This window comes from Oreochromis niloticus, linkage group LG4, assembly GCF_001858045.2.
Source record: "Oreochromis niloticus isolate F11D_XX linkage group LG4, O_niloticus_UMD_NMBU, whole genome shotgun sequence".
NCBI lineage: Eukaryota > Metazoa > Chordata > Actinopteri > Cichliformes > Cichlidae > Oreochromis > Oreochromis niloticus.
In genome coordinates this window covers 7,297,731-7,362,096 of record NC_031969.2, presented here as the reverse complement: position 1 = coordinate 7,362,096, position 64,366 = coordinate 7,297,731, and the positions used below count along the sequence as shown (strand labels likewise).

The following is a 64,366-nucleotide window of genomic DNA, read 5'->3' as shown; positions in this document are numbered from 1 at the left end:
CCTATTACACTAGACCAGGGGTGTCAAACTCAAATACACAGTGGGCCAAAATTCAAAACTGGAACAAAGTCGCGGGCTAACGTTAATATTTATTGAAAAAAAAAATCTTCCTCCAGATATAAGAATGAATCTTTTCTTATGGACTCAAACAAGTTTTGCTGAAAAATTGAATATGGAACAAGCAAAGCTTAATACTAAACAATACATATATTAGCTGTATAATACCAGTAGGCCAGCTCTAATAGTAATTTGGTATGGCCTCGCGGGCCAAATGCAATAAGGCTGCGGGCCAAATTTGGCCCGCGGGCCAGAGTTTGACACCTATGCATTAGACTGTCAATAATTGTGATTAACACATGTTTTGGAGAAATCCCCAAACAAACAATGAAAGAAAATAATAAGACTGTTAAAGACAGCAAGCTGTGAGTGTACCGGACAGTGCTTGAGCAAAATTCTCCCTCACGTTCATGTTGTTCACAATAAATCAATTAATAAAGAGGAACGTGTAAAACTGTGATAACCACACAGAATAATTTCCAGCTGTTTTTGGACTCAGTCAGATTCGTTTATTGCTCGCAGTCCTCAAAGTCTGGTTGACTTTAATATTTTCTAGGAGTGTATGTCATCAGGTTTGTTCTACACACTGTCAAACAAAGCTAGAATCTGGCATAGCATTAGGCTGATTTTTAATTAATTAAAAACTATATATGAAGTGAAAAAACAATAAATGTGGTTTCCTTCTTTATAAAACATTTGTTATATTTTCATGGATTATTCTGACCAATCGAAACATTCCGTTTCACGCATTTTAACCAATACATTTTAAATCATCTTCTGCTGAGCAACCTCTGAACCATGAGGAACTTTCCTTAACTTTACACTGCGGTGGATTTTGTATGTTTTAACACAGGCGTGATGTTTTACTTTACATGCATCCTGTTGTTCATGGGAACAACGTCAGTGAGAATAAAAACGGGAAAAGAAAAATTGTAGCTCTCTTCACGACAACACAGACACAGGTCGGTTCTTTGAAACGGGCGTTTATTACTTGAGCTTTCTCTCCTCAGCTTCACCATCACCAGTACGCCGATACGCCATTACGCCTTTACGCCGTGAGAACTGGTCACGAGTAAACAGTACAAACCAATTAGCAACTTTACAGTACACATATTAAGTCCAAACACAAATGAAAACATTTCTCAAATGACAAATACCTCGTTGGCTGCTTGTCCTGAAAAGAGGTCCTTAAGTCTTTGTGTTACCTTTTCTTTTAGTAAACCTTTTAGCTTAAAATCGCTTCATGAGAGACATCTGCTCCCTCGCAGTCCATGAAAGGTCTCGTGTACTCTCGTTAAGGGGTATTCTCACGAGACACTAGCTTTTACACTTTACACATGTATGTCACACAGTGGAAAATTGTGTTTTTATATTTTGTTTTGAATCAGACTGTGTATTGCTACATAGTGATTTTATTTGCATGTTTTATTGTTATAGTGCTATTGCATGATTGTTTATTGATGTTCTTATTGCATGATTTTATTCCATATTTATACTGTGTTTTGTGTTGTTGTACAGTATTCTTTTTTTTTTATTCCACTGTGGATTGGACAGATAATTGCGTGCACCTGTGAGGTGGGGGCGTGCCCCCCGAGGTGACCTATTGGCCGCCAAACGGACTTAAGGGAGATGGTGAGCGCAAAGACGAGAGAGACACATGAACAGCGAGGAACAGGAAACCGAACGTGGGGTGCAGACGAGCACATGTATAGAAGGACCGGCCTGCCTGTGCGGTGTCACGAGACTTCCGGCGATCGGCCAGCATAACCCGGCGATCCAGTTCCGACAGACAGAATAGTAACAGCGGGAGGCGATGTGTGAAATTCACAGAAGGCAGAGGGGACGCCTCTGCCTGTATCAGGGCCGGGCTATGAGGGAAGCCGTGTGTGGACGCGGAGAGCGGCTGGACTGCACGGCCATGCGCGGCCAGGTGGGGATGGGAGCCTCCTCCCTGGCCTTCTGCTGGCGAGATTTCCCCATCCCGGAAGAGGGGCCCCCTTCTGTCTCTTTCAGCTAAGGAACATTTGCCCGAGTGTGTGTGGTTGGACACTGGGAATAGAGGACTCTGGGGGGGGGACGTTTTATCCTATAAAAAGGACATCCATTTAGCTTTTTTTTTTAATTGTATTTTAATCTCTGCCGGCAGGACTTTTAGCGGGTTGTGAACATTTATTTTTTATTGTATAGTGGGGATTTTAACTCCTACTTGTGATTCTGGCTGTTCTTCTTCTAAAAAAATAAATGGTGTGTTTAAAGCCGGCCCAGTGTCCGTACTCCGAGCGCTGATTCACTCTCTCCCCTTATGCTTGTATGTATATAGACGTGGTGGCGAAGATTTAGGTCACCAGTTTAGCGGCTACATATTTTTGGCGTTTGTCGACAGGATACAAGTTTGGGAGCAGTGTTCAGTGCCTGGGCTACAGATATAGATGATGGAATGCAAAACCAAGTGTTTAAATCAGCTACCCTCGCTGAGGGTTGTAAGGAAGGGGTGTGCAGAAAAGACTTTTTATTGCCACGTGAGGATTCATGAGTAGTGTTCAACCACAGGGATATCAGGAGTTGAGCTTCAAGAGTTGCTGGCTGTGGGATCATGGGTTGCTGCTATGCAGTAGTGCTTAGGAGAAGCACGAAGACCAGGCTATGCCTGGAAGGATCCCAGCAGTGCCCAGCTGAGAGGAACCAATGGTCTGGTAATCCCATACATTAGCTATGCTATGTGGTCACGAAATTGAAGAAAAGCAGGTTACCTGGATGTGGCAATTGGACTGTATAACTCACCTATGCTGCAACTTTTCTAGGATGCATTCAAAGGAACTCCTCGGTAGCAGATTATTGCTGATGTTTTGTGTGTTACGTGTGCAGAAGGGACTACCAGAGACACAGTAGCCCGCTAGGTTAAATGTTGTCCAGCCACCCTCCTGGACAGAACACCTGAATGTTGTGACAGGGACTGTCACAGGTAAAATATGGGGGGATGTCACACAGTGGAAAATTGTGTTTTTATATTTTGTTTTGAATCAGACTGTGTATTGCTACATAGTGATTTTATTTGCATGTTTTATTGTTATAGTGCTATTGCATGATTGTTTATTGATGTTCTTATTGCATGATTTTATTCCATATTTATACTGTGTTTTGTGTTGTTGTACAGTATTCTTTTTTTTTTATTCCACTGTGGATTGGACAGATAATTGCGTGCACCTGTGAGGTGGGGGCGTGCCCCCCGAGGTGACCTATTGGCCGCCAAACGGACTTAAGGGAGATGGTGAGCGCAAAGACGAGAGAGACACATGAACAGCGAGGAACAGGAAACCGAACGTGGGGTGCAGACGAGCACATGTATAGAAGGACCGGCCTGCCTGTGCGGTGTCACGAGACTTCCGGCGATCGGCCAGCATAACCCGGCGATCCAGTTCCGACAGACAGAATAGTAACAGCGGGAGGCGATGTGTGAAATTCACAGAAGGCAGAGGGGACGCCTCTGCCTGTATCAGGGCCGGGCTATGAGGGAAGCCGTGTGTGGACGCGGAGAGCGGCTGGACTGCACGGCCATGCGCGGCCAGGTGGGGATGGGAGCCTCCTCCCTGGCCTTCTGCTGGCGAGATTTCCCATCCCGGAAGAGGGGCCCCTTCTGTCTCTTTCAGCTAAGGAACATTTGCCCGAGTGTGTGTGGTTGGACACTGGGAATAGAGGACTCTGGGGGGGGGACGTTTTATCCTATAAAAAGGACATCCATTTAGCTTTTTTTTTTAATTGTATTTTAATCTCTGCCGGCAGGACTTTTAGCGGGTTGTGAACATTTATTTTTTTATTGTATAGTGGGGATTTTAACTCCTACTTGTGATTCTGGCTGTTCTTCTTCTAAAAAAATAAATGGTGTGTTTAAAGCCGGCCCAGTGTCCGTACTCCGAGCGCTGATTCACTCTCTCCCCTTATGCTTGTATGTATATAGACGTGGTGGCGAAGATTTAGGTCACCAGTTTAGCGGCTACATGTACATTTCAAATAAAGACATTTTAACACAAACTATATATATATATATTCATGAAACTATGTAACTTATTATAAATCAGTCATCTACATCATGAAATCTACACAGAACATTTTAACAGCATTTACACTCCCACCAAAATCACTCATTGACTTAAAAGGAGAGATTTTCCTCAATGAAAATTATAAGGAAGTGATGTGTGAGTGTACATTTAAGTGTAGGTCATTTAGCTTTACGTGTGTTTTAGGTGGCCTCAAGTAATGTAACTACTTTGTGAACAGGCCTCTCAAGGTAAACTGATTTAGTGATTGGTTTTCCCTTATCAAAGGTAGTGTCACTGAGCAGAAGCTTTAGCTTTCGCACCTTGCCATCTGTGCTGGGCAGGGCTTCCACAACCCTTGCAAGCTTCCACCGGTTTCTTGGTGCACTGTCATCCTTTAATATTACAATGTCATCTGCTTGCAAGTTTCGTGACGTCTTCTGCCATTTCTGTCGTTGTTGGAGGTTTAGCAGGTATTCTCGTTTCCATCGTTGCCAAAATTCATTGGCCAAAAACTGCACTCTTCTCCACCTTTTGTGCAGATAGAGGTCTTCTTTGCAGAACTGTCCAGGAGGTGGCAGAATTACAGATGATTTCATGGTTAGAATGTGGTTAGGAGTGAGGGGTTCAGGACCAGTAGGATCGTGAAGATGCTCGACACTTAGTGGCCTGCTGTTGATTATGGCCATTGTTTCATACAGAAACGTTCTTAGAGTTGTGGTGTCAAGTCTGCTAGCAGACTTGTCAAGCATAGTTATCAGGATGCTTCGGATTGTTCGAATCTGGCGCTCCCAAACTCCTCCCATATGACTAGCTGACGGGACATTCAGCACAAATTCACAACCAAGCGCCCTTGTACGGTCTTGATCCATTCCTTCAAGCAACTCAGAAAGCTCCTTTCTAGCACCAACAAAGTTTGTCCCTCTATCACATCTTAGCTGGCGCACGGGTCCTCGAATAGCTATGAATGATCGAAGTGCATTTATGAATGCGTCTGTTGTCAAATCGTCAAGGGTTTCTATGTGAACTGCTCTAGAACATAGGCAGGTGAATAACAATCCGTATCGTTTCAACTCTCTCCTTCCTTCCTTCACAATAAAGGGGCCAAAACAATCAAGCCCACAATAAGTAAAGGGGGGAGATGTCTCAATTCTCTCTTCTGGTAGATTTGCCATTTGTTGAACCTCAGTTGTTCTTCTGTATCGTCTACATTTTACACACTTGTAAATGTGTGAGGAGACCACACTTCCACATCCTAGGACCCATATTCCGTTTGCGCGCAACTCATTCATGGTCATGCCCCTTCCTTGATGGTGTATGCGCTCATGATGATGTTTGACCAGCAGAGCTGACGCGTGAGATTTTTTTGGAAGTATCGCAGGATGCTTTACATCATGGTGTAAGGCTGACTGAGACAGCCATCCTCCCACCCTGAGAACATTGGTTTCGTCCAGGAAAGCATTCAGCTGGCGTAGCCTGTTGTGCCTGCTCAAAGTGTGTTCCTTCTTGCCTCTTATTTTCTTTATGTCTTCAGCAAACGCGTCTTCTTGTACGAGTTTGATGATGAAGATCTCTGCTTCTCTTCGTTCTTCAAGATTAGTCGACTCATTAGTTCTCGACTGAAATCCCTTAAACTCTCTGACAAATCTCTTGAGCCTGGCAATTGCTCTCACCACTCTGGACCAGTCAGAAAATTTAGTTAAACGGTTTACCATTGGATTCTGTTCTCTTGCTTTAACTGCATGAACATGTACTCTCCGAAGTTCAGGATCAGTAGCCTCAACTTCTCCCACCATTCCCACTTCATGTGGGAGATTTTGCTGCCAAAGGAAGTTGGGTCCTTTCAGCCAGTTAGATTCTTTAATTTGAACTGCAGTCAATCCTCTTGAGGCTCCATCAGCTGGGTTGTCTTCAGAGTTGACATATCGCCATTGTTCAGGTTTTGTGCTAGATCTTATTCGCTGGATGCGGTTGGCCACGAATGTTTGGAACCTTTTAGCATCATTGTTCACATAGCCAAGGACCACCTTCGAGTCAGTCCAGTAATACTCTTGCACATTTTCAATCTCCAGCTCGCCTCTGATGATATCACCAATGCGGACCGAGGTCACAGCTGATGATAACTCAAGCCTTGGGATGGTTGTTAGTTTGGTAGGGGCTACTCTTGCTTTCCCCAAGACAAGTGAACAACTTATTTGTCCTGTTTCACTCACCGCTCTAAGGTATGAGCATGCACCATACCCTTTGAAGCTTGCATCAGAAAAGTTGTGAAGCTCATATAGTGAGACTTCACCAAAGTTTGATGGAAGGTAGCTTCTTGGAATCCTTAGAGCTGCCAAATGAGGCAGATCTTTGAGCCATGACTCCCATTGTGGCTGGATGTGCTCGGGGAGAGGTTCGTCCCAGCTTACCTTGTCTCTACACAGCGTTTGAAGAATCTGTTTGCCGACAAGTAGGAATGGAGCCACGAAACCTAGTGGATCATAGACTGAGGCAACAGTTGAGAGAACCCCTCTCCTTGTCAGTGGGTTTTCTTTTACCACCACCCTGAACTGAAATTCATCCGCCTCAACACACCACTGAACTCCAAGTGCTCGCTCGATATGAAGTTCTCCTAGAGCCATGTTTAGATCTTTGGTCTGAGCACATTCTTGTGGTGGAATTGTTGCAATCACACCCTCATCGTTGGATACAAACTTATGTAGCCGTAGATTTCCTGTTTTGCACAGAGCTCTTGATTCCTTTACCAGGCGTATGGCTTCAGCAGTCGACCTTACACTTGTCAGGCCATCATCCACATAGAAGCTTCTTTGGATGAACTTGATGGCTTCTTTGCTGAACTTGCCTTGGCCTTGTGAAGCTAGGTATTTCAGTCCAAAGTTGGAGCAACCGGGGGATGAAGCTGCCCCAAAGAGGTGTACCTTCATCCTGTACACCGAGGGTTCAGAATCCAAATCACCTCCATCCCACCAGAGGAACCTGAGATAATCTTGATGTTCCTTTACAACGTGGAACTGGTGAAACATTTTTTCGATGTCACACATTATGGCTATCGGACCCTTTCTAAATCGACACAACACACCAACTAACGTGTTAGTCAGGTCTGGACCTGTCAAGAGATGGTCATTTAGAGAGGTTTCTTGGTAGCGTGCCGAACAATCGAAAACCACACGGATCTTCCCGGCTTGTGGGGATGGTAGACACCGTGGTGTGGTATGTACCATGCTGGCTGGTTGTCTAATTCAGACTGTGGCACCTTCTCAGCATCTCTTCTACTTATGATTTCATTCATGAAGTTGACATAGTCCATGTAATATTGTTCATTTCTCCTCAGTCGACGCTCTAATGAGCTGAGCCTGTGAACTGCACACTGTTTATTGTCTGGAAGATTAGGTTTGTCTGTCTTGAAAGGAAGCGGAAGTTCATAGTGGCCATCTTCCTTCTGTCTTATTCCAGCTTTCACTTTAGACAGAAAGAGGAGGTCCTCCTGAGAAACTGGATTATCATCTGCTGAGTGATCTGTGAAATCTGATTCAAGAGATAAATCAAATAAATAAAAATAATAACGCAGGTAAAACAGAAATATTTCCTGGATAATCGCTTCTTCAGTTGTGAGGTGCTCAATACTTATTTTAACCGCTTCATATATTAAAGTTTTTATTTGAACAAAGCGCCATATCTTGGTGACATTCTGCAATTGAGTCAAAGAGGAGAGCTTAGTGGAAAATAGATGTTTCTTTGAAACTGTCTTTGGATGCATTACTTTGAGAAATCATCAAAAGACTGTTTTGTTTCATTTAACATTCAAATCAAAGTTTAAACTGTTAAATTAATCTAATGACCCAAGTCTGTAAGATAGTGTTATGCGCCTACTGCAGCAGCTGGTGTGCAGATGATCTGAAGAAAATAAGGTCATTAAATAGAATTTTTTTTTAAAAAAATGTTTCATGCAGTTTTTAATTATTTGTATGTCATTTTATTTTAAACAATTAGTGTTCCATGATGTTGGCTTCACATTTTTCATTCATTATACTTTCATGATCAGTTTGATGTTAATTTTGTCTTTGAACAGTGAGATTTATTCATCACACACACGGTTTCACACAGAAGGAAAATCTAGTCATGTGTAAAAGCCACACTGATCGAACTTTTACTGTGTATTCTTATTTTATCATGGTCCACTTATGTAACAGAACCTAAACTGTGACTACTAAATTACCAAGACCTCGTGGATTTTTTTCACTGAATTAAAGCTGCTCAGTATGCACTTCACCTATCAGAGGTGTTAAGTGGTTCCACAAGTAACTTTAACCTGGAAGTGTATTAAGTGTTACTCAGGAAGTAAGAAAAAACACCCAATGTGTATGCATTGACCCCACAGTACTCGACAAATCCTTAGAAGGCTGTCACACGTAACATTTAAAGCTACAACTCTGATTATATATATACGTGTGTGTGTTTGTGTGTGTGTATTTCTTAAGTCACCAGTTCATCATTTCTGCAAAGAGACATTGCTGCTCAGTTTTTCCAGATGTTTTTTCAGATTTTTAGATTTTTGCTGCTTTAAGAGCCACAAAGAAACTATCATTTTAATCTTTTTTTTTCCCCCACTTTTATTGGACAGGAGGCCGACATTTCCTTAGCAGATGTCTTAGAACGAAGCCATAACATCAAAGGACGGAAGAAAGTGCAAAAATTTCATTTTGGTGAGAACTGTTCCTCTAAAATCTGATTCTGGTGCTGGTATAATCAAATTAATTAGAATAGAATAGAATTCAACTTTATTGTCATTGCACATGCACAGGTACAGGGCAACGAAATGCAGTTTGCATCCATCCAGAAGTGCTTTAGCCGTGATATAGATATATTACAATATATATTAGTAATAATATAGATATGTACAGAAATGGGTCTATTATGGTATGTTATAATGTACACGGTATGAAGTATGTTATGAATATTCTATAACTATAAGTATGTACAGGCTGTAGTGAGTACAAGCTATGTACAGGCTATGAACAGGATATAAATATGAAATAAAAACTATACAGAAATATGAGATATACAGTTATACAGAAATGTGAACTATGCAAGTTATGAACAGTTGTAGGATTAAAAATTATCGTATGTACAGAATGATTATTTACACAGAACTATACAGTAGTGCAGTTAGGATAAGTGAGATATGTGGATAATTTCTACAGAGGCTATATAAAGTGCTAGTGGTTGTGAGTGGTGGTTCAGTCCATGTTATTATTGTGTGTTTGAGGGTACGGTTGTCCATTGTGTGTGTGGGTGTAGGTGGTTGTGGGTGTGTGTATGTTCAGTCCATGAGTTTAACATGGGTCAGATGTCAGGAGGCAGAGTTCAGGAGTCTGACAGCTGTGGGGAAGAAGCTGTTCCGGTACCTGGTGGTCTTAGTCCGGAGGCTCCTGTAGCGCCTCCCAGAGGGCAGGAGGGTGAAGAGTCCATGTGATGGGTGACTGGGGTCTTTGATGATTTTCCCAGCCCTTTTCAGACACCGCTTCCTGTAGATGTCCTTTATGACAGGAAGTGGTGCTCCGGCGATGCGCTGGGCAGTTTTCACGACCCTCTGCAACGCCTTCCGGTCCGAGGCAGAGCAGTTCCCGTACCAGACTGTTATACAGTTGGTCAGGATGCTCTCGATGGTGCAGCGATAGAAGTTCACCAGGATGTCTGAGGACAGGTGGTTCTTCCTCAGAGTCCTCAAGAAGAAGAGGCGCTGGTGAGCCTTCTTGACCAGCTTGGAGCAGTTGGTCATCCAGATGAGATCCTCGGAGATGTGGACACCCAGGAACTTGAAGCTGCTCACACTCTCCACAGCCGTCCCCTTAATGTGGATGGGTGGATGTGGGTCAGCATTCTTCCTGTAGTCCACGATGAGCTCCTTAGTCTTCTCGGTGTAATTGTATCTTCTAGAAAACATGCAGGACTTGTGATCATTAAAATACTAAAAACATCATAAAATTTAGATTTTGTAGTAACAAAAACATTTAATAAAGACACCCGCTTAGCAGTTCCACTTGCACTTCAGCTACAATCAACTGATTTCAGGTCATGTACCAGAGGAGGAAAATAGTAGCACAGTATACAGCCTGGATATGGAAATTATTTTTTATTTGCATAAACGGACAAGAGAGAGTAATAAAGTGGAAAACTGCTGTAGTTATTTATTTGTTAAAAAATGTTTGGAATCATGTATGATTTTCGTTCCACTTCTCACGTGTACACCACTTTGTATTGGTCTTTCACCTGGAATTCCAATAAAATTGATTCATGTTTGTGGCTGTAATGTGACAAAATGTGGAAAAGTTCAAGGGGCCGAATACTTTTGCAAGCCACTGTATATGTTTGGTGGAGATAAATAGGCAGGGTCTGTCAAGGTCTACAAAGACCAGCATCCTATTATCATTAACAAATCCTTTCACAGAAAAAAATATTACATTGAATCAGCATTGAACCTACTTGGTTCTTACAACATCCATTCATGACTAATGATGGATGGATATGTGAACTCTTTAAAGAGCAGGATGAATGAAATCAGAAAGGCTAGACTTTGAAACAATGAGAAAATGTGTTTAAAAATATGGCACCAAAGCTCATATTGGTGTCGGTACCTCTTCAAATTATAAGTAGCTATATTAGCTTTGGCTTAAATAACATACTTTCCTGTTTTTGTGATGCCTCAAAATTGAAACCTGACAAATTAAAACCCTGAATCGTCATCACTAGTGTGAACTAAAGGGTGTCATCTTTTTATTTTCAATCCATTAACTACCAAATTTTGTAGACTGAGCAAGAAAGGAAGTAAACTCTTCATGGTGACCCCAGAAATTTTCTTGTATGACTTTTTTTAGCATACAGCTGACACTGCTGGACCTCTTACAGTGCAGTATAAGAGTCCCACCACCAGGAGGCACTACAGGCTTTCAAACCAACTGTTTCTGTTTCCAAAGCAGCGCCAAACATCACCACCGATCATCGTATTTTCTATATAACTTAGCCTATGGATGTATGTTTGTGTTAATACATAACTTAAAGCCACCGCTGTGAAGGCATCACATTACAGGGGTTGAAAAAAAACCTTTGCACTGCCTATAGAAGTACTACTTTTTAAAAAAAAACTATTTTGCAGTCCTCTGTTTTAGAAGTGTTGGTCTTTATCTGCTAGAATAAAGATTCGGGTAAACACTTGTGATTGTGTGTTTTTAATCAAATATGTTTTATTATTGATATTGAAATAGGTGTTAATCAGGTTGGTACAGTTCTTGCTGTTGGGTTATTTCTTAGTTACACTGTAGCAATGTGACAATAATTAAAAGCTACAGTTTAGCTGTGGTGTGTCAAACTTTTACATTGCAGGCTGAACACAGTCAGTATAAAGGTGTTACATATTTAACTGTTTTTTCACAGGACAAAGAAAAAGCTGTTGTGACAAAGAAAGACATCTGTCAGCACAGCTCTTTAGGCTTATAAATTGTAAGAAATAAACATGTAAAATTACAGAAAAAGTTCTGGTAGCTCAGACTGTCCAGTTTTTTCTTTGTTTGTTTGTTGTTTTTTAAACTCTATAAAAACAAACAAAACATCCCAAAACAAAACAGAAATTTCGATAGTAGGAAGCGAGAAACAGAAACTGTTTATTTATAATTGTTTATTTCTTAATTACTTTGTTTAGTATGAATGGCCATAAGTGAGGATTTTACAAGTAGAAAAAGCTTAAAACTGTAAAAATACAGTGAAAAGTTGAACATTTGTCCGTTTTTACAGTGAGCAGCAGATCAAACAAATTAAGAATTATAAATGGCTTCAAGTCAGGCCTGTGACACTCATTATTTGGATAAAAACACAAGAGAGAGTAGTAAAGTGGAAAACTGCTGCTTCCTTTCTCCCTCTTCATGCTTCTGAAGTAGAATCACTGTGGCGATCACTTTAAAGTGTCTTTGTGCTGGGGTTCACCTTTGCTTTGTGTTCATACATAAATGCTAAGATAAACATCATACGTGTGACCTCATTAGGATAGTGATATTATTGTGTGGGACTGTAGCCTAGAGGTTTATATTGTTAAATGGTAATTTTGAGACAATAGGTTGGGAAGTAACAAAGTACAAATATTTTGTTACTGTACTCAAGAAGAATTTTCAGGTATCTGTACTTTACTTCCTACTTTTTAAGTAAATATTTCCAATGTTTACTTTTGAGATTCTAAAAACAATCTAACTACTTTAGGTTCAATGGCAACATTTATATTGCTTATACTAGTGGATTAAAGTGGGCTGGAGTGAATGCAGGTGTCGGTAAGTTGTTGTCGCGCGACTTCTATCTAGCCCTACAGAAGATGAGCGAGCATGAAGGGATTCATTTCAAATGCAACATTTCTATCAGCTCAACAACAGACATCAGTTACATTATTCATATGTTGCATGGGAATACTCTGCAGCTTAGTGCAGGATAAACAGGTTAGGTTGTTGTACTGTGATGGATTTACAGGAAAGCACAGTTTTGACTGGTGCACAGTGGCTGTGACGCTCATGGTCAGTGTTACGTTACATCAAGTTTAGTAGTGGTGATTTTGCCATTAATCTGATGTTGCTTAAACTCATTCATTGAATTCAACTTATTAAGATCAAAGAGTTGTGCTGACAGATTTATTTCATTAGCAACCACAGCATTTCTTTATCATGTAGAGAAAACTGTTGAATTTGCACTTCTTTTTCCAATATTGAGATAGCTCACAAATGAAATGTGCAGTTATGTATGTATGTATGTGGGCCAGGATGTGAAAATCAGTTTGACATCTCCGACTTAAACAGTATACTGTTGGGATGGAAATCATGAAACGTGTGTGTGCATCTTGTTGGATTCAGTTGTGTAAATCCACAGAGAGCAGTAAACCTCAGGTCAACAATAGCAGCAGATCAGCTGCCGGTCGCAGCAGATGGCCCCGCCCCTCCCTGAGCCTGGTCCTGCCGGAGGTTTCTTCCTGTTAAAAGGGAGTTTTTCCTTCCCACTGTCGCCAAAGTGCTTGCTCAAAGGGGGTCATATGATTGTTGGGTTTTATTGTGCGATCTACTGTACAATATAAAGCGCCTTGAGGCGACTTCTGTTGTGATTTGGCGCTATATAAATAAAATTGAATTGAATTGAATTGAATCAGCTGATCACAGCATGTATACAGGATTCAGTTCAAGGAGACAGATTATTGTAAGTAGCTCCTTAACTACTTAGTATTGACATTTGTTTCTCTGTTTCTCTAAATTACATTAGAAACACATTAAAGCCTCACAGTCAGTGTGACAGGAAACAGGAAACAGAGGCACCCAGTTTTAGAAACTCGTGTAACGTCTGCAATATTTCCTCATATGGAGTTTGAGTGTGGACACAATTCTTTTATACTATAAAGCAATAAAGTCATCATTGTTTAAAAGTGTTGTGCCTCCATGTGAGAGTGTAGGATCTCAGTACGCTAATATTTCTACATATGAATGAGTTATTCATATATGCACGTTACTGACATGCAGCAGTGATAAATTAACACGCTGAGAGTAAAAGACAGAAGTGGAGCAGAAGTGCTCAGTGCATGATGGGAAGTTCAGCAGCAGCTGTGGCCTATAACAGCATAACTAAAGGATGGGTCGGGGTCAGCTGATCCAGCTGTAGCTATAAGATTGATCAAAAAGCAAGGTTATGAATTTAATGTTTAAAAGAAGAGAGCATGTCTAGTTACACAGGAGAGGGACAGGAAAGCTGAAGGCTCAGCCTCCCATTAGACTTTTAGAAGCTCAAAGAATCACCGGAGTGAACAACTTTCTCTGCTGCCACACAGCTCATAACTTTTATTCACTCCCTGTCCTGATACTTCTATATCATCTACTATAAACAATAACTATTATTGCAATCTAGACTACAGCTCAAAAGTTTGTAGAGAATTAGAAACGTCTAATTTTCTGACAACAGTGAATTTTCTTTTTATGTTTTACAAATTAAGTATAAAGAAATATCAAAGATTAATGGTAACATTTATGACAAATCACAAATGGGATTTAGTGGAATATCTACATAGGCGTACTGTTATGAAAACAACAGAATGATCATGAGACACTGTGGTAAAGTTTCACAGGTTTATTTGCAGATAGTTATGAATACAGGATAAACACTGTGGGCTCCAGGAGACGGGCAGAGGTACTGCAGGCTGTCTGAAGGCACACTCAGACACTGTCACAGAAGATTGCAGGGATCCGAAAAAGCTGAAAGGTCTGCACAGAAACAGAGAGTGAGCAAAGACAAGAACTGATGGAAAATGTTACATGACTGTGGCCTGATACATTACCTTGGTGATGCAATGATGTGGTTGTTGAGAAGCCAGCATGAAGACCTCATGAGGAGCAGGGGAGCAATCAGCTGATTGTTGACAAGTGACTGAACGACAGGAAGGAGGAGGGGCATCCCCTGAAACAGACGAGCACACGGACAACAGAACGGGCATACACCGACAGAGGAGAGAGAGAGAAAAGCAGGCCAAGGAAAGAGGGCTCAGGGACCATGACATCTACAGAGGACCATTTTCAGCAATAATACCTGTTGTGTTTCAGTGGCACATTTTGTTACCAGATGTCAGTTTATTCTGTTAAATCCCAGCGTTTCAGTCAAGACAACTTTTTCCAAAAACATCAGCACAAACCAGCATCATTATGCAGATTAACAACAGTAAATTTGTGCGGTTTGTGATGGATCATCCCAGTTTTGCTTTATAATCGCATTAAATCAAATTTGCACCTGGTTTATATCCATGTGATCTGTCCATACAGGAGTGATTGATAGTAAAAATGGGCCCATGTATAACTGTGTAGACATTTCCTAACACATCATGACTGATTTACCATAAATGATTCATTAAAAACACATCTGTGAAAACATTACTGATAAACTTCATGTAATATTACTGTTGGAACTTAGACAGTTTAGGCCAACATTTTGCTGTGATCTTTAATTTGAGTTTCTAGTTATAATCTTCATTATTTTATGTTATAATGTAATATGCTGTGCTCCATAAGTTAATCCTGTTAATTTAGTCTTTTGTGTTGTTGTAAAGTGTTGATAGATGTCATAAAGGGGGTGTGTATTTTGCCTGCAGTTGGGGGGGGGAGACAGGTTAGGCAAGTAAGCTGGACATGAAGCAACAGTTTTCTGACCGTTGCCGTTTAATGTTGTTTTCGTTGTAACTTAAAGGGAATGTAAACGGAGCTCCCACCAGAGGCATTTGTTTTGTACTTTTCGGTTTGTATGGAGAATAAATGTTTTGCCCTTTTTACCTTCGCCTCGTTTTTTGCTACTGAAAGGCATACAAGCAATTCAACAAAAGCACGAGTCAGAAACTTTACGTCCTGCACAAGCGGCAAAAAGAGTCCAAAGGTTGCCGCTACATTAGTCAGAAAACTGCTCCGATAGTGAGAGGATTACGCAGTTAATCGGCCCGCGGCGCGGCAAGGGAAAAACAGGAAAAAGTGCATTACCAAGGAGGACATTAAAGAGGATGCTGCTTCAGTCTTCCCGTGTTTCCCGGATCCTTTCGGCAGTAAGAAAACCCCGCATCTGAAAAGTAAGATGCTGTGCCTGCTTTAAGGTTTGTGAAAATTCCTGTAAGGTTAAGAGGTACATGGCTTGTGTAAAGTATTAATTGCATTGAAAGGTTTGTGGCAGCTCAATTAATATGGAGCAGCCGGAAAAGAGAGTTTCAAAGCCAACCTTTCAAGCACAAGAGGAAAAGCTTCAGCAGCTTAAAGTGACAAGGAAAACCAAGTTGGGTTATCTTACTAGAAAGATTAAAGAGATTGAGGAGCTTATGGAAGATGATGGCAATTTTGAGGAAGTGTCTGTTAAATTAGCCACTGACTTCTCAAAAATGTATATCAAGTTTTGTGAAAACAATGATGCAGTTAAAAATCACTTGACTGAGTCAGAACTTCTTCATGATCAGACACAGTGGTATGAACCAAAGGCTAGCTATTTGAGAAGTTTTGTGGAGAAAGTCGAGAGATGGTTGAAAGGAGTGGAAATGCAAGTAGATGAGGCAAGAATAACCGATGCCGAAGTGGAGCCTGCAGACAGTACTTCAGCGATATCATCCAGACACAGTAAGGCACATCGAAGCAGCCGAACCTCTTCTGCTGTGTCTTCGACCACATATTCGGCCAAGCTAAAGATTGAGGCAGAAAGGGCTGCTCTGGTAGCGTGTGCGGAAGCCTTAAAGCAAAAGATGGAGATTGACAGACAAGAAGCTGTTCTTAAGGCAAAAAGGGAGGAATGGGAGTTGCAAACAGCTATTGCTGCAGCTAGCGCAAAGCTTGAGGTGCTGACTGTGAAGGAGCCAGCCCATAACACTTCTGCTGACTTGGTCAACAAAATGGCTGCCTGCCAAAGCGCTCCGGGCCAAAATATTGGGGCCAGTTTTGGTTTCGTTCAGCCAGAACATGGAGATGTTTGTCGAAAATGTGAGTCAGAAGTAATGCAGGGCTCAGAAAGGAATAGCAGGCTTCCTCATCCATTGAGTAAGAAGGATAATAGCCAGTCTATTACTAGTCAAAGCAGGATGGCTGATGTTAAAGACTTGTTGAATGTCATGAAACGACAAAACAAGATTACAGAGCTCCTAGTAAAGCAACAGAAGGCATCCGCTCTCCCTCCTTTGGATGTTCCAGTATTTAGTGGGGATCCACTGGATTTAGGGTTTTTTATGAAAGCATTCGAGCATGGGATTGAGGAAAGGACAGACAGCAATAGAGATAGGTTGCGCTTCCTAGAGCAGTTCACCCAAGGGAGACCCAAGGTTCATGGTCGTAGCTGTTCGCACATGCATCCTGACAGAGGCTATGTTGAAGCCAAGAGGCTTCTGCGCAAGCATTTTGGGGATGAATATACTATTGCCTCAGCCTACATTGAAAGAACTCTAAAATGGCCTGTAATCAAGCCAGAGGATGGTGATGCACTGACGGAGTTTGCTATGTCCCTCACTAGTTGCTGTAACACAGTAGACAGCATGGAGTACATTGAGGAGATGGATAGCCCCACTAATATGAGAACAGTAATCTCCATGCTTCCTTTTAAATTAAGGGAAAGGTGGAGGGGTTTCGCCTGTGACATTCAAGAACGCACAGCAATGAGAGCTAGATTCGCTGATCTGGTCAGTTTTGTAGAGAAGCAGGCAAAGATCGCTTCTCACCCATTGTTTGGTAACATTCAGGACGCCACTTTGTCAAGGGACAAGGGCAAACCAAAGGTATGCAAAGAGAATGCTTTGAAATTCAAGGAGAGGGAAAGCATCTTTGCTACTAATACGGCACCTGTTTCAAACAGTGCGGAGCAGGCAAAGAGAGAGAGGGAAAGTGCTGGCTCTACAGGTGGAAGACAGTGTCTTTTCTGTCACAAGGGAGGGCATAACCTCAATACCTGCAGACTCCTCAAGCAAAAGCCCCACAGAGAAAAGCTTGATTTCCTCAAATCAAAGAGTTTGTGTTTTGGTTGCCTGTCACAGGGGCATTTAAGCAAGGGCTGCCAGCAAAGACACACGTGTGAGACTTGTTCTCAGAAACATCGCACCATTCTGCCTAAAGAGCAGTACTCTTCTCCTGATAGTGACGGTAAAAGTATCAGGGAACCAGCAGCAAGTTTTTCTCCAGCAGCAGGCAGTGAAACATGCGGTTGTACCAGGGCTGGCGAAGCAGTCTGTGCACTTTCATTGTGCCTGTGAAGGGCAGATGTTCAAGGAGCAACACAACAGTTGAATCATACGCGTTCGTAGACCCAGGAAGCACTGGAACCTTTTGTACAGATGAGCTGATGAGGGATTTACACGTCACAGGAAAAAGGTCCAACATTCTGCTCCGCACCATGGGAAAAGAAGCGACAATTAGTACTCATGTTGTTACGGGTCTCGAGGTCAGTGGTTTGGATGAGGACAACTTTTTGAAAATTCCCCAGGTTTTCACACAGGCAGAGATTCCAGTAACAAAGGAGAACATTCCACAACAGAGCGATGTGGACAGATGGCCTTATCTGAAGGAGGTTCAGCTCAAGCAGATTGATGGAAAAATTGATATGTTAATAGGGACGAATGTACCAAAGGTGCTTGAGCCCTGGAAGGTTATCAACAGTGAGGGCAACGGGCCCATATGCTGTAAAAACTGCACTAGGCTGGACAATTAATGGACCTCTGCTAAGAGAAGAGGGTATTGCTCAAGGAGCTGTTGAGTGGCCACCGGTGATGGTGAACAGGATATCGGTGACAAAGCTAGAGGAGCTCTCGCAGCAGCAAATGAAGTATGACTTCCCTGAGCATGAGTTATCTGAGAAAATGGAAATGTCAGCCAGAGACAGACAATTTATGGAGTCTGTGTTGCTGTCAGTGAAGCAGGTTCACGGTCACTACACCATTGGCCTTCCTTTAAAGAACAAGGAGGCTGCATTTCCAAACAACCGTGTTGTGGCGGTACAAAGAGCAGAAGGGCTGAAACGGAGGCTGTTAAGAGACAGTGAGTTTCATCAAGAGTAAACAAGGTTCATGACAGAGACACTGGAAAGGGGCTATGCCGAAGAAGTTCCCGTGGCAGAAACTTGTAAGAGTGGTAACAGAATATGGTATCTCCCACATCATGGGGTCTACCACCCAACCAAGCACAAGTTGAGAGTGGTATTTGACTGTGCGGCCACGTATCAAGGCATGTCCCTGAACTCACAGCTGTTGCAGGGGCCAGACTTAACCAATTCCCTCATAGGTGTTTTGATGAGGTTCAGACAGGAGCCAGTTGCCTTCACGTCTGACACTGAAGGCATGTTTCATCAAGTCAGGGTTCCCGCTGAAGATGTTGATCTGTTGAGATTCTTGTGGTGGCCACAGGGAGATCTTGGTAAAGGCCTCAAGGAATACAGAATGGTAGTTCACTTGTTCGGTGCAACTTCTTCACCAAGCTGTGCATGCTACGTGCTGCAAAGGTGTGCTGAGGACAATCAGGCGAGGTTCAACCGTATTGCAACGAACACTGTTCTAAGGAACTTTTATGTGGACGATTGCCTGAAATCTGTTGGCACTGAAGAGCAGGCAATCTCACTGATTTGGGACCTCAGGGCTTTGTGCGTTGCAGGAGGTTTCAAGCTCACTAAGTGGATTTCCAACAGCAGAGTGGTGCTTGCACCTATACCTGAGGATGACAGGGCCAAAGAAGTCAAGGAGCTCGACTTTGAAAAGGACTGCCTCCCTATTGAAAGAGCTTTAGGGGTTCAGTGGTGCGTGGAGTCTGACACGCTGAAATTCAGAGTTCTGGTTGAGAGCAAACCACTCACAAGGAGAGGACTGCTTTTGATGGTAAGCACTATATATGACCCACTTGGGATTTTATCCCCTCTGATCTTGCCAGTGAAGCACATCCTGCAAGAGCTAAGCACGACTCGAGCTTACTGCTGCAGTGGTGGCAGCAAAGATGGACAGGATGGTAAGAGCCAAACTGGAGTTGGAGCTGGAGGAGTCTGTCTTTTGGACGGACAGAACGTCGGTGATTAAGTACCTCAAGAATGAAACGGCGAGGATTCGTACGTTTGTTGCCAATCAAGTTGCTGCCACTAAGGATAGATCAGCTGTCTCTCAGTGGAGATATGTGAACACCTTGGCCGATCCTGCAGACTTTGCTTCCAGAGGGCTCAGTGTTAGTGCCTTTCTCAAGGCAAAGACATGGATCACGGGTCCAGATTGCATCACGAAACCAGAAATGGAGTGGCCAGAAATGCCAGACAGTGTATGCCAACCAATCTGTAATGACCCAGAAGTCAAAGAAGCATCAGTATATGCTCTTATGGTTGAAGAAGGTGCAGACGCCGCCTCTCAGCTCATTCATCATTACTCAAGCTGGCATCAGGTTAAAAGAGCCATTGCATGGGTCCTGAGATTAAAAGGTGTGCTAAAGCTTCTCACTCAAAAGAGGAAGGATTTAAAAGCGAATCTCTATGATGGAAGGTTGGATGTAGGAAGTAAAGGCTGGAGCAGGAGAAGCAAATGACACACTTCAAAGCTAACCTTCCCATCTTGCCACTTTCTGTGAGTGACATGGCTGAGGCGGAAGTAGAGATCGTGCGCTTCAGTCAAGGGCAGCGGTTTGGCGAAGAGATTGCCAAGCTGCAACAAGGAAAGACAGTGTCAAAGGATAGCCCTCTTTGTCAGTTGTCGCCAGTTGTACAAGATGGCATTCTGAGAGTGGGTGGCAGATTGAGCAGATCAAGCATGCAAGAGGAGATAAAACACCCTGCAATCTTGGCTAAGGATCAGCATATAGCCACTCTCATTCTCAGATCTACACACGAGGATCTTGGACATTGTGGCAGGAATCATGTCCTATCAAATGTACGGCAGAAGTACTGGATACTAAGATCCCATGCTGTTGTCCGGAAGATTTTGTCCCAGTGCGTTGCCTGCAGACGGCATCATGGGAAAGCGGCAAGTCAGATCATGGCAGATCTTTCTACTGAAAGGCTCGCGCCCGATGAGCCACTGTTCACGAGTGTCGGTGTGGACTATTTTGGTCCCTTCGAAGTCAAAAGGGGTAGGTCCATGATCAAAAGGTATGGCGTACTTTTTACCTGCTTGACAGTGAGGGCTGTGCATATTGAGCTGGCAAATTCGTTGGACACGGACTCTTGTATTCATGCATTGCGGAGGTTCATTGCTAGGAGGGGACAGGTTCAGTTGATGCGTTCTGACAATGGAACAAACTTTGTAAGTGCAGAGAGGGAGCTGCGGGAAGCAGTGCGTGCTTTGGATAATGCAAAGATTCAAGAAGCCTTGTTAGTTAAAGGCATCACATGGATATTCAACCCCCCAGCTGCCTCGCATTTTGGAGGAGTTTGGGAACGGCAGATATGGTCAATACGCAAAGTGCTCAGCTCTGTTGTGGCGCAGCAGATCCTTGATGAGGAGGGTCTGCACACACTGCTGTTGCGATTATCAATAACCGCCCTATCTCAAGAGTCTCTACCGATCCGAATGACCTGGAGGCCTTGACGCCAAACCATTTGCTTTTGATGAAAGCCAAAACTCCGCTACCTCCCGGAGTATTCAGCAGGAGTGACATGTACTCGAGGCGTAGATGGCGTCAAGTCCAGTACTTGGCAGATTTGTTTTGGAGACGGTGGATTAAGGAGTATCTGCCGGACTTGCAAAAGAGACAAAAGTGGGCCCTGCCACAAAGGAATATCAGTCAAAGTGATATTGTCCTCATCGTGGATGATTCCGCTCCAAGAAATTCATGGGGTAATGGGTCGAGTGATTCAGACATTTGAGGATGCCAAAGGTCGGGTTCGTCAGGCCAAGGTGAAAACCAGCAAAAACATTCTCCTACGACCTGTGATGAAGTTTTGTGTGCTGCTAGAGTGTGATATGTAGCGCCCCTTCTACATATCGCTCAAGAGACAGCGGTAAAGGCTGGTCTCCTACGGTGAGTCATGTGCTTGAACCTCTGACTCCATTCCCTAATCTCCCCAACACACACACATACACGCATCCACGAAGATATGTTCCAGCTTAAGAAGAGTTCCTGCTGTAACAAGGCAGAGTGAAGTTTCTGTTGGAATAAGGACATTAATGTGCCATATGGGCAGTTCAAGTACTTTGTATATTTGTCTGTTTGTTATCTGGAAGTTTGATTTGTTGTTCTGAACAATATATATATGTGTATAAGAATAATTGTTTTGTGGCTCACAAGAACAATTAGGTGCCAGGATGTTGGAGCTTAGACAGGACGTGGAGCAACAGTTTTCTGACCGTCGCCGTTTAATGTTGTTTTCGTTGTAACATAAAGGGAATGTAAACAGAGCTCCCACCAGAGGCATTTGTTTTGTACTTTTCGGTTTATATGGAGAATAAATGTTTTGCCCTTTTTTACCTTCGCCTTGTTTTTTGCTACTGAAAGGCATACAAGCAATTCAACAAAAGCACGAGTCAGAAACTTTACGTCCTGCACAAGCGGCAAAAAGAGTCCAAAGGTTGCCGCTACAATTACGTTAAAGTAAATGTAAATTCATAACTGAAACAAGAATATTTCAATCTGACCACAAACTTTTGAGCAGTATTGTGTATTGTGTACATGTGTCTGTATCTGATCAGGATGTTTTTAGTTGTGTCTATCATCAAAAACTGAGATTGAAGTGTTTTAACTCTGATGGCAAAATCTGCCTAACAAGTCCACTTTATTGCATGCTCATTTTCTCCTATTAGTGGCTCATAGGTGTCTAACTTTATGCCTGCTTCCTAATCTGTCACGCTCATCAGTGGCTCATGGTTGCTTAAGGCCTATGTCTGTACTTGACCACAGAGGCAGAGCATCATTCAATCCTGCCAGCTGCCTATCTAGGGAGCATTTCAAGGATGACACACTCCACTTTCTCTGCAGCAAGACAGCTCATAATGTTTTAACAGTGTCTCCCTGTCCTCATACTTCTATATCATCTTCTATAATAGATAACTATACACTATCATTGCAATCTACACTACAGCTCAAAAGTTTGAAGTCAATTAGAAACATCTTTTTTTTCTAAAAAAATACTAAAACTCTTTTTCATATTTTGTAAATTAGTCAGAAATATAAAGAAATTTCAATGTTTAAAACTCACATTGATCCCAAATTATGATTGATGTTTGATAAAATATCTACAGGTGTACAGATGCCGATTTACAGCCATTATAGCTACTGTGTACATTATATTACCTCCCCTCAGTTTGTCCTGTTAAATCTCAACTTATTAGTGACCAAACCTTTTTCCAAAGACATCAGCACAAACCAACATCATTTTGTCGTCTAATACAAAATTAAATTTGCCATTTTATTTTTTAAACATCCCACTTTTTTTCTTTCTAATTTCATTAACATACATTTGCACATTTGTATAACAACAGCTGGACCTCCAGATCTATTAAGCTTTCAGTTTTTTCTTAGTGTCACACATGAAATAGTTTCCATCTCTTTCAATAAGAAAGCCAAATCTTTAACCAGATCTTTGTTTCTTTCAATCATTCCCATATTTATCACCTCCTGTAATATAATTATATTTAACCAGGGCTTAGCTATTTTGATCTGCAGTGACCTCGGGACTGTGGATACCTATTTTCTATTTTTACCGGTGCAGAGCCTTTTCTACAAAATTAAAAGTAAACTGCATTTTTTAAAAGTACCATTAGCATTAATGGAGACAAGTAACTGAAGATTGAACACAGTGATCAGTAGAGAAGAAAGAAAATAACCCATTTCAGCATTTTCAGTTCAGATCAAAATTATTGTCGTGATTAAGGAAACAGTAAATTTTGCCACATTATTGTCTTGATCCTCCAATTTTCTTTTTCCAATGTGATTAAACCAAATTCAACTTTTAAAAAATACATTAACTAAAAACAGATACACACCCAGACGTTCAAACTTCTGGGGTGTTTTTTATTATCAGTTTAACCCATGGATTAATTTTCATTTCTTACAGTAAGAATCCTCCAACAACCTTTTGAAAGAAACATGTTTTTTTCTTTCCTCAATTTTGAGACCAACTGAACCCCCAAACCTGAAGCTCCAGACCCCAAACTAACCAAATTTAATGTTTCCTTCATCAGCACAGTAATTTTAGCTCTTGGTGTGTGATGTCTACTCACAGTTTTAGTGCTTGCTTCTTCGACTTGATCCACGATTAGCTCCACACCATCTCTCTGCTGTTTTCTCTCTCCTCATGCTTCTCCTTCCTGCGTCCTGTCCTCAGATATAATCCAACCAGCTGCCTCCTTGTTTCCAGCTTGACTTGTTTAGCAAAATTTCCAGTTAAGTTAAGAGAAATCCAGAAAAGTTTTCCTGCTTCAAAAGCTCTTCCAGCTGCCTGTCTTGTTGTCCTCCTGTTCTTTTGCATTTTATTTGTATTTTTTGACTTCATGTTGCCATGACAACATAACAGAGAGCATTATGGTAGATTAAATCAGGGGGTTCTGTCCTGCAGAAATGTTGCTGATGTCGTGGGGAGCAGAGGTTTAAGTTTTGTTAATGAGGTTTATCTTTAAACAGACACTCACTGATCCTGCAAGAGCAGGAATTAAACTACAAACCCTCATAGTCCCCATCAGTATTGTTCATTATGCTCTGCAGCAATGGTCACAATGGCTGGTTTAAGTAGTTTAAGCACGTTTTTATGACATTTTTATGAACAGCTGTCTGCACTGACGTTTACTGGGTACTTGAACATGTCATGTTGACGTCCTCGAGTACACAAACACAAAAACCTGTTTTATTCTGAATAAATGTGTGAGATGGCCCTCAGGCCTCTGTGTCCACATCCAGGTTTGGTGGCTACTTGGATTAGGGGAGTTTTATTTAGAGTAATGTTGAGGCTGTATTTGGCCTCTCTCAGTCTTTCAGGTCATTCGGGCTTATTTGAATGTTGTTTGCTTTACACAGCACAGCAACACACACTACACATTACCACTGAACTGACAACATATTTGACTTTTGTTGAGCTTTTGTTGTTGTTTTACTTTTGTTTTTATAAATTTGCTTTTTATGCAGTTGATGTGTGGTGTCCATCATTTTGGCTGATCAAAAATCTTCATAGTGTCACTATAGGCCAAGGTAATGCCATCCAATGTAAGTATCTGGTTAGATGCCGGGTTTTTAAGAATTTTAGGGTTAGTTTTGTCTGAATTCGAAGCAGAAAATTTGAGGTCATCCAGGCCTTTATGTCTATAAGACATGTCCTATTTGTGTCACCTGACTTCATAGATAACCATAACTGGGTATCAGCTGCATTGCATTGGAAATGCATCCTGTGTGTTCTAATAATACTTCCTAAGGGGAGTAAGATTATGTAAAAAGGTCCCAGCAGATATGCAGCTGGGTTGAAATGAGAGGCTGCAAATCTTTAGTTATATCAGGCAGCTAGATTAAAAATCCTCCAGGAAATCTGAACAGAACCTTTAAAATCCAAATCCAACTTAACTGAAGAGTAAAAGAGTGGACAAGCTCAAAATGTAATAGCCCTCAACTTCTGTCCCTTCCAGGACTCTCACTGAGTGACTACAATAGTTAACATAGCCTGTGAGCAAGCACTTGGCAACAGTGAGAAGGAAAAACTCCCTTTTAACAGGAAACAGCTTTGGCAGCGAGAGAAGGAGAGAGCATACTTTCATTCTTGTAAAAAGATTATGCCATCTCAAGAGCAACAGAAGCAGGAATCGTCAGAGGCACGAAGCACCGGACCTTCCCTGCTAAGTGCTCTGAGCAAAACTCTCCTTCTCTCCCCTTACTACGAGTTTCTGCTGTTGACCCACTAGATGGCAGGCTTTTGCCGTGAGCAGGCCAGGAAAAAACATATTTGTTGACACATCTATTCAGTTACTTACAGCAAGAATGACTATGACCTGTCCTGTAACAAACCTCAGAATTAATCCGAGGGACAGAATACTCAGTTACGTTGCAATAGGTTTAGGCAGCTGGGGTATTCTCATGATGCACTCAGTGTTTCTTCTTCCAGTCAGCTTTTTCAATCACGACGTGTTTATACATCTCTCTATATGTAATTATTAGTTATGTATAATCTCTGGCTTTCTTCCACAGCGTGTCGTGTCCCGATTTCCTCCCGTCACCTCCAACCAGTCGTGGCAAATGGCCGCTTCTCCATGAGCCTGGTTCTGCTGGAGGTTTCTTCCTGTTAAACGGGGTTTTTTCCTTCCTGATATTGCCAAAGCGCTTGCTCTTAGGGGTCATACGATTGTGGGTGTTCTCTGTTTTCTCTGTATTTTTGTAGGGTCTTTACCTTACAATATAAAGTGCCTTGAGGCAACAGATGTGACTGTTGAGACATTTTGGTCAGAAATGTAATCATGGATACTTTCCAAACATGGATATACTTCAATTAATAAATTGTTATGAGATTTGTTAAAGCTCATGAAAGATAACAAAAGAGCAACCTCCTCATTACATTTATACTGCAATGCAAAAGTATGCATGTTTCTTTCATGTACACTTTTCCAGTCCTCTTTCCATTCCCAAGAATGACCATAAAACTGAGCAAACACCTGGATTTTTAAGAGAAGAGTGAGAGTTGATTGCTTTGTGATGTGATTTTATTTCTAGATAACATTAACACCAGTGAATAAAACAACTACAGATAATTCTTTGAGTTTATTTAATTCCTGAAAATAAATGACAAAATAATACAAATGTAGTGTAGCATGATATGATGCATGAATCACAGTATCAGAGAACTGTATTACTCGTTTCAGTTGTTCTTCCATATTTGGAAGTAAACTTTTGACAAAATATTTAGTTTTGTGGTTACCAAATAAGGCACCACAAGATAAATATATTTTTTGCAGGTTGTAAACTAAAGCACCTTCAGTTCATTTTTTAAAATGTTTTAACTTACTTTAAAGAATATAGGAAATTATTTCACTGTGCAGTATGGAGTGTCTCCAGTAGATGGCGATGGTGAATTACAAAAGTAATGTCCATAACAAGGCAAACAAAGATTTGTGCCAAATTAAAGGAACCCAGCAAAAATTAATAGTAAGACACTGGATCACATGTCCACTCTATTCCATATTTTCATGTTAGTTATTGGCTGTTATATTAAGATGTTTATATCAATCAATATAGTTTTGCTGTTTGTGACATGTGGTGCTTCATGAATCAGAATCTTTGTCATTGTGCTTTAAGAACAACAAAAATTGTATGCAAACCTGTTCAGTGCAAGTGAAAAGAGAGCACTGTTAAAACTGTATGTATACATACATACGTAAACATATACAAGACTGTATAGAAGAGTGAACAAATTAAGCTGCCATGGCGATGTCCTGCAAACAGTTAAAGCACCTAAGGCCACCTGAACATTTGACTTCTGATCTTAAACAGACATTTCTGACCAGTGACCTCCTGCTCAGTGCAGATGCTCTGCAAGCACTACAGATTTCCAATTACAAGTTTGCCTTATGCTGCTGAATAAGTGTACGAAATAAAGTTACCAGCAAGTGTAGGTCAAGTTGAGACCTCACTGGCAAGAAATCCAAAAGATTTGTTTCTGTTTGGTGCCAATGTGTACAAATATTAACTCATACACCTTCTGAGACAACCTTTGTCAACACCATAATCTGACAAAGTCAACAAGGTAATGAAGTAGTGATTTATTTAGTCTTTAGACCGACTGCTTGAACTACTCAGTAAAGAGAATCACAGATGCAGACAGACCAAAGATCCAGCTCAAAATGTTTATTCAGATTAACAGATCAGAAACATTTCCAAATGTCAGACAGCTTAGAAGCAGAGCCATACCCTGATAACATCCATCTCTCCATGTGACATTGCACACAAAAACACCACAACATACAAGAACTGATGCCAGCTTTAAAGTCAGGAAATCAGGACAGAAATCATTCTCAGTGAAACAGCTGGAGCAGAAGTGAGTTTACTTCAAAGCCTGTGTTGTTAACATGTTGACTCCAGGCTCACTTCTAGGTCTCGGCATTTAGCTCTTGTCACCCAGAGTGTGCTTGTCAAACAGGTACTCTGCCATCTTGTTGTTGTGGGCGTCCATGCGGGTGAGGTTAGTGATGTGGTCACCCAGCTTCTTGATGGACTTCACCTGCTCATCCAGGTAGTGGCTCTCCAGGAAGTCACACAGCTGGGAAAACAAACACAAATTACAGTTAACATTTGGTGATTTGTCAAACATGCACAGCATGAACTAGTTCAGTCTTTAACCCCAAACTCTTCCCTCCTCCTCCCACTTACATGAGGGTCATTATGCTGAGAAGCCAGCTTGTGCAGGTCCAGCAGAGCCTGGTTGACATTCTTCTCCAGCTGCAGAGCACACTGCATGGCCTCCAGCCCGCTGCCCCACTCGTCACGCTCTGGTTTCTGCACAAAAAACAATTCTGTTAAAGACTGAACACTTGTTTTAAGCTTTGTGTACACATTACACACTAATGCAACAACAGGAAGAGAACAAGTGTCATAACACTGTTCATTAATCCTAGTTTCTGTGTTGGAGACACAGTCAGGTATGTCACAGCAGGACTAGATCAGTTTGTACACACCTTGATGTCCTGGAGTAAGATGCGACCTCCTCTCTTGTTCTGGAAGGACAGCAGCTTGTCAGCGTGCTCCCTCTCCTCATGGCTGTTCTCCTTGAAGAAGTGGGAGAAGCCTGGCAGGGCCACATCATCACGGTCAAAGTAGAAGGCCTGAGAAATCAGACACAGGTTATTAGTACACAGCAACAATTATTCTGTAAATAAAGCATTATGACAAACACGAGACAAACATGATTCATCACCAATAGTTTAGCCAGTTTAGACCGAGATAACTGCTGAAATAGAGACTAAAGAAAAGCCAAAAATAAGCATAACACAGCATTTTTATTTTTATTTTTTTGCATTTTTTCATCTGTGATAAACAACCAAACAACAAGCTGATACTGAAATCATCCATTACTGAATTTAGCAACAACATACCCGACTTTACATTTAACGACTCCATTCCCCTGGTCTCTTTCTCTAGCATTAAGGTAACATAGCTTGAGATTAAGACTATTATATAAATCAATATCACATGAAGTGTTCTCACCATAGAAGTGTAGGTGTAAGAGGCAAACAGCTCCATGTTCACCATCCGATTGATGGCGGCCTCGCAGTCGCGGTGGTAGTTCTGACGCACTTGGGACTCCATTTCGGCTGGCGTTTCTTGTGCTTTTTATTAACAAAAAACGGTACAAAAATAAAGCTTTACGCCGACTTTATCTGTAGTGTTCAAGTAGAAAAGGATTTTTGCTTGCTCCACCGAAGTGCTCGTGACAGATGTGACGTATGTTTCCACCAATCATTGAGCACAGGTGTAACAACCGTGACACAGAGGATAGGGTTGCTTTTTTTCTCCTCCTGATTCGTAGAAAACTCATCATTAACTTTAATGTTTAATGAGACCTGCTGGGAGATAGTCACGTGCGATGACAAAGCATTTTCATATTTCAACAGATAACAAGCAAAATATGTAAAATATGTAAAGATTAATCTCATAATGCTAGATGAAGAGTTCTTGATGGACATCAGAGATATTTATCACTTTTTTTAAAAAATATGTACAATACTGTGCAAAAGTCTTGAGTCAAATGATTTACATCATTAAAAAAACTAAAACTAAGAAATGTATTTACACATTTTGTATCAGTCTGTTCATGTAAAAGTAGCTCTTTAGATTAAACTTGTCCTTGAAAAGTCTCATTGCAGCTGAGATATAAGTATAACACAATGTCAGATACTTAATCCTTTCTATGGAAAATACATGTAGGAGTTAAATTAACTCATGATATTTCTTTCATTGAAGACCCAAAACATATACTGTAAGCTTTAATATTCAGAGGCAGTACTTTTCCACTTGCAATGCTGTCCTTTGTGTAAAGTGCCCGAGAGACCTGCCAGTGTGAACAGGTGTGCTGGTAATCAGGTGTTGTCAGCGAGAGGACGGAGCCTGCATTTTCTTTACTTTGCTTTCATTTTCCAACAATAAAGTGAATGTAGCCTAAAGTATTGCTTTGTGTGGACAAACATCACTAGACTTGCTTTAAAGCAGTTAAAATGTTATTAAACCTCAATGAAATAATGTATATACTGCAGCCTTTTTTTCCTTGTTTTTTTATTTGTCAATTTTTAAAAATGGTTTGCAGCATTAACCAAAGAGCGATGATGGACCCTACTGCTCTGTTTAATTCAGTTCAGATTTGTTTATATAACACCAAATGTGTCACGGTCCTGGGTCGCTGTCCCAGTGTTTTGTATTTTGAACCATTATATTGTCTTTGAGTTCATTATTTATCTTTTCTAGTTTCTTGGTTTCTGTTCCTGTGCTCTGTGTTCCATGTTTCCTCTCTCTCCCCTGTCAGCTGTTTTCCCTTGTCAAGCCTGCGTCTCTCTGTGATGTTTCCTTTTTTACTCTGTGTCCTTTGTCAGTGCATTCTGTTTTGCTTCCTCGCTGTCTCGTCATGTCTATTACGTTCCTCTGCTGAACAAACAGCGGTGGTGAGTGAAAATGGCTGTTTTTCTCACGCTCATCCCAATCTCACAAACAAACAAAGAACAATAATCTCACTTCAGAAACTTTCAAGATTTTTAGTCATGTTGAGTCTGTGGTCGCAAATTTTGAAGCCATTCTGATAACCTTCTTCCACCAACGATGTGGAGATCCAAATCCAATTAAAACCAAGACACTCAAAAAGATGCTCTGTAAAAGAGTGGAATTCTTGGAACAGAGTTTAATACACTGAATCATATGAACAGCAGGAAAAATACATACAGACATTTAGCAAGAAAATTACAAAGCAGAAAGCAAGCAAAGCAAAACCCCGGGGTGTACAGCCTTAAGCACAGACAGCAGAGCAACACAGAGACGGACAGGTAGCAGCAGCAGGAGGAAAAGAGCTCTGGGGGCGTCCTCTGGTCCCCTAATATAGGGACCAGTATCCCCGCCCCCTGCTGCTGGGTAACTTTCCCACGCACCCGGGAACAGCAGGTGCAGGGTCAAATACCGGCCAGAGTTCACACCTGGCGCTGGCTGAGGGCCCGGTCCAAAGTGACACCAATAGGTTAACCCTTTGCTTTACCCTCTGACAATAGGTCACAACATGGTCAAAGGTCACACATTAGTACAGCAAATAGCATAGTTTTTGTGATAATCTTATGATATTAATGTGAATAATACTTGGCCTAACTACATCAAATATATGAGTTAAATGCATTACATAAAAATAAACACTCCAGTGTAGGTTTATAGTGTGTGTGTGTACATGACAGTGATCTCATTATGTTGTTTTCAGTATCTCTGCTACCATGTAACATTTATTGTGTGTGCGTGTGTGTGTGTGTATGTGTGTGTGTGTGTGTGTGTGTGTGTGTTTATATCGTATGATATTTTATTGTGATGTGTTCAGGATCTCTGTTACAATGTTACTGTTTTGGTTGTGCTGCATGAAAGACGTTGAGTGTGTATTGGAGGAGGTTAGTTACCAGAGCTGGAGAGTGAGTTATTCAGGCGAACTCTCAACAGCATTAACTGCCCTGTTACTGTACCAACTTAATAAACCTCGATGAAGCAAAAATGTCTTGTGCTTAAGACTCTATATGAAAGTTAAAATATATATGTTCAGTGCACATAGATATATAGTGTATATAGTTACATAGTTATACATATCACACAAAAATCCACCACAAGTCAAAGACTGTTAAGACTGTCAATCCAGAGTTTGTCAACCACAAAGCCTTTAAAAGCTGTTTGTTGTGGTGGAAAACGTTTAAAACCTGTTTTTGCTGACCCTGCTCCTCTGCCTCACTGTGTTCCTGTTCCCAGTGCAGCTGTGGTCCAGTTTTCACTTGCACCCGAATCCGTTTCCTGGTTGAGGGGGGCTAGGGCGCAGTTGATCCCTGCTCCACTTTCCAGGCGGGTGGTGAACTTGCTAGTGCCTGCACCCATGCCAGCTCTTCAGGTCAGAACAGCAGCAGCCCAGTCATTGGCTCCTGGCTCCTAGGGTGAGGGTGGCCGTGAACTAGCTCACTCCTACACCCATACCCACTCCTTGGGTGGGTATGACTGGTGTCCGGTAGTACCGTTGCCGCCGCTTCCCATATCGCCGGCCTCCTAAACAGTTTTGTCACCTATGCCGCCACGTGGTAGCCCCCTGAACTGGTTTGTCCTAGACTCCTGTGCCGTCGACTTGTGGGTCGGCCCCTGAATTGTGTGTTCCAGTGCCTTTCATGGATCTTTTGTTTTGGACTTGGTAGGAAGAAGTCTCATGCATAGCCATGCTCAGGCAGGTCAGCCATCTGTCATGACTGGTAAAATAGGAGGGGGGAAGAACAAAAAGTGAAGTGCTACATTGGGCTATACAATATGTTGTTGTGGGAATGATTTTTAGTTTGATTATGGATGTAACAGGGAACTGATGAAGAGAAGCTCACATGGGAGAAATATGCTCTCTCTGGTCCCTGTAAGTACTCTCTGTCACCAGACACCAGTCTGACCAGGACTCATTTGCATGCCACAAAACAGTCATAGTTAACAGAGGTTATTTGCAGGAATGAATTCAACAGGAAAAAACACATCAGAATGAATCAGGGCTGGTAGGCAAAGTGAATGAAAGGAGAATTGCAGTTAAGTCCACTGGAACTCATTCATAGACGAAATCTGACACTGGTGTGGGGTGTTTCCTTTACACAGAGCAGCCTGCCCAGAGACAAAGTGAATTAATTCCAGGAAAGAGCAAAACATGAAACCTGGATCAAGGTTACAGAGGCAGAGACGTTATCGCTGCTGACACAACGATCTGGTGCTGACTGAGGAAGAGCTTCAGCCTAAGGAAGGTAGCTGTAGGTGACCGTGCAAGTCACAGGTGAGTTAACCCAGTGGTTCCCAAACTTTTTTTGCCAGGCCCCCTTTGTTTACAAGAAAAATGTTCGCGCCCCCCCACCCACAGTAAATGATTAAGCAAATACAAGTAAACGGCAAATACAAATACAAGTAAACGGCAATAAATTATAGGCAGTAATAAAATATACTACTAACTCTTTTACGCTACGTCCACACCTACACGGGTATTTTTGAAAACGCAGCTGTTTCTATGCGTTTGGGCTTTTCGTCCACACGTAAACGGCGTTGCGATTCACCGAAAACGGAGATTATTTAAAACTCCTTTTTTTGTGTGTTTACGTGTGGACAAGGATTACAGAGTTCGTCACGCAACGTCAAAGGTATGTGCCTCTTTTCACGTCACGCTGTGCGCCACGTTATTGTTTACATGAGATGAATTGCAGAATGGCAGATAGATTAACAGTAACAGTATTTTGTCTCTATCTTCAGGTTTTACACGCTTACATACACACACGCAGTTACTGTTCCTCCATTTAGAAAGGCAGAGGCGTCACGGTGTGATTATTTTACGTGTAGTTGTTTTTTTTCCTGTGTAATAATATTCAACATTGCTGTCAATACATTTTTCAAAAAATGCCTCTCTGTGCAAAATGGGTTTAAACACATAAACAGCTGTGGGATACTGTTTGTCCGTGATTTGAACCGGGGGAACAAATTACGGCAGGATCAGCCTGATATTATTTGTATCCCACTGTAACTTTACTGCATAAAGAGCTAACATGTCCAAAATGTCAGGAGTAGTTAGTCATTACAAGAAGTGTTTGTGAACTAAAAATCAAGAATGTGGGATACTGTTTGTCCGTGATTTGGAGAGCCCAGCGCGTGCTCCCGACGCAGGGAAACTAATTTTGCAGGGGAGACCTACCTTGGCACTTGTGCAGGTGAATCCAAAGGGAAGATATGCTTCACCATATTTTCCTGTCTTTGGCTTGGAAGGAAGTTGGTTTGGAAACATATTTGGCGATGCTTCATCTCCTGCTTTGCGTTTATGTGGGAGCCCCGTCAAAAACCTGTCCACAGTGTCCAAGCGCTCCTTTTTTTTTTTTCATACCGCGCCCCCCCTGCAATGGCTCTGCGCCCCCCCCTAGGGGCGGGCCCCACACTTTGGGAACCTCTGAGTTAACCAATCAACAGCTACCAAGTATGCCTCATTAGGAGGGCAGTACATGGAAGGAAACCGTCAGTACATACAACACAACACAGACATAGACAGAGAAGAGGACCAGGGGACCATGACACTCCCGCTGCAGCTGTTCAGGGAGTTTTTAGAACAGCCTGTTAGTAATGAACTACAACAACTCAGCCTAGAATTAATAAATGTATCAACTAGTTTTTCAGTATTACTCTTGTCGGGTTCATTCTATGAGAGAGAAGACAAAATATGCTCAAAGTACATTTTCTTAAATTTACTAAGTGGTTAAAGGTTCAAGTGAAGAATGGCTGCCGTGTTTCTTTCTTTGCTCAGGAGACACAAACAAACAAAAGAGCACAACACACAGGCAGTAAACACTTTTTATTGTGTGTAAGATCTTATTCATGTGTCTATTAGTTAGTATCAGTGTGTAACAGTGTCTGAACCCAAAACTATTCTACAATACATATGCTATACAGTAAACAAAACTGCGAATGGGTGCTACAAATTAAGAGGTAATTATGCAATATAAAGTAATGAGGTATATGGTCAATAATAACTCCAAGATTCCTCACAGTGTTACTGGAGGTCAAGGTGATGCCATCCAGAGTAAGCATCTGGTTCAAAACTAAGATTCTGAGGGCCAAGTACAATAACCTATAAATTCCTTTTATGTGAATTTAGAGGTCAAGTCTTTACAGGGGTCCCCAATCCCAGTCCACGAGGGCCGGTGTCCTGCAGGTTTTAGATGTGTCCTTGATCCATCACAGCTGATTTAAATGGATAAATTATCTTCTCAACATGTCTTCAAGTTTTCCAGAGGCCTGGTGATGAACTAATCATGTGATTCAGGTGTGTTGACCCAGGGTGAGATCTAAAACCTGCAGGGACACCGGCCCTCGTGGACTGGGATTGGGGACCCCTGCTTTAAGACATTCCTGCAGTTTAACTAGTTTGTGTGTGTCATTTGGCTTCATGGACAGATAAACCTGGGTATCATCTGCACAGCAATGAAAATGTATGCCATGTCTTCTAATAATACTGCCTATGGGAAGCATGTTTAATGTAAATAGAATTGGTCCTAGCACAGAACCCTGTGGAACTCCATAATTAACCATTGTGTGTGAAGCAGGGTTTTAATAGTTTTGCAATTTTCATTAGTTTTTATTTTTATTTCGTTTTGACTTCAGATTTTCAATTTTATATTAGTTTTAATTAGTTTTTACCAATTGTTTGCTAGTTTAGTTTAGTTTTTATTTTTTTGAAAATCCTTAGTTTCAGTTTAGTTTTGATTAGTTTCAGTTATAGTTTTAGTTGTGTTTGCAATAATTAAGTGTAACAAAATCCCAGTTTCATCATATCAGTCATTCTCTTCTGCTTATCCTTGGGTATGTTGCTATTCCAGCTACCATACCCTGCACCCTGCACAGGTCACCTGTCTGTCGCAGGGCTAACACGCAGAGACAGACAACTCACATTCCCACCTATGGGTTCTTTAAATAAATAAATAAAGGCAGATGAACAACCATTGATACCAGGCAACTATAAAATGTATATCTTGGCCCCAATGAGACTATTAACTCTTGCAGCACCGGGTGTAAAGGCAATTGACTCACACAGTTATGTAGATATCCCAGTCCTGTTGTCTCGGGATGCATCACGCTGCCTTGCCTGGTGTTAGCTTCTGTTTCTGGGGATGAGGGTTGAGTGTGCTCCCTTACCTTCTCCAGGTAAGCTAGGTTAGCCTTCTTGTGTGAGCTTTTCAAGTGCACTTTAAGGTTAGTGGGATTTCTTTCCCTTTAGAAATGTCCCTCATAATTTGTCTCGTTCCACTACAAGACACTTGCTTTATCCAAAACACAGTCATATTCAAAGTAATCCCAAATTGGACTCTGACGCTTTCTCCCGACTTTTGTTGACATGATGCTACGCGTGGACGGAGCGGCAACACAGACGACCCGACTGAGGTACTTGCCACCTGCTGGCATAATAAGGCACAGCAAGAACATAACCTGGAAAATACACTTCATTCTCACCCTAGACCAGGGGTCTGCAACCTTTTACACCCAAAGAGCCATTTGGACCCGGTTTCCACGCAAAAGAAAACACTGGGAGCCGCAAATACTTTTTGACATCCAAAATGAAGATAACACTGTATATATTGTTTTTTTATCTTTATGCTTTGTGTGAACAACTAAGGTGTGCTGCTTATGAAATCCATGAAGTGCTACAGAGAAAATTAAATTATATTTATGTAATCAACACATTTTGAACTCTTAAAGAAATATAACAAAAGGAAAGACACCAACCTGAACTAAAATGATCCGTGTAGCAAACAAAAACTGTTGTCAGCCGCCACCCTTATATCGCCTTTGGGCTGTTGGAGCCTTGACCTGACTCTTAAAAAATAATTGGAAAAAAGCACTATGCTGCTGAAAAATGAAAAATAGATATAATTCTGCCTAAATATGTATTTTACCTGGTTAATGCGTGCGGCGGGGCGTGGTTTGCAGCGCTGCTGCAGGGGAGGCGGACGCACCTGAGCGACACCCGCAATCACGCCTCGCTGCCTTTACGTCTGCGCTATCTGTGCTGTTGTGTTGTTGGTGGTGTATGTTGGGCTGTGAGCTGAAAAGCTACAGCCGGCTGTATGTGTACAGCAACCGTGTGTGAAAAGTGCTCAATAAAGACATGCTCAAAAGCATGCTCATGGAAACATCGTCGGGTCTGCCGTGATTTGTTTACAATGGGACTTCTGCTCCTGAACCTCTGCGCACAGAGTCCGCAAATCGGGGCTATACGAAGTCAGTTTATGCAGGACTGTAAGCTGTCATCTGTCAGGCGTGAACGGTGTTTGTCTTTTAACATAGTTCACGGTGGAGAACAGCTGCTGACATAATGTGGATCCGAAGATCCATAATTGGCCTACCTGGGGTTGAAAGTCTCGATAAATGCACGGCGTTTCGGCGGGTACACCGGCTTCCGCGAGTGTGACTCTTATTTTGAGCGATGAAAAAAATAATAGAATATAATTTTATTTTTATATTTCAGTATCACAATAATCTTCCAATTTAGAACTACGAGTTAAAAAGAACTAACATAAATAAAATACACTTCAGCTAAATACTTCTAATTTATTTTCCCAAACCAGGCGGAGCCGCAGTATAAGGACTAAAGAGCCGCATGCGGCTCCGGAGCCGCAGGTTGCCGACCCCTGCCCTAGACTAACGTATGACACATACACATCAACGAAAACTAAACACATTTTCTCTATAAATTCAGTTAATTTTAGTTAGTTTTGTGAACGGTCATTTCAGTTTTAGTTAGTTTTCCTTTTATTGCAAAGTCTCGTTTTTATTTTTATTTCCGTTAACGAAAATGTTTTTTATTCGTTATTTCGTTAGTTTTCGTTAACGATAATAACCTTGGTGTGAAGAACACTCCCATTTGCATGAACCAAGTCCATTTAACAGACATCATTCAAACCACTGCAGCACAGTTCCTTTAATACCTATGGAGTCTTCTAATCTATGTAATAGCAGTGTTCAACAGTACTAAACGCTGCACTAAGGTCTAGTAGGACAAACAGAGATGAGTCCACTGTCAGAGGCCATAAGAAGATCATTTGTAACCTTCACTAATACTATGGGCTGTAATGAGCTCTGAAACCTAATTGAAACTGTGTTGAATTTGTTGTTTTACGTCTGGTTTTTCAAGAATTTTTCAAAAGAAAGGAAGGTGGAGATTGGTCTGTAATTAGCTAAGATAGATGGGTCCAGTCATGGCTCTTTAAATAACGATTTAACTGCTGCCACCTTAAACGCCTGTGGTACATAGTCCATTAAGACAGTGTGGCCATATTTAAGATTAGCATTAATTAATGGGGTGCAATAGACATGTTGATGGTTTGGAGGAAGTGATTTATGAAGTTAACAGAGAAAACGAGTCTGAGTAAATATCAGGAGTATGAAAATAGTTCTACATAAGGACGTGCCTGTGAGACATTTACAAATATTTTTTTCTCTAATGGTTTGAATTTTATTTGTGAATAAATACATGAAGTCATAACTAGTTAAGGTTAAAGTTTTGTTTGTTAAGCCTTTTGGTTTAACATATCATTTGTTGTCTCACACAACCTAACAGTGCTATATCTCTAACGCATGTCCCAGAATCTGTTTGTTTTACACAAGCAAAACTTATTACAGTACAGTTATTATTTTGACCCATTTTTTTGGTTCTAGCTTTTTTATAGCATAGATGCAAGAGCTAGAAACCAGATGACATCATTATATAGCACATAGAGACACATCCATAAAAATTACTATAATTGTGTAATCAGAACCATGTGTCAACAAGAAGTGTTTATTAATTTTAAGAAAAAGGAAACTTTTTAATATATATAAAAAACAGAGACTGTTTATTCATTTTTATCAAAAATAAAGTCACTAAAGGAAATGTTTGGTTTTTACTTCACGACAAGGGTAAGAAAACTTTAAGGAAATCCCAAAAACTTGATTCTGTTCATCTGGACGTAGCATTTTCAGTGGCACCAACGTTTTGTCACTTATCCAAGTGACTTCTTCAGTCTCAGCTGACTGCAGGTTTGCTTTTAAACAGCGCCAAAAATTGGTTCACCCGAAGGATCGGGTCTCTCAGCACAAATGAATAAAGTCTATTTTGGGGGTCTACAACAAATACAAACTGGAGTAATGCATGGTAAGTAAATAAGTAAGTAAGTAAGTAGAAATATAAAGTTTTATAAAATAAAAAGAGCAATTAAGAGTACCTCAAATTTTGGAAAAGATACTGATAAAGGTAACTTAAAAAATTCAGCCCTAAATCCCAACTTTAACTAATTTAATTGCATCTAAATTTTTTAACATAATTTAATTTTACTCAGATATATTGCTTCATGTTTATAAAGGTTAAGACCCATTTTTAAGTGTATGTTTCAACACTGTTAAACCAACAATTACCTCTGTTTCATGATGAGGCAGCTTTTTCACTCAAGTGTTATAACTAAATATTTTCATCCTGCATGAAAAATTGTTAAAATTAGCAAAATGTTATCATAGTGTGGAGATGGCAATCTCATAGCTTAGTGTTCTGTGAAAATGGACAACACAGCAGAGATCAAGATAAGTAAGGAAGAGCTAAAGGCAGATCCAGAACCAGCCATATAGGTTGAGGGGAAATGGGAGGAAGACAGGATAAAAGACACCATGGAACAGTGGCAGACATTAATAATAACTAATGGTTAAATGCAGAGTCATATAAACACATAGTAAGTACAAAAGGTTAGTAAAGAAGAAATATTCAGAAATCCTATCATGGGAAGCCCCCCAGCAGTTTAAGCTTATCACGGCATAACCAAGGGGGGATTCAGATTCACCTGATGACTGTGAGCTCCAAAGAAGAGGGGCTGGCCTCAGATTTTATTTTTAAATACCCTAGAATCAACAAGTAAGCAGGTGTCATGATGCAAAGTCCACAGACAGGGTCAGCTGCAATTTTCTTCAGCTACTGAGGCTGAAATAAGTTCACCTAGCTTTCAATTGTTCAGTGGAAGTTTTTCATTGTGGTGACACAACGCAGCATACGCATAGCACTTAAACACTTTAAATGTGAGTAACAGAAATTTTCCATCACACACATCTGAGAGTGAAGTGTTCTTTTGGGGTGATATAATACTATGAGGTCTTTGAGATAAGATGGGGCCTGATTATTCACAGCCTTGTATGTGAGGAGCAGGATTTTGAATTAAATTCTGGATTTATCAGGGAGCCGATGAAGAGAAGCCAATAAGGGATAAATATGCTCTCTCTAGTCCCCCGTCAGTACTCTCACAGCAGCATTTTGGATCAATTGAAGGACAACCTGATAATAATGAATTACAATAGTTCAGCCTAGAAGTATTAAATGCATGAATTCTTCAGCATCACTCTGAGACAGGACGTTTCTAATTTAAAGATATTGCTCAATTGCAGGAAAGCAGTCCTACATATCCAAGGTTCATGATAGTGTTACTAGAAGCCAAGCTCACGCCATGTTTGTAAGATTTTGGAGTTTAATAAGCTCAGTTTTATCTCAATTTAGAAGCAGGAAATTAGAGGTCATCCAGGTCTTTATGTCTTTAAGATACTCCTGCACTTTAACTAATGTGTGTTCAAATGTATGCTATACTTTCTAATGATATTTGAATGATTGGAAAGCATGTATAATGTAAATAGAAATGGTCCTAGCAAAGAACCCTGTGGAACTCCACAGTTAACCTTTGTGTGTCCTGTGTTTCCATTCAGTTCAATTTTGTTTTATTTATATAGCACCAAATCACAATAACAGTTGCCTCAAGGCTCTTAAAGTGTTTTCCAACACATGGATTAACACATAATCAGACTGCACCTTTAAATATTTTAACCCTTTCATGCATGAATTATGACAACCTCAATTGGGATTTTTTTATTAAGTATTTTTATCCATCTTTAGATGAGAATTTTTTTTAAATTTTTTGAAACATGTACTTTTCAAAGATTTTTTACATCTCCACTTAGGCAGACAACATCATCTTTAGAGTGGGTGGCAGGGTATGGACTGACACATCAGTGTCCAATGTATTTGGTTTATGTGGAAATATACCATCAACACTGACACAAATACAAGAAACAGCCTTTGAATAGCTGTCCACTGTAGTGCCCACTATGCATGAAAGGGTTGAATGAATAATTTTTCACTGTGGCAACTTTCCTTTCTTTTTCCGGGTGCATATCTTTTGTCTGGATACTTTGCCAGTAGTCATTCCATTAATCAAGTATGACCATAAAACTAAAAAAACAGATTAACTCGGCTGGTAGGTTGTTCAAAACATCTTGGAGAACTAATGACAGAACTTCTGTGGATGTAGGCTTCCTCACATCCTTCTGTCACTTCATGTTATCCCAGACACGCTCTATGATGTACATACACCCACTTCCGGTACTTCTTGTTCTTCTTTACACTGTAGATAGTTCTTATGGACATGTTTGGGGTCTTTGTCGTGCTGCTGAATACATTTGGGGCCAAAAAAAATGATTTATATTTCTGAAAGCATTCTTTGTTTACATATTTTTTCTCACCTGCCTAAAACTTTTGCACAGTATTGTATGTTACTAATAATTCAGTATAACCACACACTGACAACTACTTCAGTACGGGTGTCCAACATAAACTCACACACATTTTAAATTCAGGAAATTAATAACAAAACAAAAAAAATGTAGTATAGCATGATACAATGTATGAATCAGAATAACAACTGCACAACTGCTAACACACTGTACAGTTAATTTCATTCATTCTTTTCTATTCTATATAGTTGTTGAGTTAATTTTAGATTAATAGTTTTTTGTTTGTTTGTTTTTTTAACTGTTAGGACTTGTTTTGCTGTTTGAGATGCGTTTTATGTATGTTTGTGATGAAGCGGCAAATGTGTTTTCATTTCATTTATAAATTCTGAACCAGTCTGGCCAATCTATGACATCTGGGATGACAGGTGCATTTCTGGCCATAGATATGGTGCTAACTGGATATGTTTTCTGTATGAGAAATTCAAATGTTATTCAGTAACATTTAAAATCTGATATGGCCTCACCTAAATTAGTTTGTACTTGTGTAATGTGTAGAAATATTAAATCAAAGACCTTCTGAGACAACATTTGTTAACACCATAATCTGACATAGTTGACAGAGTAATGAAGAAGCATTCAGTATTTGCTCTAATCAGTAAAATGAGTCACAGATGCAGACAGACCAAAGATCCAGCTCAAAATGTTTATTCAGATTAACAGATCAGAAACATCTCCAAATGTCAGACAGCTTAGAAGCAGAGCCATACCCTGATAACATCCATCTCTCTGTGTGACATTTCACACAAAAACACCACAACATACAAGAACTGATGCCAGCTTTAAAGTCAGGAAATCAGGACAGAAATCATTCTCAGTGAAACAGCTGGAGCAGAAGTGAGTTTACTTCAAAGCCTGTGTTGTTAACATGTTGACTCCAGGCTCACTTCTAGGTCTCGGCATTTAGCTCTTGTCACCCAGAGTGTGCTTGTCAAACAGGTACTCTGCCATCTTGTTGTTGTGGGCGTCCATGCGGGTCAGGTTAGTGATGTGGTCACCCAGCTTCTTGATTGACTTCACCTGCTCATCCAGGTAGTGGCTCTCCAGGAAGTCACACAGCTGGGAAAACAAACACAAATTACAGTTAACATTTGGTGATTTGTCAAACATACACAGCATGAACTAGTTCAGTCTTTAACCCCAAACTCTTCCCTCCTCCTCCCACTTACATGAGGGTCATCATGCTGAGAAGCCAGCTTGTGCAGGTCCAGCAGAGCCTGGTTGACTTTCTTCTCCAGCTGCAGAGCACACTGCATGGCCTCCAGCCCGCTGCCCCACTCATTACGCTCTGGTTTCTGCACAAGAAACAATTCTGTTAAAGACTGAACACTTGTTTTAAGCTTTGTGTACACATTACACACTAATGCAACAACGTTAAGAGAACAAGTGTCATAACACTGTTCATTAATCCCAGTTTCTGTGTTGGAGACACAGTCAGGTATGTCACAGTAGGACTAGATCAGTTTGTACACACCTTGATGTCCTGGAGTAAGATGCGACCTCCTCTCTTGTTCTGGAAGGACAGCAGCTTGTCAGCGTGCTCCCTCTCCTCATGGCTGTTCTCCTTGAAGAAGTGGGAGAAGCCTGGCAGGGCCACATCATCACGGTCAAAGTAGAAGGCCTGAGAAATCAGACACAGGTTATTAGTACACAGCAACAATTATTCTGGAAATCAAGCATTGTGACAAACAGTTGTGGAGACAGACTGTCATGATTCATGATGGACAGTTCAGCTGGTTTAGACTGAGATAACTGCTGAAATAGAGACTAAGACCCTGAATCTCATGTCCATTTACTCTTGCTGTTAGTTATTGCTGGCCAAACAATTTAAACTTGACACCCACCTACACAGAATCTTGCTCTGTGCAGGGTTGCTGCAAGTATGAATGGAGCAGCATATGCTCTCCAGGTCTTTTTTTCCATTAAACATACAATGAACTGAGAAAAATATATAACTGTCAAAACATCTTTTGAGATTTTTTGATTCATTTTCACATTGTGACCTTTAAACTTTCACCCGAGGTCCCAACTGAGTCTAAACTGAGTTTAAAAAAAAAGCTGGCAATTGTTAAAAAGCTGCATTAACAAAATACATCATAGTGTGCCACAATTAAATCCCTGTTCTGGCTGTGCCATTTAACTTTAATATTCATTATAAAATCATTTCAAATTTAAACAGCAAACAATGCCGTCATTTAAAAATAGTAAACATTCCTCTGCAGTAGATTCATCAGAAAAGAGTCTGTTTTGATGATGGACTTTTTCTGTGTTCTCACCATAGAAGTGTAGGTGTAAGAGGCAAACAGCTCCATGTTCACCATCCGGTTGATGGCGGCCTCGCAGTCGCGGTGGTAGTTCTGACGCACTTGGGACTCCATTTCGGCTGGCGTTTCTTGAGCTTTTTATTAACAAAAAACGGTACAAAAATAAAGCTTTACGTCGACTTTATCTGTAGCTGAAATGTAAAGTTGGACAAAGACAAGAAGTTCCGTTCAAACACTGTTGAAGCAAAAACTCCTCAAAGATTTCTCCCCTGGTATGAAACGGCACACTCGCGGGTCCCTGTGTTTATACTCCACGGAGGAGCTCGCGACAGATGTGACGTATGTTTCCACCAATCACTGAGCACAGGTATCTGTAACAACCGTGACACACAGGATGAAGTTGCATTTTCTTTTCTCCTCCTGATTCTTAGAAAACTCATCATTAACTTTAATGTTTAATGTGACCTGCTGGCAGATAGTCACGTGCGATGACAAAGCATTTTCTGTATTTCAACAAAGAACAAGCAAAATATTTAAAGATTAATCTCAAAACGCTAGATGAAGACTTCTTTTTGCACGAGTGATATGTACATGCACATGGTATGATATTCAATCATTTTTTTAAATATGTACAATACAAATCTTGAGCCAAACCTCATTTATTTTGTAACGCATGACTGTTGACTGTTGATAATGGTGTTTACCACAGTCCCAATAAGAGAATGAGGAAGAGACAGAGGAAGGTGAAATTCATGTGGTAGGAAAATTGATGGAGAGACATAATTAGGAGGGGACATATTCAAGGATTCAACTAAAATGAATGTCTCCTATAACCTCGAGCCACTCCTAATAGCTAAAGTGTAGCTTTTAATTATCACACGCTGCATTGCAGTGCATGCATATTATATGTATGCATGATATTTTCAGAGCAAAGTGCTCTATTGGGGTACTACGAGGTCTTTAAGATAAGATGGGCCTTATTATTAGAAGTATGCAGCTAAAACACAGTTTATGAGAAGACTGTTAAATTAGATTCGGGATTTAACAGTGTGCCAATAAAGAGAAGCCAGCATGGGAGAAATCTGCTCTCTTTTTCTAGCCACTGTCAGCACTCTCTGTTACACCACTAGTTTGACCAGGACTTATTTCAAGGACACAGAAGAGTCACAGTTAGCAGTTTATTTGCAGCAATGAAGTCGACACGAAAAAGGACAAAGCAGACTAGCTTTACACCATCACTCTGGTATAGAATGTTTCTAATTTTAGAAATATTAGGCAAATACATGAAAGCAGTCCTACATAGTTATTTAATATTCACACTGAAGGAAATATCCTGGTCACAAATAACTCAAAGAAACTTTTAGATCACCCAGGTCTTTTTGTCTTTAACACATTCCTGCAATGTAACTAATTAGTGTGTGTCATCTGGTTTCACGGATAGATAAAGTTGGGTATCTGCATAGCAGTGAAAATGTATGCTATCCCTTTTTATAACGCTGCCTAAGGGAAGCATGTATAATGGAAAAAGTATTGGTCCTAGCAAAGAACCCTGTGGAACTCCATAATTAATCTTCCTTAACCTCCCAAGACCTGAACTCTTTCATGACATGCATTTTTAATTTCTCTTTGCTATTTGGGCTGATTGGGACCTGATGAATGCAAAAACAAAGAATTACGTGATTTTTTTTTTTTACCTGATTTTTGTTTCCGAGAAAAATGGCAGTATAATGTCCTCATAATAGGATATCAGGCCCTTGTAGAGCAAAATTTAGTATTTTGGTCTAGACAACCCAAAATGTGATGTCCATATATGTGGACGCCAGGTCCTAGGAGGTTCAATTAATTTCTGAATCCTTCAGTATAACTGGTTTACTTTTTTAAAAAAATTATTGCCCATTCCATCAAAGTCTCTTACGTCACAAAGAATTGGTAATACTATCCTACACCATGCACATGTAGAAGGGGGGTGGGAGGCATCTGCCCCTTTCGTGGTGGGTGCCCCAAGTGCCCTTTTCTTAAGGCTTTTTTTTTTTTTCACTTTTTAAAAAAAAAAAAAATGTGTGCATGTGGAGTCCTGTCTGTGCCCCTCAACAATAACATTGGCCTATTAATAACAATTTTGCTCAAATAAAATGATCTTGCTTGCGTCGGTCACATAATGACCATTAACCAATGCTCAACCTTGACGGCTGAGCACACTGGTTCCGAGCTTGCAACCAGCTCACAAAGAGCATGCGCATTTTTGGGCGTCTGGACGGTGCAGAGTTGTCAGAGAAACACAAAAATTTATTGGGAGACACAAACTGATGCAACAGAAACCAGTAAGTAGGGTGTACAGCGCATATTACAGTCTATAGCTCACAGGAGTATTAGGTTAATATGTACACATTAGCAAGTTTTCTTGTGCAACTGATGAATTGAAACAAATGAGCATGCTGTGTGCGCAACAGCGCAACAAAAATTACCTGTCCTTTTATTAACTGCACAAGAAGTGGTGGTCATTAGCTGCAAGCTAACTTGGTAAAGGTATCATGGGTCTATAGCTCTGCCCACCAGTTTAGGGAACATATTTAGTTTTAAAGTAAGTTACAGGGCTTTTCCCTGCCTTTCTGGAGGGCTTACATTTCACTAAAAACTCTAATATGTATATCCATAATTATGGATTATTATGATTACAATATTAATAAAACACACACGATTTTTTCATGAAAATACATTAAGAAACAGATTATATTACATTTATATTTAAAATGTTATACTGTGTTAGCTATAAAAAAGTAATTGTTCCTTTTTGTATTGAGTTTATCAATTTTTAATTTTGGTATTCCTCCACACTTTGTTTTTTTTTCCTTAAAAAAACCAAACATGGAACAATGTCCATTAGACAAGAGAAGATTTTTGGTCATAATGAACAGCAGCATGTTTGGAGAAAAGCAGCCGCAGCATATCAGCAGAAACACCTCGTACCAAGTGTCACGCACTGTGGTGAAGGGTTGATGATGTTCCAGCCACAGGACCTGGACATTCTGCAGCCATTGAGTCAAATATGAGGCCAACAGTTCGAAACCTAAAGATTGGCCCAAACTAGGTCAGGCAACAGGGTAGGGAGACAACAGGTAAAACAGTATGAAATCATAACATTTACCTGGGATTTTTTTTAAAAAACATTACATTTTTTTAAAGCATTTTTTCTATGCAAGTGTGCAAAGTTGTGGCTGTTGAGACATTTTGGTCAGAATTTTAATCATGGATAATTTCCAAAACATGGATATAAAACTGAGCAAACACCTGGATTTTCAAGAGAAGAGTGAGAGATGATTTCTTTCTGATGTGATTTTATTTCTAGATGACATTAATACCAGTGAATAAAATGACTACAGATCTTTCTTTGAGTTTATTTAATTCCTGAAAATAAATGACAAAACAATACAAATGCAGTGTAGCATGATATGATGTATGAATCAGTATCAGCAACACAACTGACAGAAAACTGTTCGACTCATTTCAGTTGTTCTTCTATATTTGGAAGTAAACTTGGCTAGTGTTTTGTTCTGTGATTACTGAATAAGGCACAAGGTAAAAAAAAATTGTAGGCTGTAATCTGAAACACCTTTAGTTCATTTTTGATTTTACTTGCTTTAAAGACGTTAACAGAAACTGAGCGTCTCCAGTAGATGGCGATGGTGCATTACAAAAGTAATGTGCATAACAAGGCAAACAAAGATTTGTACCAAAAAAGAAAGACCCACCAAAGATCCATCATAGTACAACATCACATGTCCACTTGATCCATATATTCATGTTAGTTATTGGCTGTTATATTTAGATCTTAACGTGAAGTAATATACTTTTGCTGTTTGGGATGTGTGGTGCTTCACTGAAAAAAAAGCCATGTTGGATTTACTTAATTCAATAGTGGACACTGGTTGCACACAACTGTTTTACTTTGGCAGAAACTTAAACAACTGAGTTCAATCAACACAACTTATTCATATTCAATAAACCTGTGCATTTTGTGTTGATAAAACACAATTGAAACATGTTTAGATGAAGTAAGGTGAGCTCTTGGGATATTTTAATCCTTTGCAATGTTGTCATTTTATTTCAACACTATTCAATAGATTTTAGCCCATTACTACTCGGTCACTTAAATACTACATGTTGTCTTCATATTACATAATATTCAACAAAGTTTAGAGTCTGGTTAACATAAGAATTGAATGGATCTATTGAACAACTACCATCCTCCTATCTTTATCCGGGTTGCAGGGGGGCTGGGGCATAACCCAGAAGTGATAGGGTAAGAGGCAGGGTACACCCTGGACAGCTCACCAGTCTATCACAGAGACAAACAACCATTTGCACTCACATTCGCAGGTAATTTAGAATCACCAATTAACCTAACTCTAACAACTGCATGACTTTTAACCCTGGGAGGAAACCAGAATACCCAGAGAGAAACCAGTGCAAACTAGCCAGATTGTGGATTTGAACCCAGGACCTTCTTGCTGTGAGGCAACAGCGCTAACAAAACTAGGAAAGCTATGATTTCAAGGCTTGATGCAGAATTTTCTGTACATTTTTATCCTTGACAGGTTAAACCTCAATAAATAGCGATACCATACACATGATGTGTGTGTAGTTGTCTGCCTCTTATAACTCCAGTGATTTTCCTGCAGTTTAAAATCTCGTGCGATCTTGTGAATTTCATGAGTCCAGCAACTAACCACTCTTACTAGAGTGTATAATGTCATCTCAACAAGAACAAATTAAGTTGAATTTCATACAGATCATACATGATTTAATTACATTCAAGATGGAAACATGAAATTAGTGTTCAAATTACAAGGTGGACTTTTTTTTAATGTAACAACCACAAAAGTAGAGGTGGCTGCTCGACTTGACTGAGATGGATGCCCTCCTCAAACCACGAGCCAAAGCGCGCAAGACTGAAATCCCATGCGGTGTCGCGAGACTTAACACTGCTATATTATTGACTTCACTCGAACATGATATGAACAATTTAATCTACCCTCTCTGCATATCATGTAGTTTCTACACTATATAATTACACTTAAAGCATGAGGCAATTGTGTTAAATGTACGCAAGATGCTTACATAAATCCAAGAGATGGCCAATCCCTTTTTTCCCCCCCAGTGTTGTTGAAGCTGCCATAGCAATGTCCTGCAAATCCAGTAATATTTACATCTGATATGGCCTTGTTTGTATTTGTGCTAATGTGTAGCAATATTAAATGAAACACCTGAGATCTTTAACAAAATAATCTGACAAAGTCAGTAATGAAGTTGTAATTTAGTCTTTAGACTGACTGCTTCAACCAATCAGTAAAATGAGTCCGGAGTGAGTCACAGATGCAGACAGACCAAAGATCCAGCACAAAATGTTTATTTAGATTAACAGATCAGAAACATTTCCAAATGTCAGACAGCTTAGAAGCAGAGCCATACCCTGATAACATCCATCTCTCCATGTGACATTTCACACAAAAACACCACAACATACAAGAACTGATGCCAGCTTTAAAGTCAGGAAATCAGGACAGAAATCATTCTCAGTGAAACAGCTGGAGCAGAAGTGAGTTTACTTCAAAGCCTGTGTTGTTAACATGTTGACTCCAGGCTCACTTCTAGGTCTCGGCATTTAGCTCTTGTCACCCAGAGTGTGCTTGTCAAACAGGTACTCTGCCATCTTGTTGTTGTGGGCGTCCATGCGGGTGAGGTTAGTGATGTGGTCACCCAGCTTCTTGATGGACTTCACCTGCTCATCCAGGTAGTGGCTCTCCAGGAAGTCACACAGCTGGGAAAACAAACACAAATTACAGTTAACATTTGGTGATTTGTCAAACATACACAGCATGAACTAGTTCAGTGTTTAACCCCAAACTCTTCCCTCCTCCTCCCACTTACATGAGGGTCATTATGCTGAGAAGCCAGCTTGTGCAGGTCCAGCAGAGCCTGGTTGACATTCTTCTCCAGCTGCAGAGCACACTGCATGGCCTCCAGCCCGCCGCCCCACTCGTCACGCTCTGGTTTCTGCACAACACACACAGAACTTGTTTTAAGCTTTGTACACATTACACTATGCAACAACGTGAAGAGAACAAGTGTCATAACACTGCTCATTAATCCCAGTTTCTGTGTTGGAGACAGTCAGCTATGTCACAGCAGGACTAGATCAGTTTGTACACACCTTGATGTCCTGGAGTAAGATGCGACCTCCTCTCTTGTTCTGGAAGGACAGCAGCTTGTCAGCGTGCTCCCTCTCCTCATGGCTGTTCTCCTTGAAGAAGTGGGAGAAGCCTGGCAGGGCCACATCATCACGGTCAAAGTAGAAGGCCTGAGAAATCAGACACAGGTTATTAGCACACAGCAACAATTATTCTACAAATAAAGCATCGTGACAAACAAACATGATTCATCACCAATAGTTTAGCCAGTTTAGACCGAGATAACTGCTGAATTAGAGACTAAAGAAAAGCCAAACTAAGCATGACGCAGCATTTGTGTTTTTCAGTGATGTGTTTGGGGTGAAAATACACTCAGTATCTGGCAACCTGCCCATCTGTGATAAACAACCAACTAAGAAGTCGCTACTGAAATCATGCATTACTGAATTTAGCAACAACATACCCAACTTTACATTTAACGACTCCATTCCCCTGGTCTCTTTTGTCTAGCATTAAGGTAACATAGCTTGAGATTAAGGTTATTATATACATCAGTATCACACGAAGTGTTCTCACCATAGAAGTGTAGGTGTAAGAAGCAAACAGCTCCATGTTCACCATCTGGTTGATGGCGGCCTCGCAGTCGCGGTGGTAGTTCTGACGCACTTGGGACTCCATTTCGGCTGGCGTTTCTTGTGCTTTTTATTAACAAAAAACGGTGCAAAAATAAAGCTTTACGTCGACTTTATCTGTAGTGTTCAAGTAGAAAAGGATTTTTGCTTCCGAAGTGCAGCGTAGCTGAAATGTAAAGCGGGACGAAGACAAGAAGTTCCGTTCAAACACTGTTGAAGCAAGAACTCCTCAAAGATCGCTCCCCTGGTATGAAACAGCACAGTCGCGGGTCCCTGAATTTATACTTCACGGAGGAGCTCGCGACAGACATGACGTATGTTTCCACCAATCACTGAGCCGAGGTGTCTGTACCAACTTTGACACGCAGCATGAAGTTGCATTTTTTCTCCTCCTGATTCGTATAGATCCCATCATTAAGTTTAATGTTTAATTTGACCTGCTGGGAGATATTCAGGTGCAATGAAGTATTTTCCGTATTTCAACAGGTAACAAGCAACATAGATAAAATATGTAAAGCTCTCAAAATACTTAGAGAGCTTTCAAAATAGACTTCCTGATCGACATGAGAGCCGATAGACACACGCACATGGTACGATATGAATTTATTTGTTTAATACTGTTCAAAACGTTTAAGCCAAAGCTCATTTATATTGCTTCCAATATGCCAGACCTTCCTCTAATGTTTAAATAGCAATATTTCCCCAGCCTTTTCAAGGGCTTTTAAGCTTTAAGTTTTAATATGGAGACTGGTGGCTTTTTCACTCATTTTCATTCCTCTGAATCATTCATGCATAAAAAAGGAACAAATCTCAAGTGATGAATCAGTCTTGTGTCTACACATTACAGAGAACTTAGCAAAGAACCTATTTTAAATTATAGCTTTAGGCACTTTGTTCCTAGCAGTGTGTAACAAAGGACATAATTTATTTCAATTTCTTTAGTTGAATCTACCAGCAGTCCCAAAAATAACACAGATTAACAGACATAAAATATAATTTTTCTCCTCCATCAACATCTATCTTTTGGTGCCACGTTAGTAGGCTGCCTGTTTCAGCAGCTCTTACTCAGCACCTGTGTGGTACCATTACCAAAGATCACACATCCAAAAGACCTCAGCAACTACGAGCTGGTAGCACTGACCTCGCATCTGAAGAAGACCCTCCTACAGGCTGGTACTGAAGCATCTTCAGCCCCGGTTAGGTCTTCATTGAATCCACTACAATAGCCTATCAGTCTAGCACTGGGGTGGATGATGTCATCAGCTACCTCCTGCATCGAGGTCGTCCACCTGGAGAAGCCTGGAAGCACTGTTAGGCTAATGTTCTTTCTCTAGCTCCTCCAGTGCTTTTAACCCCATCCAGCATGGACTTGTGAGGGACAAGCAGTCAGGGTTGGACCACCACGTGTCCCAATGGATATTGGACTACGTCACTGGCTGCCCACAGTATGTGAGGATGCAAGGCTGTGTCTCTGACAGACTGGTCTTCAGTACAGGGGCCCTATAGAGAACTGTGCTGGCACTGTTCCTGTTCACTCTCTACACTGCAGACAATCAACCACTTAGACTGCCATCTGCAAAAGTTCTCTGATGACTCTGCCATAGTTGGCCTCATTACAAGTGAGGATGAATCAGAATACAGACAGTGGACTCAGGAGTTTGTGGACTAGTGCCAGTGGAACCATCTCCTGATCAACACGGGAAAACCAGGAGCTGGTGGTGGATTTCCAGAGGTGCAGACCCACCACACCGACACCAGTGAACATCTAGGGAACTGACATTGACATAGTGGATTCTTACAAGTCTCTGAGTCCCTCACCCAGTCGTTTTGAAGAGCTTGTCCAAACTGATAGAATTTTGATCACTCCTAGTCATGGACTGACCTCCCCGGAGCTCAACCTAAACATTACTGAAGCAGTGTAAGAGTACAGAACAAAAAGAAGCCAACAAAGAAGAGCTTTGCATGTCCTTCAAGAAGCCTGGAGAACAATTCCTAAAAACTACATAAAGAAATGACAAGAATGCTGTCTACGAGAGTTCAGACTATGGTATATAGAATATGTAGAATAAAGGTTTTCATACCAAAATATTGACTTTAAAGCTTGGTAAAAATGTGAAAACTGGATTTCATATATGTATGCAGATGTTCCAGTACATCTTTGTACGTCCCTTTTTTGTGGCGAAATATAAAGGACAGGTGCCTCAGGACTTTGGGTATATTCAGGACTTTACTGTGCTGTATAAAAGCTAGATTATTTGAGTTAACACTGGCCTAGTACATAAAACCTGCACAAACCGAAGCTGATTCAGCTGATGTAAAACATGACATCCAAAAACTGCTGATAATGGTGTTTACAACCAAAATGTTTTTTATTGCATTCCTCAACACCACAGCACTGCTGACAGGAATTATGTGCAGTAGTAGAGTTTCTCAGGCTGAAGCATTGCTAATGCTGAGTGAAAAAAACCCCAAAGAAATGTATTTTTATATACTTTTATATCAGTCTATTTATGTAAAAGTAGCTTTTTCAATATACCCTTCAAGAATATCATTGGAGCAGAGGTATGTAAAACACATTTGAAGATTATTCAAGTGTGCTACAATCTCAGATACTTAATTCATCCATTCTCTTCTGCTTAGCCTTTTTCAGGGTTGCCTAGGATAGGCTTTTTCAGAGCCTATCCTAGGTGTCTTAGGGCGAGAGGCAGGCTACACCCTGGACAGGTCGCCAGTCTGTTGCATGGCTAACACATAGACACAGACAACCATTCACACTCACATTCAATTTAGAGTTTCCAATGAACCTATCCCCACTAACTACATGTCTTTGGACTGTAGGAGGAAGCCCGAAGTACCCAGACAGAACCCATGCAAACACGGGAAGAACATGCAAACTCAACACAGAAAGACCCTGGCCTGATGGTGGAATTGAACTCATGACCTTCTTGCTGTGAGCCAACCACCATGACACCGTGCTGCCCTACCCCTGAATTTACTTACTTAACTTGATCTGTACCAGGAACTCAAGAACTTCTGATTTGAGTTCTTTTTTCCTCTTGTTTCTGTACCAGCCAATCACCACCTCACTCAAGACGTCATACTCATCTTAGACTAATTATTATCTTTATGCACATTAATATGGAAGCCTTTTGGCTTAACATGTCATTTCACACACAGTGGGAGTCTTGGAGACCAACAATGCTCATCTACAAAATATGTCTCAGAACAGGTTCGTTCTCAAACACACCAAAGGTATTCCGACAATTTTTTTTAGCATAGCTGCAAGAGTTTGAAAGCAGATAACATCATTATGTAACACGTTCCTCAATCAAGGAAGCAGCACTTGTTTTTCCATAGAAATCAGTTGTACTAAAAATATCACAGAATGTACTGAAAGTGTCAGAGCTATAAGTATGATGTGATGTTTCTGAGATATTAATACTGCTGCATTATGTGTATGTTGCATTTTATGTCTTAAGTGGATCTTCTTTTAAAAGTGTTTTTATCTATTTGATGTAATAATGAGCAGTTTGATCAACAGCGATGCGTCATAGTCATCATATTCATCCTGTTTGTAGCACTACTGTCCAGTCAGGATCAGATATCTATAAGAGGTGTTTTCCATGAGCTCAGAAAAAAACTTTAAAAAGTCTTTATATGTTTTAAGAAAAGGGAAATGTTCATTCTATAAGGAAAAACACAAATCAAGTAATTTTAAATCATGACAATTGGAAAAAAATGGTTTTCATTAGACAGCAGGGGTAAGAAAATTGCAAGCTGAAAAGACATAAAACAGTTAAATAAATACACTACTATAACGTAGTTAAGTAGAAGTATAAAGTACTATAAATTAAATAAAAAATAAAGTACAAGTGCTTCCATGTTTGGAAAAGATATATAAGTACACTAAAAGAAAACTTAATTGCATGTCAATTTTCAATGTAATTTTATTCATAGGTAAATTTGTAAAATGTTCCATCAGGTCAAATGAAATTTACTGGTATACTTTCAGTTCATACCCAGCACATTTTCCTCAGTGATTAATTATAAATAAACCATTAATGTACTCAAAATTATTGCCTTGTGTTTATTATGGGTTTTTCTGTTTCTGTTTGTTTTCACTGTATGTTCCAACACTGCCAACAGAAACATCTGTTTCCATATGAGACAGCTTTTGTTGTCATCCTGCATGAGGATCTGTTAACGTTAGTAAAACATTATCACAGTATGGACAACAATCTCATAGCTTAGTATTCTGTGAAAATGGAGGACACCACAGAGGTCAAGATAAGAATGGACGAGCTAAAGACAGATCCAGAGTCAGTTTACAGTCAACACTGAACTAAAAACTATAAGATGTCCAATCCAATCCTTCTTTATTTATAAAGCACTTTAAAATACCCAGCACAGGACCAAAGTGCTGTACAGTAAATAAGTTACGAACAATAGAATACAACAAAACAGTAAAAATAAAACACATGATACGTAAAAAGTTACAACAGCATAGAATCAACTAAAACAACTAAAATAAAACTAAAAACCAATATCTCACAAGGAGTTAAAGGCCGGGTGAATAGATGGGTTTTCAGGAGTGATTTAGAAACAGGTAGGGAAGTGGCCTGTTGATATCTCTAAAGGCAGATCGTTCCACAGTTTTGGAGCTGCTACAGCAAAAGCACGATCTCCTCGAGGTTTACGCTCAGTCCTGCGTACATTTAGGAGCAGCTGATCAGCTGACTTGAGAGAGCAGGTGGGTGTATAAGGCTGTAGCAGCTCAGAGAGATAAGATGGGGCTAGGCCAGGGCTTGAAAAGCAAATAAAAGAATTTTAAAATGAATCCTAAAATGAATGGGCAGCTAGTGAAGTGAAGCTAAAATAGGGGAAATGTACTCAAAGTTTGGAGTGCCAGTTAAAAGACAAGCTGCAGCATTTCGCACCCTCTGTAAATGAGTAATGTATGAATCACTGATCCCTATATAAAGTGCATTACAGTAATCCAGCCGAGTGCTAACAAAGGCGTGGATAACTGTCTCAAAGTGCTTCTGTGACAGCATTGGCTTTATTTTAGCCAGCTGCCTGAGCTGAAAGAAGCTTGATTTTACGACTGCCTTAATCCGACTGTCAAGCTTTAGTTCAGAGTCCACTTCGAGCCCCAGGTTTGTGACAGTTGGCTTATTAAACTGGGCCAAAGTATCTAAATACACGTTGGGGGTCAAAAACCAAAAACCATCACCTCAGTTTTCTTGTCTTTAAATTTTAAAAAGTTAAGAGATATCCAAACTTTAATGTCATCAAGACACTGAAGTAATGGCTGTATGGAATAAGTGTCTGTTTTCTGACAGGCATCAGCATAAAAGTGAAATGCAATGCTGTGCTTTCTCAGTATAGAACCAAGAGGGAGCAGATATAAAGAAAAGAGGAGGGGGCCTAGAACTGTCCTTCGTTACCCATCAAGTAGCTACAGTTGCCTTATTTTCAGCAGTCTCGTACATTAAAAAATGGACAGAGCAATTCAGACATATTTAAATGTAGTTTGTGTGTAGATGTAACATCTTGAAAAATGTTCACATTGTTTTGTAATTTCAAAATAAGGGTAAATACAGTTTAGGCAGGCTGTAATCTAAAACACTTTTAATACCTTTTTAACTTTGTTTAGATAAATGAACATTTAATTTCATTCATTCAGGAATTGATTTCAATGTGCAGTACAGAGCTTTTACAGTAGATGGCCATGGTACGTCAAAAAGCCCTATGCACAACCCAAACATACAGATTTAAATCAAATGAAACCATTTTAGCAAGGTAGTGGGCCACGTGTCCACTTGTTAGCATATTTCCATGTTATTTATTGGCCGTTTCTATATATTTAACTTTATTATGAATTAATATCATTTTGCATGCGTGGTTCTTGTCAGTGTTGAAGCTACGATGAAATTGTAATTTCCCGCGAGGGAATAAAGAACCTGAAGCAATTTGGGTATTCTCTGACTTCTGGCATGAAAAAGGCATTTTTATTCAACGACCTCCTGCTCACAGGATATTTTCTCTAAACACTTTCTGGCAGGGTAGAGAAATCCTATATCAGCAGTTTCTGAAATACTTGGACCAGCCCATCTGACACCACATTCATTCTGAAGCCATTTGAACTGAAACTGTATACTTGAATGCGTTGATTGGCTGTTGAATAGGCATACTTTGTAAGTTGTGTTATCATGTAGAATTGAAGACCTGAGGGGAACTTCGTCAATCTGACAGAGCAGTTGGTCTAAACTATCAGTAAAATGAATCATGATGAGTGGGTCACAGATGCAGACAGACCAAAGATCCAGCTCAAAATGTTTATTCAGATTAACAGATCAGAAACATCTCCAAATGTCAGACAGCTTAGAAGCAGAGCCATACCCTGATAACATCCATCTCTCCATGTGACATTTCACACAAAAACACCACAACATACAAGAACTGATGCCAGCTTTAAAGTCAGGAAATCAGGACAGAAATCATTCTCAGTGAAACAGCTGGAGCAGAAGTGAGTTTACTTCAAAGCCTGTGTTGTTAACATGTTGACTCCAGGCTCACTTCTAGGTCTCGGCATTTAGCTCTTGTCACCCAGAGTGTGCTTGTCAAACAGGTACTCTGCCATCTTGTTGTTGTGGGCATCCATGCGGGTGAGGTTAGTGATGTGGTCACCCAGCTTCTTGATGGACTTCACCTGCTCATCCAGGTAGTGGCTCTCCAGGAAGTCACACAGCTAGGAAAACAAACACAAAATACAGTAAACATTTGGTGATTTGTCAAACATGCACAGCATGAACTAGTTCAGTGTTTAACCCCAAACTCTTCCCTCCTCCTCCCACTTACATGAGGGTCATTATGCTGAGAAGCCAGCTTGTGCAGGTCCAGCAGAGCCTGGTTGACATTCTTCTCCAGCTGCAGAGCACACTGCATGGCCTCCAGCCCGCTGCCCCACTCGTCACGCTCTGGTTTCTGCACAAGAAACACAATTCTGTTAAAAACTGAACTCTTGTTTTAAGCTTTGTACACATTACACTATGCAACAACGTGAAGAGAACAAGTGTCATAACACTGCTCATTAATCCCAGTTTCTGTGTTGGAGACAGTCAGCTATGTCACAGCAGGACTAGATCAGTTTGTACACACCTTGATGTCCTGGAGTAAGATGCGACCTCCTCTCTTGTTCTGGAAGGACAGCAGCTTGTCAGCGTGCTCCCTCTCCTCATGGCTGTTCTCCTTGAAGAAGTGGGAGAAGCCTGGCAGGGCCACATCATCACGGTCAAAGTAGAAGGCCTGAGAAATCAGACACAGGTTATTAGCACACAGCAACAATTATTCTGCAAATAAAGCATCGTGACAAACAGTTATGGAGACAGACATGATTCATCACCAATAGTTTAGCCAGTTTAGACCGAGATAACATCTGAATTAGAGACTAAAGAAAAGCCAAACTAAGCATGACGCAGCATTTTTTTTTTTTCAGTGATGTGTTTGGGGTGAAAATACACTCAGTATCTGGCAACCTGCCCATCTGTGATAAACAACCAACAAACGAGCTGCTACTGAAATCATGCATTACTGGATTTAGCGACAACATAACCAACTTTACATTTAACGACTCCATTCCCCTGGTCTCTTTGTCTAGCATTAAGGTAACATAGCTTGAGATTAAGGTTATTATATACATCAGTATCACATGAAGTGTTCTCACCATAGAAGTGTAGGTGTAAGAGGCAAACAGCTCCATGTTCACCATCTGGTTGATGGCGGCCTCGCAGTCGCGGTGGTAGTTCTGACGCACTTGGGACTCCATTTCGGCTGGCGTTTCTTGAGCTGTTTATTAACAAAAAACGGTACAAAAATAAAGCTTTACGTCGACTTTATCTGTAGTGTTCAAGTAGAAAAGGATTTTTGCTTCCGAAGTGCAGCGTAGCTGAAATGTAAAGCGGGACGAAGACAAGAAGTTCCGTTCAAACACTGTTGAAGCAAGAACTACCCTGGTATGAAGCGGCATACTCGCGGGTCCCTGTATTTATACTCCACGGAGGAGCTCGCGACAGATGTGACGTATGTTTCCACCAATCACTAAGCACAGGTGTAACAACCGTGACACACAGGATGAAGTTGCATTTTTTTCTCCTCGTGATTCGTAGAAAACTCATCATTAACTTTAATTTTTAATGTGACCTGCTGGGAAATAGTCACGTGCAATGACAAAGCATTTTCATATTTCAACAGGAAACAAGCAAAATATGTAAAATATGTAAAGATTAACCTTAAAACACTAGATGAAGACTTCTTGCTGCACATGAGAGATATGCACATGAACATTGTACAATATTCACATATATATATTAACATATCATTCGTTATCTCACACAACCTAACAGTGCTATATCTCTAACGCATGTCCCAGAGTCTGTTTGTTTTACACACGCAAATCTTATTACAGTACAGTTATTATTTTGACACATATTTTTGGTTCTAGCTTTTTTATGGCATAGATGCAAGAGCTAGAAACCAGATGACATCATTATGTAGCATATAGACACATCCATAGAAATTAGTATAATTGTGTAGTCAGAACCATGTGTCAACAAGAAGTGTTTTCCATGACCTCAAAGAAAAAACCAAAATACCTTTATTAATTTTAAGAAAAACAAAACTTTTCAATATATAACAAAAAATGAAGAGCTTGCTTACTCATTTCATTAAAAAAAATAAAATTAACATCATTAAAGTTACACTAAAGGAAATGTGTGTTTTAAAATTACATTTTAAATTGTACTTTAAAATGTTACCTTTAATGGTATCTGGGCAAATGAAATGCAGTTGACTGATATATATATTTAGTTCATAGAAAGTACATTTACCTTAAAGATCACTTTATTTGAATAAACAAACCTTTGATTTTATATATTTCTGCTGCTTTTTACTCAGATATATTGCTTCATGTTTGTAAAGATTAAGAGCCATTTTTTAAGTGTATGTTCCAACACTGTTAAACCAACAATTACGTCTGTTTCATGATGAGGCAGCTTTTTCACTCAAGTGTTACAAATAAATATTTTCATCCTGCATAAAAAAATGTTAAAATTAGCAAAATGTTATCATAGTGTGGAGACAGCAATCTCATAGCTTAGTGTTCTGTGAAAATGGACAACACAGCAGAGATCAAGATAAGTAAGGAAGAGCTAAAGGCAGATCCACAGTCCATACATCTTTGTACTAAAAAGTATCACAGCTGTTTATTCAGTTCATTTTTATCGATATAGCTCCAAATCACAGTTGCCTCAGAGCACTTTATAATGGAAAGTAAAGACCCTACAATAATTGAGAGAAAACCCCAACAACTGGATGAATCTTTCAGCAAGCACTTGGAAACAATGTGAAGGAAAAACTCCTTTATAACAAGAAGAAACCAGAACCATTTTAGAAGCAACAAATTAGAGGTTATCCAGGTCTTTATGTCTTTAAGACATTCCTGCACTTTAATTAATGGATTTGTGTCTTCTGGCTTCATTGACAGATAAAGTTAGGTATCATCGCTATGCCAATTAAAATCTTCTATGATATGTGAATGATAGGAAAGCATGTATAATGTAAATAGAAATGGTCCTAGCAAAGAACCCTGTGGAACTCCATAATTAGCCTTTGTGTCCTGTGTTTCAATTCAGTTCAATTTCATTTTATTTATATAGCACCAAATCACAATAACAGTTCCCTCAAGGCTCTTAAAGTGTTTTCAAAACATGGATTAACACATAATCAGACAGCACCTTTAAAGGCTTTGAATGAATACATTTTTACAGTCATAATTTTCCTTTCTCTTTTTCTAGCTGCATACCTTTTCTCTATACATTTCCAGTAGTCATTCGATTCCCAAGTATGACCATGAAGTAACAAAACAGATTACCTTCTTAGATTATTAACTAAGAAGGTATTGATGATTGCTTCATACAATCCAACAGGATTTTTTTCCACATAACATTAATAACAACAAAAAAATGACTACAGATATAGATTTGAATTTGTTGTGCAACAAAATTTAAATTAAAGGAAAGGAGACACTGTGTAAGCATAGATATTGTCAGTCCCAGTTGTGTTTCACCGCACCAGTAAACTGCATTAGTTGCTTGCTGATGGTGTTGTAGCTCTACCTGCCAGAGTTAGCCCATCCTACATTTAGGTCACTTTCTAATAATTCTGTGTAACCACACAATGAAAATAATAAAGTTGTTACAATGTTGTAAGAAAGTTTTCTCCACTTCAGTATAGTTGTCCAACCTAAACTCAAAGATTTCTCCCCTGGTATAGCTGGCACACTCACGGGTCCCTGTGTTTATACTCCACAGAAGTCTGTGGTCCCCACATGCTTCAAGAGATCCACCATCATCCCTGTGCCCAAGAACAACAAGCCCTCATGCCTGAATGACTACCGGCCAGTTGCACTGACTTCGGTGGTTATGAAGGTGTTCGAGATATTGGTTTGGATATGTGGTGAGAGGGAAGCATGAAGCTGAAACCAGGAGATGTCCTTATTGAATCATCAGAGCTGAACAGGTGATGGAGAAACAGGTTTACCTTTTAGGTGACATGAATGAGTTGAAGGGAAGTTATGAACTGTTTCTGAGAGACAAATAACACCAGGATCCTTTTTCTGAGTAGCTGATGGCTGGTAATTGTGCAGGGGCGGGTCTAGCAAAGTTTTGCCAGGGGGCCAGGTAGGGCATTAACAGGGAAAGGGGGGCACAAAGAAATACTTTTCTGTCTTATTCTCATTTAAATTGTCTAGCTTTTAATAAACAATTATCTGAATCTTAAAACCAAAGTTTTCATCTGATGTAAAATATAGAAATAGAAATCATATAGAAATCATAAATATACCAACAAGACAGTGTACATCACTGTCACAACAGCGTTTGTTTTTATTCAAAGGCTTTATGGCTTTTCCTATAATACCTGGTGGGCCGGTCTCTAGTCAAAATGCCCGGGCCGATTTTTTGTCCCAGTCCTGCCCTGTATGCAGGACCAAGAGATGCTGGACCAGAGCAGCTCAGATACTGAAGGACCCGTTCCACTCCAGCAATAAACTGTTCCAACTTCTGCAATCAAGCAGAAGGTTCCGAACCATCAAGAACAGAGAGGCTCAAGAGGAGCTTCTACCCCCAGACCATCCGTGTGTTAAATCAGCTTACAATCAACCATAACGAACTGAGACAGGACTCACATATTCCCATATCATGCCTGATCCTTCTGATTTCATTGTGGCACAAGTCACTTTAACACCCCACTCACACAATGTACATTCCCAAATTTTGAACTGTAAATTTCCAGATTGTTTTATTATGTTTAATCTAATGTATATAATTCACTTACTTATTGCACATAATGTTCTCTTTGTATATATCTACTTACTTACTGTATATAATGTTTTTCTCTCTCTATTTTGCACAGTCAAGGAGTGTATCGGGTCACATTTCACTGCGTGTTATACTTGTATAACTATGTATGTGACGAATAAAAGGATTTTGAATCTTGAAAGTGCTCGCAACAGATGTGACGTATTTTTCCACCAATCACTGAGCACAGATGTAACAACTGTGACACACATGATGAAGTTGCATTTTTTCTCCTCCTGATTCGTAGAAAACTCTGCATTAACTTTAATGTTTAATGTGACCTGCTGGGAGATAGTCACGTGCAATGACAAAGCATTTTCATATTTCAACAGGAAACAAACAAAATATGTAAAATATGTAAAGATTTATCTAAACACCCTAGATGAAGACTTCTTGATGGACATCAGAGATATCCACACGCACATGGTACAATATTCATTACTTTTTTAAATATGTACAATACAGTGCAAAAGTCTTGAGTCAAATGATTAAAAGAACTAAAACCAAAACTAAAACTAAGAAATGTATTTACACATTTTGTATCAGTCTGTTCATGTAAAAGTAGCTCTTTAGATTAAACTTGTCCTTGAAGAGTCCCATTGCAGCTGGGGTATAAGTTTAACACAATGTCAGATACTTAATCCTTTCTATGGAAAATACATGTAGTAGTAAATTCACTCATGATATTTCTTTCATTGAAGACCCAAAACATATACTGTAAGCTTTAATATTCAGAGGCAGTACTTTTCCACTTGCAATGCTGTCCTTTGTGGAAGTGCCCGAGAGACCTGCCAGTGTGAACAAGTGTGTTGGTAATCAGGTGTTGTCAGCGAGAGGACGGAGCCTGCATTTTCTTTGCTGCACCCTTTCAGCTTTATTTTCCAACAATAAAGTGAATGTAGCCCAACGTAGTGCTTTATGTGGACAAACATCCCTAGACTTGCTTTAAATCAGTTAAAATGCTATTAATAAAAATACTTCATTTGCAGGAATGAAGTCAACATGAAGAAACACACAGCAGACTGAATCAGGGCTGGTAGGCAGAGTGAATGAAAGGAGAATTGCAGTTAAGTCCACTGGAACTCATTCATAGACAAAATCTGACACTGGTGTGGGGTGTTTCCTTTACACAGAGCAGCCTGCCCAGAGACAAAGTGAATTAATTCCAGGAAAGAGCAAAACATGAAACCTGGATCAAGGTTACAGAGGCAGAGACGTTATCGCTGCTGACACAACGATCTGGTGCTGACTGAGGAAGAGCTTCATCCTAAGGAAGGTAGCTGTAGGTGACCGTACAAGTCACAGGTGAGTTAAGCAATCAACAGCTACCAAGTATGCCTCATTAGGAGGGCAGAGAAGCACATGGAAGGAAACTGTCAGTACATACAACACAACACACACACAGACAGAGAAGAGGACCAGGGGACCATGACACTCCCGCTGCAGCTGTTCCGGGAGTTTTTAGAACAGCCTGTTAGTAATGAACTACAACAACTCAGCCTAGAATTAATAAATGTATAAACTGGTTTGTTATTTTTGAGAGAGAAGACTGTGAGGGTGCTGAGAAGCATCTCCCTCACTAAGGTGAAGCACGCACCCACGTCTGACAGGAAGTTTTGATTTTGTTATGCTTTTGTTTTGAAGGCCATTAACCACTTAGTTAGTTTGTATATTATTTAGCTGGGGTGTGTTTGTAATCAGATATATGTGAGGTGTGTTAGAATTACTGCAGTATTTCACTGTATAGATTTTTTTAGCTGGACTGTGTCGGGGGGAAGTCTTTTAAATTTTATTGGTGGTGGTGGTATGACCGGCATCTATTTAAGGAGGGGTTTTTGAGAGGCTGGGTTGTTCATCTTTAGATCTGTCGCTGTTGAGAGCGTTAAACCTCTTTATCTGTATAAGAAATATATTCAGAGCTCTGAAAGATGTCTGGAGGCTCGTGTGGTTGTTTTTCACCGTCTGGTCCCCTTCACATTACCTTTGACCGCTGCATTTTGGTGTCAGGAGTGGGATGTGGTGCTTCGTCAGTGGAGTTGGACCATATTAATAAAATCGCCAGGCAAAGCTCAGAGGAGGTGGAGGAGGTGGCAGAGAAAGAACTGCCTGGAGGAGGGCGCTGTAGGAGGAGTGCCCCTGATCTTGAAGCCTAGGGTGACAGGTGGGAGAAAGAATCAATAAAGCAAGATAAAAGATGGAGCCAGATGCTGATCCAAATGAATAATCTTTGGGATGATTTGGAGCAGCAACAAAGTGCAGTGGGCCAGCCCCAGGAGCCTTCGGCGGCCCAGCAGCAATTGAGAGAGGAAATGGTGATCCCGCCCAGTGTTCTGAGAGACCATGAAGGTCGGAGCTGGGGGGAAGCAGTGATACCAAAGCTGAAGGTAGGCGATGACATAGAGCAGTACTTGATAACGTTTGAGAGGCTGGCGGTGGTGTATCATTGGCCTGAAGTGGAGTGGGCGGTGAGACTGGTTCCATACCTGTCAGGAAGAGCTCGAGCAGCTTATGTGGCTATAGCAGCAGAGGACACTGAGGATTACAAAAAGGTAAAGGACGCGACTGGAAACAATGTGAAGGAAAAACTCCTTTTTAACAAGAAAAAACCAGAACCAGCCATCTACTGCGTCCAGTTGGGGTTGATGGGAGGAAGACAGGATAAAAGACACCCTGCAACAGAGGTGGAGATTAAGCCTCCCATTCTCCTTTTAAATACCCAAGAAACAACAAGTAAGCCTGGAGTCTGAGAGTGAAGTGTTCTTTTGGGGTGATATAATACTATGAGGTCTTTGAGAAAAGATGGGACCTGTTTATTCACAGCCTTGTATGTGAGGAGAATGATTTTGAGAGCCATTGAAGAGAAGCCAATAAAGGAGAAATATGCCGTCTCTCTCTCTCTAGTCCCCCGTCAGTACTCTCACAGCAGCATTTTGGATCAACTGAAGGCTTTTCAGGGAGTTTTTAGGACAACCTGATAATAATTAAT

The 64,366-nt window shown here is 40.4% G+C and overlaps 4 protein-coding genes and 1 long non-coding RNA gene across 5 annotated transcripts; all 5 read right to left on the bottom strand.

The window, feature by feature from the left end:
- Positions 1–1,027: 1,027 nt before the first annotated feature.
- On the bottom strand, positions 1,028–1,386 carry LOC112846653 (uncharacterized). Its single transcript, XR_003219769.1, has 2 exons — positions 1,215–1,386; positions 1,028–1,119 (listed from the first exon to the last, which is right to left on the bottom strand). It is a non-coding gene; the product is annotated as an uncharacterized LOC112846653 (long non-coding RNA).
- Positions 1,387–27,367: 25,981 nt separating this feature from the next.
- Positions 27,368–28,911, bottom strand: LOC109202004 (ferritin, middle subunit-like). Its single transcript, XM_019358239.1, has 4 exons — positions 28,739–28,911; positions 28,210–28,356; positions 27,905–28,030; positions 27,368–27,794 (listed from the first exon to the last, which is right to left on the bottom strand). Exons 1-4 carry the CDS (start codon positions 28,838–28,840, stop codon positions 27,639–27,641), a joined length of 531 nt encoding a protein of 176 aa, XP_019213784.1. The 5' UTR covers positions 28,841–28,911; the 3' UTR covers positions 27,368–27,638.
- A 12,600-nt stretch (positions 28,912–41,511) lies between these two features.
- LOC109202006 (ferritin, middle subunit-like) lies at positions 41,512–57,992 on the bottom strand. Its single transcript, XM_019358241.2, has 5 exons — positions 57,863–57,992; positions 43,156–43,328; positions 42,354–42,500; positions 42,049–42,174; positions 41,512–41,938 (listed from the first exon to the last, which is right to left on the bottom strand). Exons 2-5 carry the CDS (start codon positions 43,255–43,257, stop codon positions 41,783–41,785), a joined length of 531 nt encoding a protein of 176 aa, XP_019213786.1. The 5' UTR covers positions 43,258–43,328; positions 57,863–57,992; the 3' UTR covers positions 41,512–41,782.
- On the bottom strand, positions 48,535–50,229 carry LOC109202005 (ferritin, middle subunit-like). The gene is made up of 4 exons (XM_019358240.2): positions 49,908–50,229; positions 49,355–49,501; positions 49,072–49,197; positions 48,535–48,961 (listed from the first exon to the last, which is right to left on the bottom strand). Exons 1-4 carry the CDS (start codon positions 50,007–50,009, stop codon positions 48,806–48,808), a joined length of 531 nt encoding a protein of 176 aa, XP_019213785.1. The 5' UTR covers positions 50,010–50,229; the 3' UTR covers positions 48,535–48,805.
- Positions 56,288–57,977, bottom strand: LOC109202003 (ferritin, middle subunit-like). Its single transcript, XM_019358238.1, has 4 exons — positions 57,690–57,977; positions 57,125–57,271; positions 56,825–56,950; positions 56,288–56,714 (listed from the first exon to the last, which is right to left on the bottom strand). The coding sequence occupies exons 1-4, from the start codon at positions 57,789–57,791 to the stop codon at positions 56,559–56,561; spliced, it is 531 nt and encodes a 176-aa protein (XP_019213783.1). The 5' UTR covers positions 57,792–57,977; the 3' UTR covers positions 56,288–56,558.
- Positions 57,993–64,366: the final 6,374 nt, after the last annotated feature.

Bases quoted from the DNA above. Each gene is read 5' to 3' on its own strand.
- LOC109202003 (XM_019358238.1), bottom strand. From the start codon at position 57,791: ATGGAGTCCCAAGTGCGTCAGAACTACCACCGCGACTGCGAGGCCGCC. The intron at 57,272-57,689 runs GTGAGAACACTT...CTGATTTCTCAG, and splicing joins CTTACACCTACACTTCTATG to GCCTTCTACTTTGACCGTGA. The intron at 56,951-57,124 runs GTGTGTACAAAC...TTTCTTGTGCAG, and splicing joins TCTTACTCCAGGACATCAAG to AAACCAGAGCGTGACGAGTG.
- LOC109202005 (XM_019358240.2), bottom strand. From the start codon at position 50,009: ATGGAGTCCCAAGTGCGTCAGAACTACCACCGCGACTGCGAGGCCGCC. The intron at 49,198-49,354 runs GTGTGTACAAAC...TGTGTTGTGCAG, and splicing joins TCTTACTCCAGGACATCAAG to AAACCAGAGCGTGACGAGTG. The intron at 48,962-49,071 runs GTAAGTGGGAGG...TTGTTTTCCCAG, and splicing joins CTCAGCATAATGACCCTCAT to CTGTGTGACTTCCTGGAGAG.
- LOC109202006 (XM_019358241.2), bottom strand. From the start codon at position 43,257: ATGGAGTCCCAAGTGCGTCAGAACTACCACCGCGACTGCGAGGCCGCC. The intron at 42,175-42,353 runs GTGTGTACAAAC...TTTCTTGTGCAG, and splicing joins TCTTACTCCAGGACATCAAG to AAACCAGAGCGTAATGAGTG. The intron at 41,939-42,048 runs GTAAGTGGGAGG...TTGTTTTCCCAG, and splicing joins CTCAGCATGATGACCCTCAT to CTGTGTGACTTCCTGGAGAG.
- LOC109202004 (XM_019358239.1), bottom strand. From the start codon at position 28,840: ATGGAGTCCCAAGTGCGTCAGAACTACCACCGCGACTGCGAGGCCGCC. The intron at 28,357-28,738 runs GTGAGAACACTT...CTGATTTCTCAG, and splicing joins CTTACACCTACACTTCTATG to GCCTTCTACTTTGACCGTGA. The intron at 27,795-27,904 runs GTAAGTGGGAGG...TTGTTTTCCCAG, and splicing joins CTCAGCATAATGACCCTCAT to CTGTGTGACTTCCTGGAGAG.